Source organism: Zingiber officinale, chromosome 4A (assembly GCF_018446385.1).
Source record: "Zingiber officinale cultivar Zhangliang chromosome 4A, Zo_v1.1, whole genome shotgun sequence".
In the NCBI taxonomy this organism is placed as follows: domain Eukaryota; kingdom Viridiplantae; phylum Streptophyta; class Magnoliopsida; order Zingiberales; family Zingiberaceae; genus Zingiber; species Zingiber officinale.
Window position 1 is genome coordinate 131264640 of NC_055992.1, and position 72089 is coordinate 131336728.

A 72089-nucleotide genomic window follows, 5' to 3' on the forward strand; every position below is an offset into this window, starting at 1 on the left:
ATGAATAGAAAATTTTAATTTTTAAAAATTCTCTTCCTTTTTTTCTAAAACCATGAGGATGGTTAAAAAGGGAAAGTTTTAAAACTTTTAAAACTCTCTATTAAAACATGTGGCCTAATTCAAATAAGGAAAGTTTTAAAAAATTAAAATCTCTCTTTTAAAACTTATAGTTTTCTACAAAGAGAAGATTTTAAAAATTCAAAACAACCCTCCTTGTTTGAATTATTGTGGTCGGCCCCCACTAGCTTTGTCACCAAGCAATAGGGCCGACCCCTATAGAAGAGGATGTGGCCGGCCATTGCTTGGTCACCAAGCAATGGGTTGGCCCCCTTCTTGTACACCAAGAAGGGTTTTACATATGGATGGATTTGAGGCTATAATGAGGCTACGACAGGGACCTAGAGGAGAAATTAGTTTTGGTTTTCCGATGAGCTTGAGTATCCTGCGCTCGCCCCCAACACACAACTCAAGTTTATCGATAATAACTCATTCCACTAGAGAGTTATTATCTCACTACCGCACCAATCCCAAATTACATTATGAGATTCTTCTTATCATGAGTGTGTTAGTCTCCCTGTGTTTAAGATAACGAATGTCCACTAATTAAGTAAGTTATTGACAACTCACTTAATTAATATCTAGCTCCAAAAGTAGTACCACTCAACTTCATTGTCATATGGACTAAGTCCACCTGCAGGGTTTAACATGACAATCCTTATGAGCTTCTCTTGGGGACATTCTCAACCTAGATAACTAGGACACAGATTCCTTCTATAATCAACAATACATACTATAAGTAATATCATTTCTCAACTTATCAGACATATTGATTTATCGAGCTAAACCTCACCATTTTTGACAAGTCAAAGAAATAAATATTAAATATATGTGCTTGTTATTATATTAGGATTAAGAGCACATACTTGCATAATAACTAAGGTCTAGTTATTTTATTAAGTTAGTACAAAAAGAACTTACCTAAAATGATCCTACTCAATACACTTAGAGTGTACCAATGTAATTTATTAATCAAGATAAACTAATACTTAATTACACTACGACTATTCTGATGGTTTGTTCCTTTCCATCTTAGTCGTGAGCAACTGTTTATAATTTATAGAGAACCGACAACATGATCTTCTGAGTGTGACACCAAACTCCATGTTATCTACTATATAAATTAATTGAACAATTACATTTAACAAATAAATGTAGATATTGACCAAATATGATTCTTTTATTTCAAAATAATTGTTTACAAAAGCTAAACTTTTAGTATACATTCCAACAGTCAGATCCAGGTGAATGTCACTGGATAGTAGTCAAGAATATTCTTAAGTACTTAAGAAGGACTAAAGAACATTTCTTGATATTTGGAGGCGATGACGAGCTAGCTGTAAAGGGTTACAGTGATGTCAGCTTCCAAACTGACCAGGATGATTATAGATCGCAGTCTGGGTTCGTGTTTTGCTTGAATGGTGGTGCTGTGAGCTGGAAGAGTTCGAAGCAGGACACAGTTGCTGATTCTACAACAAAGGCCGAGTATATTGCTGCATCAGAAGCAGCAAAGGAGGCAGTTTGGATCCACAAGTTCATTACTGAGCTTGGGGTGGTTCCTAGCATAGCCGATCCTATAGAGCTCTATTGTGACAACAATGGAGCAATTGCACAGGCTAAGGAACCTCGCTCACACCAGCGGACCAAACACATACTACGGCGCTTCCATCTCGTTCGAGAGATCATCGATAGAGGAGATGTAAAGATTTACAGAGTAAGTACCCACAGAGGCTAACTCGCTGATCCCTTGACCAAAGCTTTGACACAGAGAAAGCATGATGGTCACACTAGGTCATTGGGCCTTAGAGCCTACATTAATTAACACTAGTGCTAGTGGGAGATTGCTAGTTAGCGCCCTAGAGTCAATCATATGATGATTGTTGTATACACTCGATGTATCATGTTCCTATATATTAATAAAGACATTTTTTTATGGTTATTATACTTACTTGTATTGGTGTCAAATAACTAAGTATAATAGCGTCCTTGAGTAGAAGATTCTTATCTATATCAATCAATTGGTTGAATTGATAGTGAGATGATATAGAGAACACTACTCTTAATCATTCCTAGTCAAGTATTAACATTCAGGGACAATGTTAATGCGATGAGACTAGCATGTAGGTCAACTCGATGACTTGATCTCACAAGTCATGGATATAGAGATATATCAAGTTGACACATGAGTATGCATTGGAGAATGTATACTGAATAACCCACCACGAAAAAGTATCATGGATCGTTATATGAGTGTCATATACTTTCTCATGTGACTATTACTATGACTATCAGTCCTTGGACCTGAAGTCACCATGGTTCCCTACATAAGGAGTTGCACACTTTGGCTTCGTCAAACGTCACCTGTAACTGGGTGGACTATAAAGACGATTACTGGGTATGTAACAAATTATGCAGAGGGATGTGAGTGATGTAGATGAGATCTATCCCTCCTATATGATGGGAGTGACATCATGATTCTTGATAGAGTGAGACCACTAAGTGCATGGCCATGCCCAAATGAGTCAATATGAGATATTGAACTCATTTGATTAGAGTGAGTCTACTTGGGGTTTAAGACATAGATTGATTAGAGGATGACACGGTCTATGCCTCAATTGATCAATCTAGATGTCAAGGATAGAAGGACATTGTCACATATTGTGAGAGTCACAATTAGTAGTCACAATGGTGATGTTGGATCTCAACATTCTTGTAACTTGGGTAGTAATGATGTGTTGCTAGATACCGCTCATTACTTATGTTTCTAAATGGGTTTAGGAGCATTGCCAACGTTACAAGAACCTATAGGGTCACACATAAAGGGTAATTAGATGGAGATTAGGTTCATATGATGAACCAAGAGGATTAGGTTCATATGATGAACCAAATTGGATTAAGTGTAATCCAAATTAGATTAATTGAGTAAGACTCGATTAAGTTAGACTTGAGTTAGACTCAAGTGAGGCTAGACTTGAGTTAGACTCAAGTGAGGCTTAATGATGATATTCATTGAATTTTGAATTCAATGATAAATGGTGACATTCAGTGAATTATGAATTCAATTTGAATATTAGATTCAAATTTCGATTCAAATTATGAAGAGAAGAGGAGTTTCAAAATGACCATTTAATGAAGAATGAATATTCATTAAATACTCATTAAGACTCATTAATGAGGCTCATTAATGGAGTTAATGAGCATTAAGTATTTTCATTAGATGAAAATACTTAAGCCATTTTACTCTTATTTTTTATAATGAATGGATCATCATTATTCTTCCTCTCTTCTAGCTCTCTCTCCCTCTCCTCCATTGCTGAGCCACCCAAGAGTGCTAGCACACTCTAAGTGGTTCTTCTCCACCTATTGTCCATGTGGATACGTATAGAGGAGTGTACGCTTGACACTCTCGAGATTCGACAATCTTTTGGATGAGCGGGATAAGCGAAGGGCTTCACAACAAGGGTAACACTTCTTATTCATGTAGATCTAAGGTAGATCTAGGTTAAAAACTTGTACATGATTATTTTTATATATCTTTGCACGGATCCGTGGCAAGACTTCGAGGTTTCCGCAACGCAAAAAGCAATTTTTGCATCTCGAAAGTCCCAACAGCACACGACTAGCTTATGTATCCAACGAGATCTGGAGTGCATGGATAACCACTTGGTTTGCAGAAAGATGGCAGACAAAGGCTCTAAAAGCTCGAGCGAATAGGAATATAGAGTCAGGTGGCCCGAGTACCGGATCTGCTCGACATACATCAGGATCTCGATCCATTGTTGAGCACGCTATGGATCTGATGATTTTAATTTAAAGTTATATAAATCAAATTTTTATTTATTAATAAACTTATATAATTTTAGCCAAACTTATTTGTACATGCAGGAGCGTTCTTTAGAAAGACAACCCATTTGCTTGTAGATCTTTCTCAAGACTCATCAGAGAAAGGATGACACATATGTTGATCTTCGATCCAAGAACATTGGGGTTTTAATTATTAACTTACAATTTATATATAATCTTTAATAATGATTAATTAGCTTTAATAATTGTGTATAAGATATAAATTGTATATTTTTTGTACACTGGAGGAAATGACAAGTAGGGTTGCTCAGACATCTCAGCCACCGGTAGAGGGAGGGGAGTCACAGGATCTATCCACCCAGTAAATAAACGAAATTTATTATGAGGTTGTGGGTGGAAGGACAAAGAACTCCTCCCTCTACGACCTTGGCTCCCAGGCCAAGGTGGTATTTGATCGCTTGAGGACGCCTAGGGGTCGTGCGAGTTCTTCTTCTTCTTCTTCTTCTTCTTCTTCTTCTGAGGTGGAGTCATTAAGAAAGGAAAATCAAGAATTGAAGACTCAAATGGCTACAATGGATCAGAGGTGGGCTGCTCAGGAGCAGACATTGGCCCAGATGCAAGTAATCATTGCTAGACGGGACCCATCACAGCAGCCCCAGTCAGAGGAGACCCGAGACCCATCAGACCTCGACCCATCAAACCCCGTTGATGATTAGATTTTTTTGAGGTATGTTCAACTATAACTTGTTTTTTTTTAGAATTTCTTATAAATTAATTAAGTCAAATATATTTATTCTATTGGGATATTATTAGATGTTTATCTTAAAATATTTTATATTTTTCAGGAGTTCATATTGATACATTTACCATCACCACTATTATTGGTTATCCAAAATATAATCCAGGTATTTTTTTTACATGTAAAATTAGTTATATATTACAATGTTTGAGTTATATTACATTTGCATTAATTTATTCTAATCATAATCTCTTGTATTTGACTTTTACAGGATTATATTTAGATATATGTATACTTAGGCTACGTTTGGTTGGGCGTAATGTAATTGAGCTTGTAATGTAATCAAATTTATAATGTAATGTAATGTAATCTTGATTACATTACTACGTTTGTAATAAAATGTATGTAATATTTGATTACAAAGGTGATTACATTCTTTTGTTTGGTGTCAATTATTTTTATAAGGAATGTAATTCATATTATTATAAAATGACAAAAATATTCTACGACTTCTACCGGCGGACGTTACATCTCTGTCGGACTTGCGGTGGTCGCTGCCGTCGGTTGCTGGCCGCCGCCGGTCGTCGGCCATCGCCAGGCGTCGCCGGCCGCCGGCCGGTTGTCGGTCGCTGGCCTCCGGCCGGTCGTCGGTTGCTGGCGTTGGACTCCTTACAGTTATAGGGGGCGGTGGCAATGGCGGCGGCCGAAGATGGGCGGCGACAAACTAGGGGTATATTTGACATTCAAATTTTTGTTAAAAGGTGACCTCGTAATGTAATCGGATTACAATGTGTTTGTTTTGTAATCCAGATTACAAAACTTCATTACATTTTGTAATCCAGATTACATTACATTACAAGTTAAAAATGAAACCAAACAAAATAATCAACCTTGTAATGTAATGTGGATTACATTACAAGGCAGATTACACCCTACCAAACGCAGCCTTAATGTATCATGGTAAGTATTTTTGATATTTTGTATTTGTCGTTTACTTATATACTTTTAGATACTTATGATTATGAGCACTTGACACTTGGATATTATTGTATTTTGGAGATTTTACATTTGTCGTTCACTTATGTACGTTTATGAATTATATTGTATGTTGCATTTTGGAGATTGTGGATTGATTTATATTATGATCTTGTTGTTGTATTTTGTGATTTATATTGTATGGATTGTGATATATGTATAAATTGTGTTTGTGATGCCATCGCTTGTGATGACTTGTATTTATATTAAAATTGTATATGGGAAATAAGTAAAACAAGAGCAGGTTTTTAATTTTTTTTCCAATTTTTTACCGATGGAATTATAGTTTTCATCGGTAAAATATCGGCAGCACAGTAATTTTTGCGATATATTACCGACGGAATTAACAATTCTGTCGGGAATTCTCGACAGAATTTTTAATTCCGTCGGTAATTTACCGACGATATGAAGTTTCCGTCGGGAAATTTCTGACTAGAATTTATTCAGTCTAAAATTTCCATTACCTGTTGTTTACTGTTTTACCGACGGGAAAAGTTTTCAGTCGTTAAATTTACCGACAGAAAATGGAATTCCGTCGGACCTTACTGACTGAATTGTATTTCCATCGGTAAATTGAATCGCCGACCAAATGACTCCCGATGTCGTAAATTTTGTCGGTAATGTCAGATACCGACGGAATATTCAATCGTTATTAATTATTATTTTTGTAGTGTTTTTGGTGTTTATTATCCCACTGCTCAATTAGTTTTAATTTTTTTTCGAATATAGTATTAGTTTTAAATGAACATATTAATAATGAATCTTTATCTCCTTGCATCTTGCTATGAAAATTAAATGGGGAAAATATTTTTATTTTATTCCTGAAATTTATTTAATTGCATTTGCTTTAGATCCTAGATTTAAATTAGAAGTTTTACCATAAATGTTAACCTTATATTATGACACTTTAATTCCAATTAAAGATTATTCTTTTCCTGATCCAGTTAATATTATATATAATGTTAGAATTTATTTATATGATATTTATAATCAATATTATATAAAATATGGAACACAAATTAATGTTTCTGAAATACAACAAACAACTAGTAGTAATTTAAACTTACAAAAACACAACTTTTATTAAAAGAACAGACACAATGTCAAGATGATCCTCAAGTTTTACACAGGAACTTAAGAATTATTTTATGACTTTCTTTTGATTTTAATGAAACAGATAGCGAAAATTTCGATATCTTAAAGTGGTGGTCACAGAAGACTCAAGCTTTCCCGTCCTCTCCATGATCGCCAAAGAAATTTTAACTTGTCCAGTGCCAACTATTGTTGTGGAGCAGACGTTCAGTGTCGACGGTAACATATTAGATGAACGACGATCAATTTTATCTCCCGACTCATTGGAAGCTCAAGTATTACTGGACAATTGGACCATAACGGAGAAAAGATTCAATGAATGCAACTTTTAGATGACAAAATTGAAGATTTTGATACTGAAGGAACGAATACGATAGGAACGGGAAATGGAAGTGAGTGACAATGTAAAGAATAAAAATGTAAAGAACTATATGAGCTTTGATTCCCCTATACCCTAAGGGTGCGTTTGGTTCAAGTCATCATGTATAACCTTGGTTATGTGATTACCAGGTAATCACATAACCAAGGTTATAGGGAATAAAACATAACCAAATGTTGTTTGGTTCAACTTAGGTAATGCAACACAAACTTGTTTGTTTAAAGGTTTTAATGAATACCCTAGTTTAATATTTTACCGTATTACCCTCAGTTACAAACCGCCAACTATACATAATATTATTATTATTATTATTATTATTATTATTATTATTATTTATTTATTTATTTATTTTTTAATGTTTTTTTACTTTTCTTTTTCCTATATATTTTTTTACTTTTTATGTGTTTTTTTATTTTTTAATGTTTTTATATTTTTATATTATTTATATTTATATTTTTTTTTATTTTTTTACATTTTTTAAATTTTAATTTTTATTTATTTATTTTATTTTTAATTTTATTTTTTTTTTAAATTTTTATATATTTTTTAAAATTTTTAAAATTTTAAATTTTTAAATTTTTAGAATTTTTTTTTAAAAATTTTTTAACATTTTTAAAATTTTTTAAATTATTTATTTTTTTAAAAAAATAAATTTTTTAAAATATTTTTTTATTTTTTTACATTTTTTAATATTTTTTTACATTTTTTCTCTTTTTTTTAATATTTTTTTTATCGGAGGGTATTTTTGGTAAAAAAAAAATTCGTTAACCCCGGAATCAACAAAAACCTTAGTTTTCTGAGGTTTTCCGATTCCGGGCTGCATGACCCTTTTGCTGACGTGTCGGACATGGAACATTACTTGGGAATCATCGAATACCTAAACCAAACAAGGTTTTTGTTGATAATCTTGGATGGATAACCAAGGTTATCAAGAATAACCCCGAACCAAACACACCCTAAAAGGATATGTAGGCAATTTAAATAAGTGTAAATATTTTTTTTACAATAAATTTTAATTTGTAATTTTTAATTTTTTTAACATAATACTCTTTAACTGTGATGAACCGTGAACTGACGGTTTCGAACCGTGAGCCGTAATTGTCTTGGACGGTTAAGGTTAAGAGTCGACTTACTTGAAACTATCGAACCGACGATTCCGAGTTATCGAATCGTCAGTTCCAAACCATGATCATGTCTAGTCCTCTCTAATGTGCATCATCGATCGTACGCCTCTTTAACCTCTGTCATGACTATGGATCACCCTTGACCATGAAGGTCTATAAACTCTCGCTCCATCCTCCATTCTCAACCGAGAGTCGCCTTTCTCCTACACCATCATCTAGAAGTCCTTTCCATTTCTTCTATAGGGCGTCATAAAAGCAATATGAGTCGTCTAATGAGAAAAAGACCTTGTGCCAGCCTTAGAAATAAATTCTCTGGTGGCACGGCAACATCCAACTTGAAGAGAGAGGGCCCAACTTTTGCTTAGTCATCGAATCGACTATAACCTATCGTTTTAATGACATGACCTAATTAATAGATCAACGGCCACTTTGAATCTGATAGCTATGTTTTATATTTCAACTAATAAAATGTAAAATATTCAGAAGACTAATAAGGAATTCGAATTTCAAACACGACAAATACTTTGAAGATTGATTTTTGAATGCATATCAGTTGTGCTCTCATTTATCCGATATATCCGCCTGAGTTATTTAAAAATCAATCACAATAATGCTAACAAAGCCCCCTACCCCTCAATTTTTTTTTGTAGTACAAGAGGTATGGGAGTATAAAAATTGTATATGTATATGGTCATCCCCCCTCAATGTAAATAAACCTTTTGTCCCATATGAAATTGGACAAAAATTAAAACAACGCTCTTTATTTTTGAAATCATTAAAATAACATTCCATTTTGATTTTCTATCAAAAGGGTGCTCTATCTCATATACAATTACTAACTACCCTTCATCATATTATTTTTATTATTATCTTTCATCTATATTTCCCGCCTAAATTCTAAACGGGGCACGTTGTACAAGTTATGAACTCATAGTTACTATACAATTGTAATAGTTACGATTTTGTAACCGCTACAACTGAGCTGTCACACGATTGTAGCAATTACAGTTTTGTAGTTGTTAAACAGTTGTAGTAGCTATGAAAATGTAGCTGTTACAACGTGAATGTTAAGTCAGTTTTAAGAGATCATTTTTAATTTGGGTTAAACCATGAGGCGCACACTATATCAAATTGAAGCTCGTGTGTGTATATATATATATATATATATATATATATATATATATATATATATATATATATATCATTTAAAGCCTTTTCGGAGGCTTTGAAAAATTTTAGTCATCTTTATTAAGACTATTTTTCATGCTGTAACAATCATAAAATTGTAGCTGCTAGAACTATAAGATACAACTATTATAGTTGTAGCAGCTATAAAATCGTAGCTACTATAACATATCATTTATGATTAGGTGGGAGATATAAGTGAGATAATAATGAGAACAATATTAAAAGATACTTGTGTTATTTTATGTGAGGTGAGGCGCTCTTTTGATAAAAAATAAAAATGAGTATCCCTTTGACGATTTGAAAAAGATATTTATTTATTTATTTTTACCCTAATGTTTTGCTCCATCCTTCACTCTTCTTTCATAATGTAGATGAATAACTCACTTAAACTGATCTTATAATTTATCCTCTGTTTATATAATTTAGAAACAATATTATATATCTAAGAGACGTTTAAAAGGAGCATAATCAACTTTTTTTTTTTTTTTTTTTTTTAGTATTGTGAACAACTCACTGTAGTTATAATTTTGGAAGTCACCGCCATCATGTGATATATATAAAAAAAACACAATGAAAGATATGTTGCAACCAACGCCGACATTACTTTAGAAGAAATTAATGAGAATTTCCATACGCTTCAATCTCATCATTAGGATCAAAGAAGTTCAAGTCGGTAATTAAACATATACTATCATATAATATACTATTAAATAGATTATATATAATTTCCCCAAAAATTCTTTTTAAAATTGTAAAATCTGGAATTGACCAAAAGTGGGCACAGATTCAGGAAATTTCTAAATAATGTATCATATTTTGAGAATGACCCAACATGCACTGATTTAAGTTATACCCCTCCCACCAATATTAGCCTTATTTTTAATACATCTAAGCTACATTTAAAAAAAAATAATTCAAAATTAATTTTTATTGTTTGAATGCACGAGACCTTATCAAGTCTTTCACACACTCTCTGGCACCTTGCTTACCATACCTCTTTCTACTGTTATAAACTCAAAATCATCATAAATGTGGCTTGAAATAAGCGAGAAAATCATTGGACTCTTTATGTAATACCCCGGTTCTGAGATTCTGGTTAAATATGACTTAAAAAGGTTAGATGGTACTATTCATATCACCAAGGTGCACCTTCCTTTTCGGAAGCCCAAACTTAAGAACTCCAAAGTTAAGCGTGCTTGGCTTGGAGAAATCTGAGGATGGGTGACCTCCTGGGAAGTTTTCCAGGGTGCGTGCGAGTGAGGATAAAGCATCCTGAAAGGACCTCCGGTGGTCTGTGGAGCTAGCCATCAAACCAATAGGTAATTCTGGTGTTGTTCCTGGTTCGGTCCGGGTGGGGCCCGCCCGGGCCGGGGCGTTAGAGATGGTATCAGAGCGACCTTGCGACCGTGAGTGCGCCTGTGGTAGGAGCACCCAGGGCACCACCTAGCGAGGGAGATTCTGGGATTTGTTTGTGGTGTGATTTGTGGTTACACAACGAGGACGTTGTGTCTTTAAGTGGGGGTGATTGTAATACCCCGGTTCTGTGATTCTGGTTAAATATGACTTAAAAAGGTTAGATGGTACTATCCATATCACCAAGGTGCACCTTCGTTTTCGGAATGCCAAACTTAAGAACTCCAAAGTTAAGCGTGCTTGGCTTGGAGAAATCTGAGGATGGGTGACCTTCTGGGAAGTTTTCCAGGGTGCGTGCGAGTGAGGACAAAGCACGCTGAAAGGACCTCCGGTGGTCTGTGGAGCCCGGGCCGGGGCGTTACACTTTACAATATTAAAAATTCACAGAATCTAAAATAAATTTAATCATATCTATTTAGACGAGTTTTAATCAAAATCCACTAATAGATTTAGACATGTTTCATTAGACTTATTATAAGTTATGTGAATTTCTGAGACTGCAAAAAATCTAATGGTATTCTCCATTACTTATTTCGACATCTCTGGAGATGCTACAATGTTATACTAACTTTTAGCTAGAATGTGATCTTGTTTTTCGGAAAATCATGCCCATGTTGGACTTGGTCTAAATCAAACCAGACCTGTGGTAATGGTGATTTAGATCCTCCGAGGCTAGTTTGATTCAAATCAGGCCCAACGTGGACTTGATTTTCTGGAGGCCAGGATCACGTTATAGCTGAAAGTTAGTATAATATTATAACACCTTCAGAGAGACCGAAATAAGCAATGAAGAATATCGTTGTACTCCCTGCAACATCATAAACCCATAAGATCTGAAATGAATCTAATTAGACTTGTTTAGGTTCATCATTAAGTTTCTAAGGTTGCAAGGAGTCTAACGATATCATCCATTGCTTATTTCGGTCTTTCTTGAAGTGTTACAATGTTATACTAACTTTCAATTAGAATGTAATCATGGTTTCCAGAAAATCAAGTCCACGTTGGGCCTGATTTGAATCATACAGGCTCGTGGTAGTGCTGATTTAGATCCGCTAGGTCTAGTATGATTCAGATTAGGCCCAACGTGAGCTTGATTTTTTGAAGACCGAGACTGCATTATAATTGAAAATTAGCATGACATTATAACATCTATGGAAAAGTCAAAATAAACAATGGAGGACATCGTTAGATTATTTATAACCCTAAAAATTCAGAAGACCTGCAAATGAGTCCAATTAGATTTGTTTAGATCTATCAGTGAGTTTTGATTGAACCTACTTATAGACCTAAACATATTTGATTGGACTCATTTCAGGTCGTACGGGTTTATAAAACTGCAAGGAGTCCAATGATGTCCTCCATTACCTATTTCAATTATTGTTTGTGATGATCTTGCATTTATAATAGCAGGAAGAGGTATGGTAAGCGCAAAACTCAATGTCATATAGCGAAGAGAGGATGAGAGTTAGATTTTTTAAAAATATGACTTAGATGCATTAAAAATTAGTTGTGTGAAAAACTAATATTGGCCGGAGGGGAAGAACGGGAAAATACTTAAAGTCAGTGTGTTAGTTGGTCATTCTCAAATCTATATGCATTCTTTGAGAATTTTCTAAATCTACATGTGCTCTTTGGTTAATTCCGTTATAAAATCATTAGAATTTCTAAACTCTTTTTAAACACCATTAAACATTATTTAATAGGGTGATATTAGCTTAACCTTTTTTTTCCAAATACAATTTTAATGGATTATAAATTTATAATAAAAAAATGCGGTATTGCCACAGTAACAACCCTTTTATGATTGTCTTATACTATTGAAAAAGAGTTAAGTAGGAATTCAAATTAGTAAATGCAGGAGCGGAATTCACAGAAATTATAAAATATCTTATAAAATTTTGACCCCTCAATTGTTATAGTCATTGTCTCGTATACTTATCAATAGAGTTAGTCCTGGGAGCTTAATTATAAATTTATAATAAAAGCCACATGGAGCAGTACTTTAAAGAACATATTATTAATTTATTTAGGCACAAAAGATTAGAAAATAAAAAGGCTAATATAATCTCTTGATTCCAAGGTACATTATTTAGCAATTTTTAATAAAAAATTTCGTTTAAAACAAGAATAACAAGATTAAATTCTTTCTAACAGTCTTGCTAACAAAAGATTAAATTCTCTCTAACAATGCCTTTAGTTTGGTGCATGCAATCATTAAGGCTTTTGCAACTACAAGTTTGCTTCCTTTTCGCAACAAAAATCATAATTGAAATGTGATGAGGATCTTGTCTTCTTCCTGCTCTTTTGCATCTGTACAACATGCATAATGCATTGCCTCGACTGAAGCATAACCTTTTCCCCCATAAACATCATAAAAATTCTTCAAAAATTTCAATTTCATGGAAACTGATGAATGTAAATGTGTTTTTGTTTCTGGAATATGCATAATTATTTGATCAAAAATCAGAGCTTTCAAATTCCTGTAATCCAGGAATATTCCAAACTTGAGAGTTTTTCTTCGAGAGGATAGAGAAGGTGAAAGGAGAAATCTAACCGCAACCACTCCAGTTGAGAATGTCAATTTCTTATTCTTATCAATTGAATTACCCAAAATGGCCTCCTTCTTCCTTCTTCTTCAATGGCACTATTCCACTTCCACTTCCACTTCATTTTATCGATTCTCTTTATTGTGAAGGAAGCAATCATACTTTCTTCCCCCTCTCACATTTTCCACCATTATTTTGGCTTGAATAATCTGCTTTGTTATTCCCTTCCACAAGTTCTCAAGTTGTCCTGTCTGAATCCCATGCCTCTCTCTCTCTCTCTCAACTGTGAGCACTGCTTATCTCCTTCATCCAAAGAAACGATTTTTATTCTTCCTCCAGTTTAATCTTCTGCGTTTTAATTGATTCGCTTATTTGTTCTTGTTGTTCAGAAACCTCCTCTCCTCCTCCTGGCCTTTCTCCTCTCACTGTCTCAGGAATTATTGCTTTCTACTACCTGCAATTGTTGTGTCCTTTTAAGATCCACTTGCTGCCTTCGTTTGAAGAGTGCTCCAGCATTAAAGGCAGCATTTTTAGTCACTTTTTTTTTCGCCTATTGTCGCTTCAAAATTTGTTCATGTCCGAGCAACTGTCGCTGTTAACTTTAATCATTTTCTCTCGATTTTTTGAAGTGAGATTCATGGAGAAATAGAGGGGATACAGACATATAGTGTAGGCGGGAGAGGGGGAAGAGAGGAGAGGGATCAAAGATCTGGCCTTTGTCCATAGATCGAAACTTTTTTTCCCAAAACATTTGTTTTCTAGGGCAATGAGGTCGGACGCTCAGCTAGATTCGGCGGTCTTCCAGCTCACGCCTACTCGAACCAGGTACTTCTCTAGATCATTGTTTCATGTTCTAGGGTTAAGTGGATAGGAACTGCTTGAAAATTTTCTATATCAGAAAAAAATCCATTACTGAAAATTTCACAATGATTTGGAGTGCGATGCTAGAAGATGGATTTCACCATTACATCGCTTCCCCAAAATGAAAGGAGTCTTAATGCTTTTAACTGAGGTTTTAGATGCATGAATCTAGTCCAAATACTCTTGGTTACTACTGCAAATGGCCAATAATGTTATTTAATTCGGAAGAATTTCCTGCCTTCTCGCTTTGCAAAACATATATTGTATCAGTTAGAATGTTATGGATCCATCTCTCTTCTATCATCTTTGTAGATAATGACTTGCAAAATATATTGCTGTTGTCCAACTCATTTCTATCGGGGTTGATTGGGTCTTTATGAGAGAAATTCTTGTAGATTACTGGATGTTAGTGTGAAATATTGGTTTGTAAATTTTTTCAACAGGTGTGATTTGGTCATCGTAGCAAATGGTAAGACAGAGAAACTTGCATCTGGCTTGATGGCTCCTTTTCTTCCTCATTTGAAGACTGCTCAGGATCAGATTGCTAAAGGAGGTTACTCCATAATACTTGAACCAGACACAGAGAGTGATGCTACATGGTTCACCAAAGGAACTGTAGAGAGGTAAGCAAAAGATCTCTGCTGCTTAACCCTACAATCAACTGCTGTGCGTAGTTTATTCTCTGGGACAGAAATGTCTACCCTCTCTACAACGTGATTGCACTTTATCATCTGACAGACATTTGGCATGTGGTTAATTATTGATCCTGAACAGATTTGTTCGTTTCGTGAGCACACCTGAGGTCCTAGAGCGCGTAACTACAATAGAAAAGGAGATCTTACAGATTGAGAATGCGATTGCTATTCAGGGAAATGAAAATGGTGGCTCAAGCACTGTACGCGTCCCACGTATAGTCATTCATATGTCAGTTGTAAAGCTTATGATGACTTTTTCTACTGATTTGGCAGGTGGAAGATCATCAAAGCAAACCAGCAGAAACTTTCGAAGGTAAAATAGATTGATCTAATTACTTCATTTAGTTTTGAGTCAAAACATTTATACTCAGATTGCTTAGGGTGTGTTAGCAGTCACAGACCAAAGGGCTAAATTAGCTGTAATTTATGTCAAGCAGACTAGTAGCTCGGTTACTAAGTATCCTTACATTAGAGTACTTTTGGTCACCTGTGGTGCATAAGCAGCACTATTAAAACTATTTGAACATGCTCAAAGTATTTCATAAGAAGTGGAGTTCCACCAGAATAGCATCTCGCGATGATGACTTTCAGTATATCTAACTTAATCATATATTTCTAGCAAATGCTGGGGGTCTTGTTATGGAACCACAGGATCTTACATCCTGTATGCTAGTGGCCTATTTTCATTTAACTTTCTGAAAGATTTAGCTAAGTGAGTGGCCTTGTATTTTATATGTGTATTGAATGGACTCATATTATCAAGTAGATTCAAATTTTATTCAATTCTTGTACTTCTGGTTATGCTGACCTTGGTACCATCACTTGCTTGTGTGTAGCTACCAAGTCTTCAGTTGATAGTGATGCAGGAAAGGCAATTATTCCATATAAGGTAACAATTTTATACATCATATCTTCATATATGCTTACATAACATTGCATACGCCTACATAAACCTATAAAGTAGAATGAATTTTGTTGAAAAATTGAACGATTTGATATGACATTGCTATGCTGCTGTATCTGTTGTTGAAAAAGGGTATGATGAATCAAAAACTATATAACAATAGTATCACATTGCAAATCTCAGAATTTAGTTGAATAATCTGAATGTATGATTCAAGGCTTATCTTGTCTATTTAAATAAAATATATTAAAAAATTAAAGATATTTGAAGATCAATGTTATTCTGAATGTTCACAAATGTGTAAACGTTGTGTCAAAAAAGTTGTACAAAAGAAACTATCTTTTCAACAAAATTTGATTTTATACCTATTATTACAACAGTATGGAGTTTGAAAGAAAAATAAACTATTATTAAACAATCAAATGCTTAAGGCGAGCTACATATCCAGGAACCATTGACCAATATTTGTATCAGTTCTTATTTTGATAATGATACATAGAACAACTTGTTAAACTTTCCTTCTTAGGCACATATAGATGGATGTATACAATGCATGTTCACATTTTTATACAAGTATTTTTTTGTTGAACATTGTTCTGAGCGTGGTATCTTTTGTTCTGTAACAGCCTGGTTCACAACCAGATCCACCTGATTCTAATGGATCTGCCAAGCATCAGGAGAATTCGAAGTATGAGCCATCATGCCTTTGATATTATATTATTTGCAATAAGTTCTAAGCATGCAAAAGTAACCTTAGTAGCATTGTCTAAGATGCAAGGTTTTCTACAAAAGATGTTAAATAAATACTTAATCAGTGAATGAGAGAAAAATAATGCAAGATCTATTTCTTCTACTTTGCTGTTAATGATAAAATCTGTCTTGTGATTGGAATGGATGTTGAAAAATCAGTCTCGTGCTTCTATTTCTGCTGATATTGTCCTCGACAGCTTCTAGTGCAAAATAAATATTGTATTATGCATTTTGTATTCCTTTTTTTTTTGCTTTGTGCAGGGCTCATCTTTTGAAAGTTCTTGAGACCCGCAAAATGGTATTGCGCAAAGAACAGGGCATGGCCTTTGCACGTGCTGCAGCCGCTGGTTTTGACATGGACACTTTCCTAGATTTGATATCTTTTTCTGAAAATTTCGGTGCCTCACGTTTGAAGTATGTTTTGGATCAAGTTTCCTTTTGTTAATACATTTATTAGTTCTTGTATTCTCGATCTTGCACTCGTCAGGATAAATAATTAATTTAAAAGAAATGAACTAGGATACTAATTGTGAAAGCTTTCATGTATTCCACATTATAAAACAGGGAAGCCTGCTCGTCCTTCATGGATTTATGGAAGAAAAAGCATGAGACTGGACAATGGCTTGAGGTTGAGGCTGTAGAAGCAATGTCAATGCGATCTGAATTTTCTGCTCTGAATGCCTCAGGCATTATATTTACTGCGGATGCTATGGCTCAGAAAGATCACGGGGATGCACAAAGTGTGTATGCTGGCGATATTGTTGCCGATAGCAATGGAGACTCTGGTATATATACTCTAAACATGAAAGCTAAATTCACTTTATATCAGCGTGAGTGTGAAAGAGAGATCACTCGAATTCTAATCCTTCATACAATTTTAGCTATGTACAATTTGTTAGTTACTGACCAAATGACTAAGCTGATTAGTCATGAGGGAAAAAATTGCTTCGATGAAATAGAAGCTTTGTTTGCAGAAACATTGCCTGTTTCTTCCTTTTTCTTTCCCTACCTTGATTCTAATTCTACACATTGCAAGTCATTGTATCTTAAATTAATTATTATTATTATTATTATTATTTTTCCAGATAAGAAGATCCCTTCGGAGTCGAAAGTACCACTGCACCCGGAGTATTTTCAAGGTCAATTTCAGCCTCCCACTTATCCACAATGGCCTATGCATGCTCCACCAGGTCCTATGTTTCAACCATATCCCATGCAGGGAATTCCCTATTACCAGAACTATCCAGGTAGTGCTCCTTATTTTCATCCTCCTTATCCTCCGATGGAGGATCCTCGATATAACAGCTCTCGTAGAAAGGGACCGAAAAGGGTGTCAATGGATAGTAAAGATATTGAATCTGAGACTTGGGATAGGAGCACACAATCACAGGATGATGCAGATGGAAATCCATCAGATCTTGAGAATGAAAGTTCTCATGGTTTACATAGATCTCATAAAAAGAGTGGTCGTTCCGGAAAGAAGTCTGGTGTCGTTGTTATTCGCAACTTGAATTATATAGCATCCCAGAAGCATGGAGGTAGGGGGTCTGAAAGTGACCCAAAGTCTGCTTCTGAATCTGAAACAGAAGAGGAAAGTGATGCACACCCCGATGTGCGAGAAAGCAAGCACAAACACTCCAAGCGAATTTCCAAGAGAGAAGATCATAGAACAAAACCTATTGAATATTCTGATGCATATGTCAATGATAAAGGTTCATACAGGGAGGAGGCAGATTCAGGAAATTGGCAAGCATTTCAAAATTTCTTACTAAATGCTGAAGAAAAATCAAGAAGAGCTGACGAAGACATGTTCGCAGGAGAGAAAGATCCTCCATCAAAGAAAAAACAAAGCAAACCTGAAGGTGATCCCATGGTTCCTCCTGAACGAGATTATGGTGAATTTGATGGCCACAAAATGGTAGGAATGGATTTTATTAATGGGAAGGCAAGCCGAATGAGGCAGATAGCTTCTGATGATCAATTATTGGTTTCAAGTTATGGAAGAGATGCAATAGATAACCAGTTCAAGCAGATAGAACGCTCAGGAGGTGCATATCGGCGGAGGAGCAGTGAAGAATTCATGATTTACGGGGAAGATAAGCAGTTAAATGTGATGAGGTCTTCTGATCCACTCATTGATCCTGCCTCTGAGCATATTGATAATGCACCGAAGAACTCTTCATATACTATGACAGATGAGTCCTTTTTGATTCCTTATAGATCAAATTTACAGGAAGTTGGATCAGACACCATAGCTGTTATTGACATGGATTCTGAGATCCCCACAACCCTCGAGAAGCCACAAGTCTCAAATGATAATGCCAGAAGCCAACTTTTCTTTGAACCAGATGAGTTGTCTATGGTCCCTGATCGTAGAATGGAAAGTTTATCTATAGGATATGATCCAGCTATGGATTATGATTTTGAGCTTCCCGTTGAGAGTACCATCAAACTCGTAGCTACTAACGAAGAGGATCTCTCTACAAGCACAAAAGAAGAACCAAAGAAATCCGACAAGGAGAAAAACTTGAAAGTCTCAACTGACAGCTCAGAGAAAAAGAGGGATGCACTGTTAAAGAAGGGTGCATCCTCAAGGCTTAATTTGTTGACAGAGGCTCAAAAACGAGCGGAAAAGCTGCGAACTTATAAAGGCGATCTTCAGAAAATGAAGAAAGAAAGGGTAATTATCATGATTCATTCACAATTTCTTTCTGGAACTTGTATGCATATTACTCTAGTTGCTGATTATAAACAAAGATCTAAAAGGGAAATAATGTTTAGAAAGGTAATCACATTCTAATAAATATGCTGGATAAACAATCTTCATGTTATTTTTCATAGCTTCCTCACACTCATATGCTATTGTTTTTTCCCCTGAAAGCATCTTTTTGATGAAAACCTTAGTTTTAGTGAACAAAGAACATTATTCATATTAGTCTGCAATCAACTCTTTTATTTAAGTCTTGTGTGGTTTGTGAATGTACTTTTCAATTCTAAACATGCATGATTAACATTATAAGGTAGTAAAAACTGTAAATCAGCTCTTCAGATAAAAACCTAGGCAGGTCTTTTTTGGCTGTTCTTATGTTGCTATTGTTGGTCTTGCAGATGATTAAGTTTAACCATTTCCTCTACTAGTGCATATGTCAGGTTCCTTTGCTTGTACTATTTCCTGACTCTATCAATTTTCCTAAATTTAGGAAGAGGAAGACAGAAAGCGTCTGGAAGCATTGAAAAGAGAGAGGGAAAAGAGGATAGCTGCAAGAAGCGGTTCCACTGCCACCCAGTCACCATTGACACCAAAGCAAGCAAAACCCCATTCAGCCACAAAGCCTTCACCAAGTCCTTACAAAGGCTCGAAGTTTAGTGATGCAGAGCCTGTTTCTTCAGCCTTGAGGAAATTACCTGCCCGAACCTCTTCAAATGGTTCCAGTGATCCCCCAAAAGCTACCAAATCTAGCAGATTAAATGGAAATGACAATGGCTTAACTCGATCAGCATCTGCGTTGTCTGAGGTTAAAAAGGGAAATGGACTCATTTCAGAATCAAAGTCAGAATCTTTCCGGATAAAAAGACTCTCAGATCCTAAAAACAGTTCAACTTACCATGCTTCTACTGTTAAGTCTTCAAGTGTGGATCAAGCTCCTAAGAGAAATGTGCCCAATGAGCCCCAGAAAAAAATTGCTGAAATTATGCAACTAGATCAAAGTAAATCAACAACTCTTCCTGAACTTAGAATCAAAACAAAAACTTCATCTGAAAAATTTCAAGATAAAACAGCTAACAAAGTTCCCGTGAAGAAAGAGATTGAAAGCAAAACTTCTCAGGTTTCTAAGCGAATTGAGAGGAAATTAACCAATGAAAAATCACCTAGCAATAATGATGAGTATCATGTCATTGAGAAGACAGTGGTGGTGCTCGAAGACAATGAGGTTCCTGCACCTCCTATCCAGCGACCCGATGAGATAATAGAAACGAAAGAAAGATCACATGGAGATGGTTCAATTACAGCTAATGCATCTATTCATGCACCTCCTTCATCTATTGTTATGAGTCAGATTGAGGATTCTAGTCTAAGCAAGCTGGATGAACTGCAGAATCATCCTGAGGTATACCTTTTTAAAGAAAATTTTCATTTTTTTTTAAAATCACAGTAGTAGATTTTTTCTTTACAAAATCCTATTTCTAATTTGGCTTTTTTTTAGGTAATTAGCAAATTGCTATCCTTGGTTTGTGATTTTAAATTCACATATTTAGTCCATTAAGGTTAATGGTTTTGGTTGCCAGAGCTTTCCGTTATTCTGTTGCTGGTGGAAAAACTGTTATGAAATGAATAAATCTCTTAACCACCTTGTGGAGCTTTATGCTCTGAATACTGTACTAGTTGACTAAGCAATTCTAGTTGTCTCCCTGCTGCTTTTGCTTAGAGCATTTACATCTGTCATAAATGAAACTTCCATCTTTCAATTTTCCATAATTGTTCATCATACACGTGCTCATGCTGATCAGGTTGTCATTCCTCAGCCAGGGAATGATCCTCCAAAGTTCTCAGGCTCAACTTTAATAGAAAAGCCTCATCAAGATCCTTTTGCCATGTTAAGCTCCTTTGAGGATCCTATTACTACTGTTTCGGATTATAATGGTGGCCTATCTGCAACTGAGTTTGAAACAGTTGTAACACATGCCTCCACTTTTGAGATTCCAGATTCAGGGCATCAAACTCATGAAACACATGAGAAGCCTCGGAGCAAGGAAACAAAAGGTATTAGAAAGCTTCTGAAATTTGGTCGGAAGAGGCACAGCTCAACTTCAGCTGATGGTAATCTTGACTCAGACGCATCATCTTTGGATGATCAAACTCTTGCTGCAGCTTCCTTCAGTGATGGTAAGATCATAGCTACTGGTGATCGTAGTTTGCATACAGTTTTGTGTTTAATATTTTTTGGCTCAACTGCTTAAACAACTGAACTAAACTAATTCAACAAATCAAGAAGGAAAAGTTCTTTTTGCATGGAATACAAGGTCATTCTTTCCTACAACTTTTATGGCATTTATTCTGCTGGAATACTAGAACTTTTGGAAGCTATGTATGAGTTTGAACTGCAATGAAATTGCCATAACCACAGTTGAATGAACTGTGCACAATGCATCTATATCTATGCTATCTAAAATTCAGTTCCAAGAAGCTGAATGTTGCTGAGTGTTTCTGCTTTGTGTCTCATAAGTAACCTACTTGCTTGATTTGCCTACCTGTTCAATGCATTATTAACTCGATACATGATAGAGCTTTATTTCTATGTCACAGTTTCACGGTCCTTTTCCCTCCTCTCACCATTTCGAAGCAGAAACAGTGAGAAGAAACAGGCAGCAGCATGATGAGTTCTCTGCTCCAAAATAAAGAACAGGAAGAAAGTGGGATCTACTTCTACCAGGCATATAATGCATATGGATTGAGATATTTTGGTTCTTTTAGAAATCATTCTTGATTGTTTTATAGTCACAGTAAAGCTTGTGCTATTTATTCCCTACTGTCAACATTGTTGTTTGATGCATTCATATACCGTTTGTTTGTAGAAGAATTAACTATGGATTGCTGTTCAAATTTGTCTCTTGGAGCATTCAATTTGTATGGAACACATCAAATGTCAAAACATCCACGAAAAGAGCAAAGTGTATCAGTGATTGCATAATAATTTGTTGCCACAACCAGTCATTTTATTTATGGAGTTTGTTTAGATATGAGGAAGTTGGGCACGGTTTTAGTCTTCGGTTGAAACAATACAACGCTGCTGCCTGCTATTGCGCCACCAATGTATCGATGATATGAGGTGAAATCAATCAATAATAATAGAACAAGGAGTAAAGGAAGTTCATGTTTGTTGCATTATTGTTGTTTTAAGTCATTCAAGGGGGGCTACTGGATGGCTGTAAAATGAGTTTTTAAACCTGATTGTGGAGTACTTTGAGACTTTTGAAACTTAGGGTAGGGAATTGTTAAAGAGAAGTTTCCTTTAAAGAAATTCATGATCGAATTCAAAAAACTGTAAGGGCCAGGATGGAATTAACCTCGCATCCAAATATTATGGCAAATCACGACTTCTGTACAGAATTTATGCCGTTCACGATCTCAAATACTTTGATTCTTTGCTTTGCCAGTTTGCCTCCTCCTCGAATCGATCGCATCGGTTTCATCTGCTGTTTTAACGATTCTCCTTCATTGAGATCAAGAGCTATTCTGCTTCGATAAATTCGTATCTCCGTGTCAGTTCTATTGCATCTGGTAGTCTCACCGGCGGAGCGGAGGATTAGACGATTCGATCGCTTCAATTTTGTCATCAAAAAGTTTGGTACCTGATCGAATCACCTCTTAAAACTCTTCAATTTCATGTTTTTGTTGTCATTTTTGCTGAGAAATTTGGATTTTTCAGTGCTTTCTGATAGATCTGCAGGCTAGGTCTGGAGCCGGTGTGCACAAAGTAGTTTTTTTTCCTTTCCAACGGATCTTTGTTGGATGTCATAGAATACTCTCTCTGAGATTTTTTTTCCTTTTTCTTTGACGCGTGATTTGTTTAATAACAATTGAGCCCCAGATCTAGAGTGGGATCTTACTTGGTTCAGATCTTAACTTCTTGTTCTGGTTGTGTGTTCTTGATTCGATTAAGTGAGATCGACTACTGTGTGTTATCTTGAACTTTCATTTGGCAGTGCTTGGATATCAGTGATTTTCCTACTTTCGTAGTTTTAACCTGGGGTTTTTGTGTATTTGTCTTTTGGACCATATCGTATAATTTGCTACAATCTTCATTTATTTTGTTTAACGTTTCTGGGTATGGTGCCAATTTAGATGGCTACTACTGTGTTCACTCCATCATTGGAAGGAATGAAGCATGTCAAATTAGACAATGGGATTATGCTTACAAAGCCCTTCCTTGACGTGTGCAAGCTTGTTCTCCCTGTTCTAGGTATGTGGTCTGCTTTGCTCTTCTTTCTCCCACAAGTGAACTTTGATCTCAATCATGGCTTTGTTTTTTTTAAAGAGATTATTTTCTTGTCAATATACAGCTAAGCTGACTCATACTCTGAATTTACTGATGTGATGTTTTTGAATGAATTAGTCTGTGTAACATGATTCTTGCAAGAGTTCAACTAGATATTTGTAGTTTGCTGTGTATATCAAATACTATTTGATACAATGTTGTGTTTCATCAACTGTGCATGAGTTCATTATTCACTTTGTTGGATTTGTTTCTCCTCACCGGTATTTTGTCATATGTACTTCTGGAAGTCCTCACATTATTATTTATAGTAGAAACATCATTTGGTAAATGTATTGGGAAAAATGCATCACTTGTAGCCATCATTCTTTTTTTATACTTTCTTTTAATTATGTCATGTGATAATCTTGTTGAAAAAATATTCACGAACTGAAACTTACAAATGTTAAAGTAGCCTATCTTGTTCCTATTAGAGCATAATGTCCCTTCCGCCAGTTTCCATGTCTACAATTATGTATCTAAAGTTTACACTGTTGTTACCAGACAATTTTGGAGCTGCGCTGGCTATTGTTAAGTCTGATATTGGAGGCAACATAACGGTGAGATTTTTGTATTAATTAGATACTCTTATTCATAAGGATGTTGGAGGTATTGCTTCCCGAGTTACTTAAAAATTACAAGTGGTTAACATTTTCAAAACCTTGTTATAATACCTTCTTCTCTATAACTTTATTCTTTAATGGATTCCTTTGAAATCAATATTGTTCCTGATAAACCAAAATTATTTCTTCCCCACAATGATAATATTTACACTCTACTCCTACTTGCTCCAAAAAAATAGGATTTCACATGTCTTTGGCATTCAAAACTTGTCGTGGGCATGAGTTCCAATGAATACAAATACCTTCTATTTTTTTAATTTGGTAACTATGGAAAAGCTAGTGAATTTCAACTTTATCTTGTATCGTCCTGCTATTCGATTCTCCTTTTTTTTGATGAAGATAATGTGTTCATAATATAAGACCTAACACCGATCTTTCCATCTTTGGAAGTTCTTTGGCTATTGAGGCTTCTCTATGGTCAATAATTTTTCTGCTTTTGTTTGACGCTACTTATTTAACAATGACTTGTCAGTTTGTAAGAATTTTAAATCAAACTTAATCAATATGTGATAGCAAATTTTAGGTCTTTTCTCTCTTGCATAACTAACAATATTGACCCATTTAACTCTTTCACAGAGACTGGAAAATAAATACAACTCTGATCCATCGAAGTTTGAACATCTATACAGTATAGTGCAAGTAGAAGTAGATGCTAATACAGCTAAGGGCTCTTCAAGTTGCACCAATGGTCTTCTGTGGTTAACAAGGTCTGTTCTTTTATGCACCTTGGTAATCTCTAAGGTTTTGAATGGTAAATTCCTACATTTGGATTCTAGAATGTAAACGTTGATTCATGATGTTGAAGCATAGAGGAGATGTATACTTCATTAAACCAAAAATCTGTGTTTTTGATATAATTGTTAGCATGAGATGAACCTGTCTTCATGATGATTATGAGTTGCTGTCCATTTAACAGTTTTATGAGTTAAGCTGTGTTTGTCTCAGAGCAATGGACTTCCTGGTGGAGTTATTCCGGAACTTACTAGTTCATTCTGATTGGAAAATGACTCAAGTTTGCACTGATTCCTACACCAAGACCTTAAAGAAATGGCACGGCTGGCTTGCTAGTTCTAGCTTCACGGTATAGTGTTGATGGTTATCGGTTTTTTACTTATAGAAGTTTGGCACAATGCAACTGATCCATGGAGCACAAAGTGTGTTGCTCCTGCTTCATGTCTGCTCTATCATTTGGTGTCTTATATGCCTTTTTCACTTGCCATGTTCTTTCGATTCAAAAGAGTTAGCTGAAAACTTGAACTTTGATATCGATTATCCAACTTATGCGCAAAGGTCCTTTACAGGTTGCTATGAAACTTGCTCCTGATCGGAAGAAGTTCATGGATGTCATTGGTGGATCAGGTGACCTAAATGCTGATATTGAACAATTTTGCGAGACATTTGCCCCTCTTCTGGCAGAGAATCACAAGTTCCTTGTAAACACCCTCTAACTTGGTTATCATGCTCTACCACTATGTTTACATCAATTGACATACTTGTTGCTTTACTCACATGTAGGCCAGCGTAGGTCTCGACGATATGAAGGCTTCCTGATTGCGACAACTAAGTTTGTTCTGTTTCTCGCAACACCCGAGTATCTTGCCAAACTTATCCAACTACGATGGAAAACAGATACAAATAATCTTCTAGTGCATGAGAGATTCATGACTTTTGTTACAATTTGATTACTGTTTGTACTTTCTACTGCAACATTTGGGTTATCTTGTGAACTGTATCGTTCATTTTTAATGAATATTAAATCTAATTTACTTGTCTGGAAGGAAAGTGGGCAAGGGGAGGAGGAAGGAAATGAAGGGGAAAGTTTGCTTTATAGAAAATGAGAAATAAGATATTTCATTTATTAGAAAGTTCAATATTTTTAAAGAATTATGTAAATTTTCAAAAAGATATATGGTTCATGCCGATTAATAGCTAATGGCTCGATTTAAATCTTCCATTAATGAGAAAAGAAAAATATTATCATATGTATTCACAGAAATATTTTTTTGTTTGTTTCTTAAAAGTGTTTAATTTTTTTTTTTTTTTTTTTTTAAAAAAATGCAGTTTCGGTTGTTGATTGTTTATTATTTTTATTTTGACTGTTTTTATGATATATTTTAAAGTTACATTTACTGAGAAATGTTTATTTATTTATTAATTTTGTTTAGAAAATATAAATTTAAAGTAAGAAATGGAGAATTTTCAGAGATCAAACGCGATTTAGGCCCATTAGGGTTTCTTTATAAGCCCAAGTTTTCGTCCCAGGGAACCGCAGTCAGGGTCCGAAAACCGTCCTCTCTACTTCCGCCGCAGGCGCTCAGAGTTGGAGGTCGCTGAGAACTCTCTGCAATCATGGTGAGATCCATCGTTCCCCTTACTTCGGGACGTTAGTTTTGCTGGTAATCTAATACTAATTTGATTTCTTTTCGCCGATCGTTCAATCAGGTGAAGTACTCGAGAGATCCTTCCAACCCTACCAAGTGTAAGTTTTTCTTTTTGATGGTTTATTCGCTTCAAATTTTGACTATGGTTGATTTTCCATGCTTTCCGTTTGTTATGGGGTCATCTGGTTTGCTCAAGGAGTAATCTAGATCCTAAAATTTTCTTTTTACTATGACATGAGTGGGATTCGACTTGTGATTGAGATCTTATTTTTATGTTGTTCGAGGTGGAATGTCCTGATGCTTGTGTCACTAGTTATTAATTTTATTTAAACTTATATTTGTTGGGTGTTTGCAGCTGCCAAAGCCATGGGTCGCGACCTGAGGGTTCACTTCAAGGTATGTTATAGGCATTCACTGGTCTATTCTAAGTTTTAAAAAAATTATTGGGCAAATTTTACTTGATAAAAACTCTTAAGAAAATGCATCAGTGTTCCCTGTTCTAAGAATTTGACGAGTGAGTGATTAATTAAGACCGCGACACTAAAAAGGTGTGATTTTTCTGGCAGTTTGCTTCAAACTAGACCTGCTATTTGGATATTCATTATTCTAGGTCGATAGAAGTGAGAAGAGTGATGATTAATCAAGTCCCATGTCATAAGGAAAGGTTTAGACTCTAGACAGCATGTGCTTTCCTTAAGAAACTTAAAATCTACCAGCATATATGATATTGGATGATGAATTTGTAATTAAGGGTGGTGATATTACTTCATGGTGAAGGCTTGTCATGTTCTTGGTTATCTAATTGAATTGAATTGAATCATATAAAACATAATTGTACACAATTTGAATTGGTATTCTAACCAGGACTCTTTAATTGGTTATTTTGATATCATTAATGATTATTAGTTAATGAATACATACATGTATATAAGGGATATTATTTCATCACTATATCAATTTAGTTTTTATTGCTGTAACTAATTTTGGAAGAAAATTGCATATTCTAAAATTTTCCTTGCTGTAGAGTAGTTTTATTATGTGAACAGTGTAATAAAAACCTCATAGCAAGGCAATAGCATTAGTTGTACTTGTATTTTTGCTTCTTTATAATATATTGTTTGGTTATGAAATTGTCTTTCTTTTTCTTCCTTTTTTTGGGTAATGCAATGGTACACTCAATAGTCAGTAGGATTCATATTTTGTTACAGAGTTTGCATAATTCATTGCATGTGGTTGACAAGTGTCTCAAATTTGATTATGTCAACAGAACACGCGGGAGACTGCTCATGCAATTAGAAAGCTACCTTTATCCAAGGCCAAAAGGTACCTTGAGGACGTAATTGCCCACAAGCAGGCTATTCCCTTCCGAAGGTTTTGTGGCGGTGTTGGTCGAACTGCTCAGGCAAAGAACAGGCATCCGAATGGGCAGGGTCGATGGCCTATGAAATCAGCTAGATTCATTTTGGATCTGCTTAAAAATGCTGAAAGCAATGCTGAAGTATGAATATAAGCCATCACCTTCCATCTCCAGTGCTCTGCTTAAATTGCTAACCTTTCTTTCATTTATGTAGGTGAAGGGCTTGGATGTTGACATACTCTACATCTCACACATCCAAGTGAACCAAGCCCAAAAACAGAGGCGCAGGACTTACCGAGCTCATGGAAGAATCAATCGTAAGTTCCTTTGTTCAGCTAATATGTTTCTTTTCAGTTTCTAATCTACTGCAATACTCTGTATTGCAGCCTATATGTCCTCTCCTTGCCATATTGAACTGATACTGTCTGAGAAGGAAGAGTCTGTCAAGAAAGAGGTAATTTTCTTCCTTTCAGTCTTCTTATGTGGAATATCTTTTTCATGTCTTTGGAAGTTAAGTAACAATCCAAATTACCTTTTCCTGTCTTGTCGATAGCTGCTTTTGCTAGATGTCATTTGTATTAACTGATAGTGGTTTTTTTCCCTCACTATTTTCTACCCTCGATCGTTGCGTCTCCTTCTACTTGTGGCTTTCTTCTTAAATCTGTTTCTCTTCATGCCATTGAAGAATAAAGCAAGTGAAATTCTGAAACTACTTTTATTTGCTTCCAGTCACTTACTGTTATTTTTTTCCAAGTAAATATCCTTTGACAAATATTTTTATATATTTCTGGTCGCATAGAACCCAAAGATGTTTTGTGTTGATGTCTGATTGCATATTTTGTTGCTGCAGCCGGAGACCCAACTTGCCACCAGCAAGCCCAGGAAAGCTTGAGCAAGTGAGTTAGTGAGGCATCATCGTAGGCATAATAGTTTATGGAAGCTCATATTACTCATTGTTTTGGCACTCTATCAATTTGCTTCATCAGTTACTTTCTGTTACTTTTTTGTTAACGAGAACTTTGTTGGATTTGGACCGCCAACTGTTTGCTCATGTTCCTTGCAATGTCTTTAATTGTTTCAACTTTCACTTTAACTCTTTAAGCTTCTGATTTATATCATTAAGAGTGTTTAACCTATTATCCTCGTCATGCATTGTCTTTAAATTATAAAATATTATTTGGGATAAAAAATAAACTCTTTCAAACACCTTAAAGGATGCCATACCAAAGTGCATTTGTGCAAGAGGAAATGGTGTTCCATGCAATTATCTTTATTTTATCACGATTATGAACAAGAAATGCATTCGAAGGCATTCATTTGATCAGGGAAAAATTATCTAATGATCTAGTAACAAATTATCTTGTTAAGATCATTGTTTAATAAATAAGTAATCTCTTATACTGGAGGATCGACCTTTGAACGCCCCTTTCTTTTCTTGCTTTGCAATTTTTTTTATTTATATATTTTTTTTTTGTAAAAAATGATATAAATCACGTACGTGGTCCAGTCCGAACCGAGCTGCTGCGTCGGGAAAGGAACGTGGACCGGTCCCAAATCTAAAATGGGTGGAGGGGGCCACCTCGCAGAATGGGATATCTTAGTGGACCCCACCCCCGCACCTTCCCAGCATGGGCTGTTGGCTACGAAGAGCCTAATTGATGTGACACTTAACGCGACGCATCTATTTTCCGTATTCGAGCAAATATTTCAAATCCGACCTTTGTAAATTAGGAAAAAATTCCACTCCGACCCTCATTATTCGGAAAATGTTATTTTATTGTATTCATTATGGAGAACATTTGAACGAATTTCCATCTTAAAATAACAAGGCGATTAATTTTGATCGAGCATTATACGGAGCAGAAAAGCACGGTTTGAATATTTCTATATATTAAAGGATCAAATTAAATAATTGGTGTGCAGAGCAGGTAAGGTTCCAGGTGCGGAACAAAACGATTCCCAGTTACTTAGTGTTCTTAGATAACTACAGATGACGAAAGAAGAGAGGTTTTGATTTCTTACTTCTCGTTGGTCAGCACTGACTGGTGAAGGTGAGCGTTCCCCGATTGGTTGGAGGCACTTCTGGATCTGGGGGCGAGGCGAAGCATCATTGGTTGTCAGACAAGGTGAGGGCAGAGGAGAGTTGCATCTTCTTTTGGAAGTTAGATCTAGGGATAAAGATTTGGTTTTTACACCCATGCTCTTGTGACTGCTTCCGATTGGGTAAATCCTGTGGTCTTCTCGTTTGGTAGGGTCATTCCAAGATTGCAATCGCTTTCCCGTTTGGAGGAGGGCTTCATGCCGTCGGTTGCCCATTTCTTTTTTCTTTTTTTGTAGACGAGTCTTCTGACTGATTGATAGTTCTTATTTCGTTAGGGGGGGTGCAAGCACGCACGATTTGGAGCGGTTTGTTGTAAGATTGTTGTGCATTAAGGTGCTCGCCGTGGCTTTCCTGCCCGAAAATTTCGATTTTTGTCTTCGGTTGGATCAGGGGAGCAACTTGACTTGAGGGGTTTCTTGGTGTTTGCCTTGTTGTGCAAGAGAGCGCTAGCCTTTGGTTGAGTTCCTGGTGCTGGTGGCGATGGGCGCTTGAGATTGCTGCGGCCATGGGAAGCCGACCCAAGACGGTGGTTTGGTTCAGGAGGGATCTGAGGATCGAGGATAATCCAGCCTTGGCTGCCGCGGCCAAGGACGGCAGTGTATTCCCTGTATTTGTTTGGTGCCCTAGCGAAGAGGGCCAGTTCTACCCCGGCCGAGTCTCTAGATGGTGGCTGAAGCAGTCGCTCATGCACCTTGAACAGACATTGAGGTCCCTTGGCGCTCCTCCTGTGTTCATGAGAGCTGACAGCACTCTTGCTGCTCTTTTGCATTGCATTGATTCAGTTGGGGCTACTAGATTGGTTTATAACCATCTTTATGGTAAGTTGTTGCAATGTTTTACTTGCTTTGAGTGATTTTCCTGAATAATAGGTGTCAAGTTCATTTACTTACATGAACATTTCCTTAGCACATAGACGAAGACGAGTATAGGACAACTGAATTTTTTTGTCAACATTCATGCACCAGATCGATTGTTTGATTCATATGGTTCTCTGTTTAGTTTTACTGGTTCAACTCATCAACAAGTTTATTGCAGGAAAAAAAGTAAAATTTAAATAAAATAAGAAAACCATACTTTCATTCACGCATGGCATCAGGAGGCTCTTCATTGTCCTGTCCCTACTGTACTTTGTTAGAAAATGACGTTTTTTTTAACGTTTCAACAAGAAGTTATTAAATAGGATATTGCAACTTTGTCTCTCAAGTAACCAGTGAAATTAATTATTCGAAGTTATTCTCTGACATTTCTGTTTTACTATCTATAGCCATCAGGAACAATTAGTACATACCATTTAAGTAATATTTCATGCATGGTTAGGAATTGTCTACGGCACTTTTTTATATTGATCAACTTCAGTCATTTCATGGTTCTAATGGATTTTCAGTTAATGGCTACTATAATTTTCAGTTAATTTTTCTATTGATCAACTTTAGTCAGCTTGCAAAATCTGGATACCCGGTTACAAAAAAAAAAGAAAGTGTTTTACCCATAAAATTGGGTTGCAAATATTATGCCTTCAAAACCAAGGGAGTTGTCACCCAATTCTTCTCAATCTGAAGTAGAGAGTTTTAGACCTTATAATAATACAGTCTACACCAGTTTGCCTCTTAATGGTTATCCAAATTTAGAATATTAAATATTTCTTAGTCTAAATTAGCAATATGTTTAGAAATTTAACTTCTATCTTTGCACTCTAAGAATTATGTTTAACATTCAAAGATTTGAATAGTAATTCATTTGCTATACATCCACCACTTATATCTGGGACTAGCATTCATATATTTTTGTTTGTAATAGTCAACCTTTGTTTTGTTTTTGTCCTAGCTGAATGAAACAGTTATTTTCCCCATTTCCAATTAGTCTTCCTGCTCTATCCAGATCCTATTTCTGTTGTTCGTGACCATAAAATAAAAAGTCAGCTAGTAAGCCTTGGAATTAGTGTTGAAAGTTTCAATGGGGATCTCTTGTATGAACCATGGGAAGTCTATGACGAGGGTGGGCATGCTTTTACCACCTTTGATGCATTCTGGGAGAAGTGCATGAGCACACCAATTGAACTGACTTTGCCTCTTCCTCCCTGGAAATTGGATCCTCCTCCAGGTAGACTTACGTGCTCATTGTATTCTTGTGATGTTAAAGACTGTGTGTATATATATCTCTTGTTTGTTTTATTTATATATCACTGTTTGTTTTATTTATGTATCAGTATAAAACATTTGTTTTCTAATTTATACTCTCTGATTTTTGTCCAAATGTCCAATATAGCACCTATTGGTGTATAAGGATGTAACATAGTTGCAGAACATTGTCTTGGATTAAGCTATGACTCATTCCACTTTAATATCTGGGAAATGCCAACATTCAAGATACTCGGCCCTTATTACTTGCAAATCAGTTGGAGGCAATGCAAATGTCTATTACCAGTTGTTCGGCTTCTGCCAAAATTAATGATTCTTATTCAAAGAGGTACTAGGTTTCTGTGCATGAAGCTTGTGTAACATTCATCAGATCAACAGCTAAAAATTTGTGCTTTAAAATAGGCTTCATTTGTTCATTGAAATGTCTATATCTCATATGTTTGGTAAAAATGCCTTAGTTAAGGAACAAATATTATTGGTCAAACTGAAAATATACTTGAGCATAAGCTTGGGAAAATGAATTCCTGGATTGTCATTTTCCTAGCCAAGCAGCAATGCTCTCGCTATCTTTCAAATTAAGATTAGTGTGCTATTTGGTAATTGAGTTCCTAGATTGGTTTGGCTCCACCACTTTGTGCAATTCAAGTCAACCTAATGTCACAAGACACACAATTGTTTTTAGATTTTAATTTACTTTATGAAAATTTAACATTACATATAGACACATGATAATGAAATAATAAAGTCTTTAGATAAAACCCATAAACTTCATATGATAATATAGAAAAACTAAATAGCAAATGACACAAAACTGGGTCACTATAGGGTTGTCAATTCAAGTGGGTCGGATGGGTTTGGGTTGGGTTGAAGCAAGAATTACAAAAAAAATCCCAATTCGAAGCCGAACACAATCTAAAGCCCTAAACCTGAACCAGATAACCCGATTTAAAACTATATATATATTTGCTATTTTTACAATAATTCTTCACTTTTATCTTGATAATTCATCATCATATTAACCTTGATATTGATATACAATAAAAGTATCTTAATTTTTAAAATAAAATTTGATTTAACCCAAAAAAATCCACTAAAAACTAAATTCAGGTCAATCTGAGTCAACCCAAATCCGACCCGATCCTAACACAACCTGAAAACCCCCCCAACCTAAACCCGATATTTTTTGGGTTGACTTGGGTTGGCAGGTGGACTCATTTTTGACACCCCTAGGTCACTAGCTGCTACTAGTTAAATTGGGCATGGGCACATTGCTATTGGCATTGCCAGCTGACAACAGCAAACCAGGCCCTGACATCACATCTCAAAGAATACTCACAAATTTTAATGGTTCTACCTAGAGAGGTTACAAGGTATCATTGTTCGATGCTTGCTGACAATTGTAAGACCAGTACATATTTATCCAAGCAAACTATTGGACATCTCTATCAATGCCTGCAAAATTAATGCTTTAAAGGTTTAGTATTTTGGATAAGAGGAACAAGATGTGCACAGATATAGTGCAAGATTCAATTATGTTCCATTTCCTTCCTCTTTCCACATGAAGAGTCATGAAGTTTAGAAATTGGAATTGACTTGCCATTTATATTAATACATTTTGTCTCATTTGTTCTGATGTATCAGGCTTGGAAAGCGTTCAGAGTTGTTCAATCGAGGAGCTAGGGCTTGAAAAAGAAACTGAAAAATTAAGTAACGCTTTATTAAGCAGGGGCTGGTCTCCTGGCTGGAGCAATGCAGACAAGGTGTTAAGTGAATTTATCAATGGACATCTAGTAGATTATTCTGAAAACAGAATGAAGGTAGAAGACACTACTACTTCACTGTTATCACCGTATATTCATTTTGGTGAACTTAGTGTTAGGAAAATTTATCAAAATGTGAGAATCAAGCAACTACAGTGGGCAAAAGACGGGGAGTGTAAAAAAGAAGAAAGTATGAAGTTGTTCTTGCGATCAATTGGGCTAAGAGAGTATTCACGGTATCTTTGTTTTAATTTCCCGTTCACACATGAGCAATCACTGCTGGCTAATCTTAAGCATTATCCTTGGCGTACTGATCAAGGCCAGTTTAAGTGTTGGAGGCAGGGAAGGACTGGTTATCCTTTAGTGGATGCAGGTATGAGAGAACTTTGGGCAACTGGCTGGCTACACAACAGAACTAGAGTGATCGTGGCAAGTTTTCTTGTGAAAATTTTGCTACTTCCATGGACTTGGGGAATGAAATACTTTTGGGACACGTTACTGGATGCTGATCTTGAAAGTGACATCCTTGGTTGGCAGTATGTGTCAGGTAGCTTACCTGATGGGCATGAGCTCAAACGCATGGACAGTCCTGAGGTATGAACTACCTAATCTATAAAGAGTTCTTATGATTACCAAAAAAAAATGGTTGGCCATTGATCACTGACATCACATTTTTATAAGAACATTATCCACCATAATGTCATATTTTCCTTCTCTTTTGAAAAAAGTCATATGTTCCTTCTAAAATTGTTGCTAACTCATCGTTTGTCATTCTATTCGAGCTTTATGGTCTTTACTGTTCTGACTCAACTGCTCGTTAACTAAATCCTAGTTACAATTAGTTATAAAGGAAACCGTCCCAAACCATATTCTTTACTGATTACAGACTACCAATCTTCTTTATATTTTGTTACAAAAAGAACTGCTGTCTGTTGTACAGTAAAATAAGTTGGTTTGAGTTTTTTATTGTTTTCTTTCTGCATTGATAATAAGACACTTTTTTTTTAAATTTTTGATTTCATACAAATTTATGTTAGTCTTAAGGTTTAATTAGATATTGTAGTTTCTGTTTTTTACAAAATTATATGTACTCTCAGTGCTGTTAATAATGCTATTGTTCTTACTAATCTGGCATTGTCTTCTAATGATAATCAAGGCTTCTTTCATTTACGCATGCAATGATCTCTTACAGATCTTTCTTCCTGTAAAAACCAGCTCACATATTTTGGTAACTGGTTGGCTTCGCGTAGATTAAGCAAAATCTCCTATTCATTGTCATTGGTAAACATTATTTTCTTATAAGGCCCACAATCTTTTCAATTTGGAATCAGGTTCAAGGTCAAAAGTATGATCCAAATGGTGAATATATAAGAAATTGGATTCCTGAGCTCGCTAGAATGCCGACTGAATGGATTCATCGTCCATGGGATGCTCCCATGACTGTACTGAAATCAGCTGGCATTGAGCTAGGATCGAATTATCCAAGGCCAATTGTAGACATTGATACAGCTAGGGAACAACTCGATGATGCTGTTAACATGATGTGGGAGGTTGATAGGGCTGCAAAAGTAGCACAATTGAGCAGTTCAGATGAAGTTGTGGCAGACAATCTGATCAGTATGAATAGCTTTGACATCCCAAAAGTTATCGTGAAGAAAGAAGTATCTTGTAACCATTCGTCCCTTGACCAAAGGGTACCCTCCTTCCACAATGTGAAGAACAACTCACGAAACAAGGAGGTGAAAGTTCTAGAGGGGGAAGGATCTTGCCCATCTGCCTTGTGTTCTCAAATTGGCGCTGCAAAGACGAAGGATGTCGATTTGATTTCGACAGCGGAATCCTCATCTGCTAGGAAAAGAAGCATCAGTGAAAGTCATTGTGCCGTTCCATCCCATGTCTGTACTCCAACAGTAGATTCCCTACAAGAACTTGATTCAGTAGGCCAACATTTTTCAGACAGATTCCATTCTGTTTATTCAGCATATCCAATTCCAGATGAAAAAAAGGTAGTTGCTGATACACTTTTCGAGTTTACAGAAGATATTTTGTCAAAATATAAATTGATAGCAGTATGCACGCGTTAACAGTAGTAACTGTCATTCTATCTAGTTGTTTCTTTATTTCATTTAAATCAAATATAATCTTTTAGAATGAAGAAACTTGACAGAGAAAATTTACAATATTCTCAACATATCTTTCTTGTCAAGCCTATTTTTCTGATGTATAAATTATGTTGTTGATGCAGGAAGAGGACTGTGATGCTGAAAGTTTATTCCATGGCTCGAGACCATCCAAGAGAACTTCAGAGCTTCCATAGCCATCGCACCGTTGTACATTAACAATCTTAGTTTCGTTTTTCTTTTCTAATTCTACTTGTTTAATTACGAGGCAGAAAATAATACTTAAAATCTTAGAAAATCGAGACAGTTTTGTATCTATCACTAGGCTTGATTGAAATAAATGGTCCAAGCTTTGAGCAGTGTCTTGTAGTCTACCAATTCGGCTGCATTTGTTGGGTAACCATAGCCACCGAGCTGGCCGAGGCCACAGGAGAAAAAGGAAAAAATTCTCCTTCCTTTTCCTTAATTGTTTCAGTAGTTTTCTTTGTTGCTCCTTTCATTTTCTATGGGGTTCCAGCAAGAACATCAATAATAGTTTCTTTTCCTCATTTCCAGCACAAAGATTCAGCCAACAGCAACTCGTTTCCTTGTTTCGTCTCATTTTACAGCAATTCGTTTTCTTGTTTCGTCTCATTTTACAGCAATTCTTATTGATATCATTTTGATTATTTGAGTTATTTTTTATTTTATTTGTAGATACGAATTTAGTAGAGCTCGATGATCTATAGAGCTATATATGCTTGAATAATTATTTTATTTTTTTTTAAAATAGGCAATAGATGTTTAAAATAAATAATTGATGTTATTGAATGTGTATTCTGAGTTTGATACCAGGATTAAAATAAATAATTAATGTTATTGAATGTGCATTTATGAGTTTTGTAGTGTAGATTTATTGGGTTAAATTATAATTTAATTAGAATTTGAATTTATCTAATTAAGGAGATTTATTGGATTAATTGTAATTTAATTTGATTTTGAAGTTATTTAATTAATAATATTTATTTGAGTAATTGAAATTTAATTAGAATTCATATTTTATTAAGAATTGTAAATTTAAATAGATGAGTTAGTTAGGATTAATCAAGTTAACATTTAATTATGAAATTTGGATTAATCAAATTAAGAAAATAATAGGATATATTAAATATAATATAGAATATATAATTAAACAAGAATAAAAAAAAGAAATACAAGACTAAAATTGTATGTAGCGTGTATTGTATATAGAAAGAAAATATAAATAATATATATAATATAAACCTGGTGTCGACCATTTGCATGTCACATGACACATCAAATTAATAAAAATTAGAAACTCGACTCAACTAAATAAAAGCGTTGTAATATGGAGTCCCAAGTCGTATTTTTCTCCAAGAATAACTAGTGAGTGTGTACATATTCTAGAATTGATTCAAGTTAAGCTCTCTCGTAAACAAGGTAAATTAAGCACTTCCTTTTGATTAACATTACAAACTAAATTTTTATACGATCAAAAGTAAATCAAAGAAGATTCATAACTGATTTAAACATGGTTCAACTCCACCTCATCAAGCTTACACAACAAATTAAACATCATTGATTCAAATTCTTCAACTTAACTAATTTACCAATCTCATACATGATCAACAACCTTTCACTGAGGTAAACAATGAGTAACTCAAATTAACATCCAACATTAAATCTTCATAACAGTGACAATAAATCCAAGCCATAGAACAATTAAAACTAAGCTTTGACTTGTAGAATCCGAATCATGGAATTAAAAATTAGAATTAGATTGCAAACTAAGTTAGAAACTAAACTTAACTAACATTACAGAAATCTGAAGAATCAGAATTGCAGCCGGGATTGTATAAGAAAATTCATTCAAACAGAAATGGAAAATGCAAACAAAGAATCAAGCATGTAATCTAACTATCAGATCTTAAGATCTGAGCGAGTTCAAGAACAAATCAAAGTAAATTGCAAACAAAGTAAACATTCCTCATCCACAAACTCTTGCTGCAAGCTTCTCCTCCTTGCCGTGAAATAGAACAACCACTGGGAACACCTCTCGAGCTGTTGGCTTTGAATCTAGAGCTTCCAACTAATCCGACCGGATGTTCATAGCCTCAAAGAACGCCCTTCTAGCTCACACCCAAGTGGAATCCACAACGCACGAAGAAACAACGCCGAGTTCTAGAATTGCGCACGCCAATTGATTGATTAGATCGATTCCGGAATCGTTGATGGAATGGAGAAACGGGAGTGTGATCGGAGCTTCTGGGAACGCCCTCGAGCTCCGGTGATAATGGAAATCGCGGATCGGAGAACGCCCCTAAATCTGGATTGCGAAATGGACAAAACTCAACATCGCAGACTGGGGAACGCTCTCTGCCGCTTATGTGACCTCGGTTGATGATCGTCGGAGCTCAAGAATCACCGCCGATGAAGAACGCTAGCATCAGGATCTAGAATTTGGAACGGGAGCGTCGACCGTCGCGTGAAGAAGAAGAAGCACTGTAGCACAAAATCACGAAGTCGAGCCCGAAGCACTGTAGCTTCTCGCGAGGCTTCTAACGAGGCTTCTCGCGAGGCTTTTAAATCCTTCTCAGATTAAATCGGACGGTCCAGATTAACTCAGGGTTGATCAACGTCTGTGATGTCTTCAGATCTGGATCAAAAGTTTCGGATCTTCATCAATGGATCAGATCTGCTCCTCATTAGGTCGGATGGGTCGGATCTTCAATGGATGACTTAAATCTACTGATTTTGGATGAACGACCCATAACACTCCGAAACTTGATCGTCTTGTTTATCCCTAGATTTGAACCCGAGTGTGGTCTGATCTGATCGGGTCCATGACCCTTTTGATGCCTACAAAATAACAATCACATATTAGCATCAATACCATGATTATGAATCAATTTACAATTAAGTCCAAGATAAAATGAAATTATGAAATGTAGAGTAAATATAACTTTAAGGTATGAAAATATCATTAAAAACATACATTATGAATCAAGATAATATAGTCAATATATATATATATATATATAAAAGATTAATATATTATGTAGGTAACGTGTAATAAATATAGTGTAAATAATGATTAAGAAATTTTAATCATATAATATATGAATTATATATCTATATTATATATATGGATATCCATATAAAATTATATTAAATTGATGACTTAGTTTTTATATAAAAATCTGTATAACCATGGATATATATAGGTAATATAAAGTATATAGTATAAATAATGGAAATAGAAAAATTATAACATATATATAGGAGATTTTAATTGAAGATATGGTGCCCCAGGGTGTAGCGCAGACGGTGGGCGCATGGTATCTCTGGTGTAATGGTCAGGGGTCGATTCTCAGGAATTGACGACCTGGGTTTACCCCACCATGCGCCTATGGCCGGTGTACCTGCATGAACCTCCCTTCATATCCGTGGGGCCGACACTAAGGGGACCGCTAAGGTGACGGATTTACCTTTTAATTGAAGATATGGATATATTTTCAACGTGAAATTATATAGATATGTATAGGAGATTTGATTCAATATCAAATTTATATATATATATATATATATATATATATATATATATATATATATATATATATATATATATGTAAATATGAAATTAGTATATGGATATAAATATATATAAAATTAATACAATTAATGACTTAGCATATAAGAAGGAAGACAAGGTCCTAAGTTCTCACTTCTATTTAAACCTTACCCTCAAAAGCCTCACCTTGGATATTGCCACCGACCCTAAGAAGGTTTCCTACCCCCTTTTTGTTTTTCCACCGGTGCTAGAGCTTCAATGGAAGACAAGGATTTAGGAGCTAAATACATAAAAGCATGTTCCCTACTTTGTTAATGCTCTAGTTGGTTTCTATAGTTTGTGAATTTCGGGGAGCATGGTTGGTGTTCTTGGTTATTTTGGGGAGCATGATACTCACGCTTTAGGTTCTCTTCTTGTGCTCCAAATTATTGTATGAACGATAAGTTTTGGATTTATTTAGGGATGGTGTCCTTGCTCTACAATTTTGTGCACGTTCCTCACCCTTTCATTATAGGAACAATTCCGTATAAGATGTTAAATTGATGTTTAGGCATAGGGATCAATCCAAGTAATTGCATCTCACAACCCACCTGGTTTTAATATGATATAGGGATGAGTTGATTCCTGCATCTTTAATTAGGGGTTAGGAGAAAATTGGGTGCTTTGATTTACTATGCTTTATCATGTTATTGGAAAAACCTAGGCATGTGTAGCTTCAAGTCCGTAGCTTTATTGTGATAATGATAAAATATATGTATGAGTAGTTTCGGATTCATTGCTTGATTATGCTGGTGGAAGAAAAATATGTACGGATGACTCAGGTTATAGACTTTGATGGGTTAGTTATGCTCCTTGGGAATGTATGTAAGTGTGTTTGGATTTCAATATGATTATAATGCTCTACGGTAATACATGCATGGTCATAATTTAATGTGTAATATGCTCCATGGATTTTGTGCAAGTATGGGTGTTATGAACTCAAAAACAATCATGGTTCGGAACTTTATGGATTAGGATGCTATGAAATTAATCCCTGGTTTTATTAACTGTGTAATATAAGTTAGTTTCAATTTTTATGGTTTAATATGTTACAAAACCTGCCACTACTTTGATAACTTAGCATGCTAATTTAATTTAATTTTATGGTTTAAAATACTATGAAGTCTGTCGTGTTGTTGATAACTTAGTATGTTAGATTAGTTCGTTATTTAGGGACATACATGTTATGAATTTTATGATAATTAATGATTATGTATGTTATGAATTTTAAGATAAATAATTGTGCATGTTATGAATTTTATTACTGGTTGAGTTATGAACTGAGAATCTAAGCTCGGGGAGCTCACCAAATCTACGTGGTCAAGTGTGACCGGTGTCCTTAACCCAGGAGCTCGCCAAATCTATGTGGCCGAGTGTGACCAGTGTCCTTAGCCCAGGAGCTCGCCAATCTTATGTGGTAGAGTGTGACCGGTGTCCAGGAGCTCGCCAAATCTACGTGGTCGAGTGTGACCGGTGTCCTTAGCCCGGGAGCTCACCAAATCTATGTGATCGAGTGTGACCGGTGTCCTTAGCCCGGGAGCTCGCCAATTTACGTGGTCGAGTGTGACCGGTGTCCTTAGCCCGGAAGCTCACCAAATCTATATGGTCGAATGTGACCGGTGTCCTTAGTCCGGGAGCTCGCCAATCTTATGTGGTAGAGTGTGACCAGTGTTCTTAGCCTGGGAGCTCACCAAATCTATGTGGCCGAGTGTGACCGGTGTCCTTAGCCCGGGAGCTCGCCAATCTTATGTGGTAGAGTGTGACTGGTGTCCTTAGCCCGGGAGCTTACCAAAATTCCATGAGGTAGAGTGTGACCGGTGTCCTTAGCCCGGGAGCTTACTAAAATTCCATGAGGTGGAGTGTGACTGGTGCCCTTATCCCGGGAGCTCACTAACTCTATGTGATTATGTTTATCTTCATACTTAGCTTATGTATACAATGATGCATATGATTATGCTCATCCTTAGTGTTGGTTGCTACTCGGAAAACCTAATGGTTCCACTGTAGAAAAATTTTGTACAAAAGTCTGAACCTTTTCCTAGCTACCATGTGTTCTTTTAAATTAAACTTGGATCGCCTGCGGAACTTAACACGTTTGATCCAAAATTTAATCTATTTGTTCTTTTAGGTTTAGACTTGGATCTCCTGTGGAACTTAACACGTTCGATCTAAATCACCTAAGTTATTAATTCCATTAAATATTAATTTCCAAAATTGGCTTCCAGGACTGCATGGCGAGGCACATGACCTTCTTGGATATGGGAACAACCACCATCGCCTAGACAAAGCCTTTTAAGGAAAGCTAATATTTAATTTCCTTAAATAACTTTAGGTCAACCGAAAAGAACAATCAAATCACAAGGAAAAGAAAAACAAAAGAACACAACATCGAAAACAAATTCGAAATACTAGAATCGCATGCCTCTTGTATTTGGTATTTTTACAAAGAAATAAAACTAGTATGATGCGGAAATTAAATACTAGTATACCTTTTCTTTTGCAAGCAAAAACCTCTAGGTCTTTTACCGTATTCCTCTTCTAACCTCGGACGTTGTGTGGGAAACGATCTTCCGAGATGAGAAACCACCAAAGCACCTTCTTCTCCTTTCTTCAAGTTTCGGCCAAGCACAATGCTTCCAAAAGATGAAGATCTTTTTCCACCAACCAAGCTCCAAGGGATGTAAGCTTTCTCTCCTTCTTCTCCAAGCTAAAATCCGGCCACCACTTGATCTCCAAAGAGGATGAGAGGTTTGGCCACAAGGATGGAGAGAAGAGAAAGAGAAGAGGCCGGCCACACCAAGGAACAAAAGAGGGAGAAAATAATAAAGGTTGTTCACCTTGAAGACTCCCAAAAACCCCCTCTTTTATAATCCTTAGCTTTGGCAAATAAGGAAATTTAATTACAATAAAATTTCCTTAACTTTCCTTGACATGAATTAATTAAGAAAAATTAAACAAAATTTCCTAATCCCTCATGTCATGGCCGGCCACCTCATGGAGAGCAAACAAGGCAATTTTCAATCAACAATTAAAATTCCTTATTTGTCTTCGGAAATTAAAAAAAAATAAAATTTTCCTTTAAAATCCCTTCATGGTAGATAAAAAGAAATTTCTATAATTTTAATTTTTCAACATGTGAATAATTTACAAAGAAGAAAAATAAAATATCCTTCCAATCTACAAATAAGGAAAGAGATTTAATCTCTTTCTTTAATTTTTTGTAGAACCTTATAAAAGAGATATTTTAATTTTTAATCTCTCCAATAAATTATATCTTTCACATAAGAAAATTTTAAAATTAAAATTCTTTTTTAATTTAATAGGGACGGCCACCTAAGCTTGGGTTCAAGCTAGGGCCGACCACCCATGAACCAATGGTTTGGCCGGCCCTAGCTTGATCCACAAGCTAGCTTGGCCGGCCCCTACAACATGGGTATGAAGGTGGGTATAGTTAGGTATAGTACTCTATAAATAAGAAGCTACGATAGGGACCGAGAGGAGGAATTGGTTTTGGTCTCCCGATAAAATTAAGCATCCCGTGTTCGCCCCGAACACACAACTTAATTTTATCAATAATAGTTCATTCCACTAGAGAACTATTATTGAACTACCACACCAATCCCAAATTACATTTTTGGGCTCCTTCTTATTATGAGTGTGTTAGTCTCCCTGTGTTTAAGATGTCGAATGCCCACTAATTAAATGAGTTACTGACAACTCATTTAATTAATATCTTAGTCCAAGAATAGTACCACTCAACCTTATCGTCATGTCGGACTAAGTCCACCTGCAGGGTTTAACATGACAATCCTTATGAGCTCTTCTTGGGGACATTATCAACCTAGGTCACTAGGACACAGTTTCCTTCTATAATCAACAACACACACTATAAGTGATATCATTTCCCAACTTATCGGGCTTATTGATTTATCAAACTAAATCTCACTCATTGATAAATTAAAGAAATAAATATCAAATATATGTGCTTGTTATTATATTATGATTAAGAGCACACACTTTCATAATAACTGAGGTGTTTGTTCCTTTATAAAGTCAGTATAAAAGAAACGACCTCTAATGGTCTTACTCAATACACTCTAAGTGTACTAGTGTAATTATATAGTTAAGATAAACTAATTCCTAATTGCACTACAACCTTCCAATGGTTTGTTCCTTTCCATTTTGGTCGTGAGCTACTGTTTATAATTTATAAGGTACTGATAACATCATCTTCTGTATGTGACACCACATACTATGTTATATATAATATAAATTAATTGAACAACTACAAACAAATGTAGATAATTTGACCAAATGTGATTCTTTATTCAAAATAAATGTTTACAAAAACTTAGGCTTTTAGTATACACTCTAACACTTAATATATACGTTTATGCCATGCACGTATGCTTATGCCTATGTTTATATACATGCTCATGAGTACGTCTATTTCATGCTTAGTTATTTAAATGCTTATGCTTATGTTTTTGTTCATCTATAGTATATACGTTTATGCCAGCAAGTGTGTTTATGCCTATGTTTATATGCATGCTCATGATTTTATCTATTTCATGCTTAGTTTAATTACATGCTTATGATTATACTTCTATTCATTCATATTATATACATTTATGCTAACTAGTATGCTTATGTTTATGTTTATATACATGCTCCCGATTGTGTCTATTTTATACTTAGCTTACGTACATGCTTAGGTTTATGTTTATGTTTATGCTTGTATGCCTAAGTAGACGTCTACGCTCATGTCCATGATGTGCCAGTAAGTAAGACCTAAGTTATCTTTGATGTGGTTTCTTTTGGTACACTAGATTATAGACGCTAACTAATGCATAACATTGTTTTGAACATGCTGAGTCTCTCGACTCACAGTTTATATATCTTTTTTTTTTTAGATAATGAGATGAATGGGATAGGAGACATTGACTAGTGAGCCAGCTCAGAACAAGGGCAGTACAACCTGAAGGCCTTCTAGATTAATTCCGCATGTAGTTATGTTTTCTTTCGAATCGTCTATGTGATTTTATTTGATGTAAGGAACCATTATGGAAGTATGAGAAGTGACGCCGCTGGTTATGCATTATATATATGTTTTAAAAAAAAACTTGGGTTGTTACAGTTGGTATCAAAGCAAAAGTTCTTGGAAGGGTTGTGCCTACTGCCAGTTCTAAGAAGCTCACGAAGTTAAGCCTCATGTTTGTAAGTTTAAATGCTTTATATTTTATGTGCATGAAGAAAAGAAAAATTCGTTGAAATGTCAAGTTAGAGGTTTCATAGTATGGGTAACATTGATTAAAACTACTTAGACTTAATTAATTGTTAGTTTGGATGTCAAAATATTATAGTTAACTTTATGCCCAATCTAATATTTTCTCCCCTAATACTGATTTTTTTCCCCTTAGTTTCAAATGAAATTATAGCAATTAATCTCCGAATTTATAAAAAAAAATTAGGACCTTAATGCTCGTAGTCGAACTATTGAACATAACATGTCTTAGAAGTTTTGAATTTTCTTTCCTAAGTAAGTTTGGGAGAACTTATGGGGACAGTATAATAATTATAGGAATTTTTGACATTGAGTGTTATCTTGTATTCAACCTAAGAACTCCATGCTTAAAGGCTACGGAGTAAGGTGATAAAAATAGTCAAGGTTAGGTGGTCAAATTATACCTAGGAGGAGACTACTTGGGAGACATAAGAAACTGCTACCTAGGATTGTTTGGTAAGTGTTAATTTCGAGGACGAAATTTTATTTACGGAGGGAGGAATTATAGTGTCCGAAACCACTTAATTAATTAATGAGATTTATTGGGTTAAATTATAATTTAATTAGAATTTGAATTTATCCAATTAAGGAGATTTATTGAATCAATTGTAATTTAATTTGATTTTGAAGTTATTTAATTAAGGATATTTATTTGAGTAATTGAAATTTAATTAGAATTCATATTTTATTAAGAATTGTAAATTTAAATAGATGAGTTAGTTAGGATTAATCAAGTTAACCTTTAATTATGGAATTTGGATTAATCAAATTAAGAAAATAATAGGACATATTAAATATAATATAGAATATATAATTAAACAAGAATAAAAAAAGAAATACAAGACTAAAATTTTATGTAGTGTGTATTGTATATAGAAAGAAAGTATAAATAATATATATAATATAAACCTATAATTTAAATAAGAATATATATATATATATATATATATATATATATATATATATATATATATATATATATATATATTTTGTAAATAACGATTAAGAAATTTTAATCATATGATATATGAATTATATATCTATATTATATATATATATCCATATAAAATTATATTAAATTGATGACTTAATTTTTATATAAAAATCTATATAACCATGGATATATATAGGATATGAGAATTGTTATGCTACAGACTTTATCCTGCGAATTGTTACGGATCAACTGCCATGTCATATTATTTTATTTTTTTAATAAAACATTTCCTCTTTCTTTTTTCTTCTGTTTCTTCGTTCCGCACCTCGTCACGCCTCGTCACCGTGCATCGCCGCCTGCTCGTCCGCCTGCGCATCCCGCCCTTCCACCAGCCACTCTGCGGACGGAAGGAAACACACCACCGTCAGACCGACGGCGCAGTTATCCGACGCCCGCAGTTACAGCAGCCCCCCGCCTTCCAAAAAGGAGTTGACGAGGATGCCGACGGAGCAGGGGTCATATTGCAGAACGTTGACGGTGAATGCCTGCATGGCGTGGCCCCCGCCAGAGATGAAGTTGCGGCTGGGGATGGCTTGCTTGTGGAAGGGGAGGATGACGATGGTAGTATTCTTGTCGAGGGCGAGGGAGCAGACGTCATCATGCATGCTATTATAGGGGGAGATGCAGATGTAGGGGAGAACCCAGATGCAGCCGCTGTCGAACTGCTTCTCGAAAAGCTTGAAGGAGTTCACGATGTGGTCGGAGTCGGAGACGGGGGCGAAGCTGTGGAGCTTGTAGTGGATGAGGATGGCATCGGCGCCGGCCATGAGCTGGATGAGATAGAGGAGGTAGACACAGATGGGGTAGTGGGACGTCGACGTAATCGCGCTGAATTCCGGCGCGGTCGTGTCCGGATTCCGGCGCTTTCGGATTCCAGCGCGATCGCGTCTGATTTCCAACGAAGTTGCGTCCGAATTCCGACGTGGTCACATCCGGATCACTGCTGGAATCGAGGCGCGGTCTGGCGGGCGGCCTGCGGCCGGGAGGGTGGCTGGCGGTCGAGCGGTGACGAGCAGGAGGCGAGGCACGGTGACGAGGCGCGACGAGGTGCGGAACGAAGAAACAGAAGAAAAAAAGAAAGAGGAAATGTTTTATTAAAAAAATAAAATAATATGACGTGGCAGTTGGTCCATAACAATCCGCAGGATAAAGCCTGTAGCATAACAATTCTCGATATAGGAAATATAAAGTATATAATACAAATAATGGAAATAGGGAAATTATAAGATATATATAGAAGATTTTAATTGAAAATATGGATATATCTTTAACGTGAAATTATATTTATATATGGATATGTATAGGAGCTTTGATTCAATATCAAATTAATGACTAATATAAATAATATGTATATATATATATATATATAATATATATATAAATAATATTATATTATATTATATTATATATATATATATATATAATATAAATGTAATGAAACATGTATATTTAGAAAACTATAATATTTAATTATTATGTATATATATATATATATATATATATATATATAAAATTTGATTCAATATCAAATTAATGATTATTAATAACTATATATGAATTAAATATATTACCATCTATATGTGATATATACATGAATATTAATATATATGAAATTAGTATATGGAAATATATAATTTGATTCAAAAATCAAATTAATGACTTAGTATTAAGAAACTATAATATGATTTAAAAACATTACCATATATATGTGATATATTTATACGGATATATGTAAATATGAAATTAGTATATGGATATAAATATGTATAAAATTAATGTAATTAATGACTTAGCATATAAGAAGGAAGACAAGGTCCTAAGCTCTTACTTCTATTTAAACCTTATCCTCAAAAGTCTCACCTTGGATGTTGCCACCGGTCCTAAGAAGGTTTCCTACCCCCTTTTTGTTTCTCCACCGATGCTAGAGCTTCAATGGAAGACAAGGATTTAGAAGCTAAATACTTAAAGACATGCTCCCTACTTTGTTAATGCTTTAGTTGGTTTCTATAGTTTGTGAATTTCGGGGAGCATGGTTGATGTTCTTGGTTGTTTTGGGGAGCATGATACTCACGCTTTAGGTTCTCTTCTTGTGCTCCAAATTATTGTATGGACGATAAGTTTTGGATTTATTTAGGGGTGGTGTCCTTGCTTTACAATTTTGTGCACGTTCCTCACCCTTTCATTATAGGAACAATTCCGTATAAGATGTGAAATTGATGTTTAGGCATAGGGATCAATCCAAGTAATTGCATCTCACAACCCACCTGGTTTTAATATGAGATAGGGATGAGTTGATTCCTGCATCTTTAATTAGGGGTTAGGAGAAAATTGGGTGCTTTGATTTACTATGCTTTATCATGTTATTGGAAAAACCTAGGCATGTGTAGCTTCAAGTCCGTAGCTTTATTGTGATAATGATAAAATATATGTATGAATAGTTTCGGATTCATTGCTTGATTATGCTGGTGGAAGAAAAATATGTACGGATGACTCAGGTTATAGACTTTGATGTGTTAGTTATGCTCCTTGGGAATGTATGTAAGTGTGTTTGGATTTCAATATGATTATAATGCTTTACCGTAATACATGCATGGTCATAATTTAATGTGTAATATGCTCCATGGATTTTGTGCAAGTATGGGTGTTATGAACTTAAAAACAATCATGGTTTGAATCTTTATGGATTAGGATGCTATGAAATTAATCCTTGGTTTTATTAACTGTGTAGTATAGGTTAGTTTCAGTTTTTATGGTTTAATATGTTACAAAACCTGCCACTACTTTGATAACTTAGCATGCTAATTTAATTTCATTTTATGGTTTAAAATACTATGAAGTCCGTCGTGTTGTTGATAACTTAGTATGTTAGATTAGTTCGTTATTTAGGGGCATACATGTTATGGATTTTAAATAATTAATGATTATGCCTGTTATGAATTTTACGATAAATAATTGTGTATGTTATGAATTTTATTACGGGTTGAGTTATGAACTGAGGATCTAAGCTCGGGGAGCTCACCAAATCTATGTGGTCGAGTGTGACCGATGTCCTTAGCCCAGAAGCTCACCAAATCTATGTGCCCGAGTGTGACCGGTGTCCTTAGACCGGGAGCTCGCCAATCTTATGTGGTAGAGTGTGACCGGTGTCCTTAGCCCGGGAGCTCGCCAATCTTATGTGGTAGAGTGTGACCGGTGTCCTTAGCCCGGGAGCTCACCAAATCTATGTGGTCGAGTGTGACCAGTGTCCTTAGCCCGGGAGCTCGCCAATCTTATGTGGTAGAGTGTGACCAGTGTCCTTAACCCGAGAGCTTACCAAAATTCCATGAGGTGGAGTGTGACCGGTGTCCTTAGCTCAGGAGCTCACTAAACTATGTAGTTGAGTGTGACTGGTGCCCTTAGCCCGGGAGCTCACTAACTCTATGTGATTATGTTTTTCTTCATACTTAGCTTATGTACACGATGATGCTTATGATTATGCCCATCCTTAGTATATTCGTTTATGCCATGCACGTATGCTTATGCCTATGTTTATATACATGTTCATGAGTACGTCTATCTCATGCTTAGTTATTTAAATGCTTATGCTTATGTTTCTGTTCATCTATAGTATGTACGTTTATGCCAGCAAGTATGCTTATGCCTATGTTTATATATATACTCATGATTATATCTATTTAATACTTATGCTTATACTTCTGTTCATTCATAGTATGTACGTTTATGTTAGCTAGTATGCTTATGCTTATGTTTGTATACATGCTCCCGATTGTGTCTATTTTATACTTAGCTTACGTACATGCTAAGGCTTATGTTTATGCTTGTATGCCTAAGTAGACGTCTACGCTTATGTCCATGATGTGCCAGTAAGTAAGACCTAAGTTACCTTTGATGTGGTTTCCCTTGGTACACTAGATTATATACGCTAACTAATGCATAACATTGTTTTGAACATGCTGAGTCTCTCGACTCACAGTTTATATATCTTTTTTTTTTCAGACAATGAGATGAATGAGATATGAGGCATTGACTAGTGAGCCAGATCAGAACAAGTGTAGTACAACCCGAAGGCATTCTAGATTAATTTCGCATGTAGTTATGTTTTCTTTAGAATCGTCTATATAATTTTATTTGATGTAAGGAACCATTATGGAAGTATGAGAAGTGACGCCGCAGGTTATACATTATATATATGTTTTTTAAAAAAACTTGGATCGTTACAAGTTTGATATGGGGATTAAGATGGGAATGATTGTTTTGAAAATTAAAATAAAATTATTATACTTATTTTTAAATTTGCTTGACTTTTTATTCTGTTGATATGACTTTGGACAAATTAACGATTTTTCCGGAGGATAGTCTTAGCAAAAGAATTTTAGAGAAATATAAATTGCTAAATGTCGAGAAGTTGTCTCTACATTCAATTGAATAATTTTGATTCAAAATAAAATATAATTTCTTAATATCAACTATGAAGTCTTTAAAAAGTTTTTACATCAATATTATAGATTATGTAATTTAACTCGAGTCAAAAGTCATGATATATTAAATCTCAAATCCCTTGCATCATTATACTTACACCTTCAAATTTTATAACTTTTACTTTCGAAACTTACGATGATATTTTAATGAACTTATATGATTCATATTACGATGATATTTTAATGAACTAATATGATTCATATTAAAAGTTGACTTGAATTAATCATTCAGATAAGCCATTAAGATATCAATTTAGAATTGAATAATTATGATAAACAGAAAAAATAAAATCCTAAAATTAAAAAACTCTGAGCCTAGTCTTATACTAAATTATTAGACCACTCAAATGTTATTGTGATAGTGGATTCATCTACGGTCCAGAATATCTAATTGCCCACGTAATATTGTGGTAGCGTATTCAATCGCAATTAGTATTTATTATGCATTCCATTGGTGAGAAAGTTATTAGCCATATACGCCATATGACATTTTACACCTTGAGAATACTAACTCCTAGCTAGTCATGGGGTGATCGATCAAGCTCCAACATGGAGGAGGTAAATTACAAGTGATCACTATTGATGATAAAATTTACTCATATTATTAATGATAACATATGATATATATAAATATCATTATAAGTGAAAATAGAAAAAATACATAAATTAAGAAAACAATAAGTATTTCCTAATAATAATTATTCTTTAATAACTAGGAAATAAATAATTATTTTCTAATAATAATTATTCCCTAATAAATAAGAAATAAATAACTATTTACTTATAACAATTATTTCTTAATACACCCTCTCAAGGTGATGTCCCAGAAATGACATCAATCTTGTTACAAATAGCAAACAATCGAGGTTGAGAAAGCGACTTGGTAAGTGCATCAGCCAATTGATCCTCAGCAGAAATATGAATAACTCACAGTTTGGAGGCCCAAATTATTAGTGAAAACCATAGCAGGCATGGTAACCGGAAGAAGCAGATATGTCAAAAGTGACTTAATCCATTGGATCTCAGATGTCGCAGAGGTAATGATGCGATATTCAGCTTCAGTCAAAGAGCACGCAACCGTGCGTTATTTGAAAGATGAATCAAGAGTATTTGTGAGAGATAACCGGCGAGTGATGTCATCAGCGACAACCATTGTAGAAGGCGACCGATGGATATTCTTTTAGAGCAAAACCCACCAGTACGATTAATGAAATGAAGATTTGTTGAACTTTGCCTTTGATGAATGAAGACAACAACTAGAAGGAGATGAGGTGTTGTTTGAAGGCTGAAATCTGACTTGTTATCAGAATAAGAGCAGCAGAGAGAGAAGGCTACATTTTGGTGGCTGCATATGCTGCACCAGATGTAGAAAATCTGCTTTTGAACAAAACTTAGGAAAAAAACTTGCTATTTGAGAAGATGGATAAAACAATACTCATGAAGGAAAGACCGCTATAATGCGGCTGTTGCTTAAAAAAAACAAACAAACAAAGGAGAGGATGAAGAGAAGGATGAAATTTGATGTCTTTAAACTTAAGAAAAAAGATAATAATATTACTCTTGCTATGAGAAAAAACAAGAAGAGAAAGAGAAAAGAGGAGGAATTGAACCTCGCTATTAATGGACTTTTTGAAAGAAGAAAACAAAATTATTATACGGTCGAAAAGAGGAAGTCAGAAAAGAGAATTTTTTTTTAGGACCAAAAAGCATAAGAAAGGAAAATATGGGAGAAAGAAGATTATAAGAAAGCTAAATAGATCACAGAAGCTGTCAGACAGAAAGTCCGAGAAAAGGCGACACCGATGAAGGAGGTGTCACAGGATGGACTTGAACCCGTGAAGGAGAAAGCGAAGGAAGCGGTGGAGTCAATGTTCTTTGTCCAGGATTCTTGGTTGATCTAGAAACACATACCAATGTTCTTTGTCCGCAGTCCCTGCATGTTACAGGTTGAAGTCTTGTATTTTCGATGCTGCTAAAACTTGATGATGCCATGAAATAGCAACCTAATAATCAAATTTTCATTACTTAAATTAAAATAAATATTATAACATTCTGCAGAAGAAATATTGAAGCTTAATTTGTTATGGAACTAACACTATGGATTATGTTTAGTTAAAAAGAAAACAAGTTGGAGCCCTGTGCTTAACTATACAGAAAGCTGAGTAGTGTAAAACAACTTCATGGTAACTTATCATATGAGAAGACATCAAAATCAACCAACCACAAAAACCTTGTGCTTAACCATAAAGCACAACTTGATGTGAAAGTATGGACGAAAATCTCTGAAGTAAAACCTTAAACTATTTATCTAGGTTAACTAATAACAATAATAGAAGATGCAGGAGCATAGTCAGAGGATTTTTGAAATAACAATAGGTTGTGAAGTAAAAGGTAACCTTAAACTATCAGTAAGACAGTTACAAATGCGAGCAAAATGTTGGAAAAGAAATATGTTGGTGCTTGACACCGTGTTGCTAGAAATATGTTGGTGCTTGACAAATGCGAGCAAAAATTTTAGGGCAAACTCACATGAGCTTGTCATGCGTCTCGGTGAAGTTGTTCCTACGGCGGTGAGAGAGGGAGGAGCGACTGCGAAACGGCAAGCTTCGGCGATAGAGGGAGGCAGCAAGCTTCTCGGCGAGAGAGGGAGGAGCGACAATAGAGGGAGACAGCAAGCTTCTCGGTGAGAGAGGGAGGAGCGACGGTAGAGGGAGGCGGCAAGCTTCTCGGCGAGAGAGGGAGGAGCGACGGTAGAGGAAACCTCCTTCGCGGCGAGAGATGGGAAAAAAAACCCTAGCTTACGACTTTGATTTTTTGCTTTCCTTTTATTTTTTTTAGTTCTGATTTTAACTAAGGTGACGTGGCTTGCCAACTCACTGTTGCCGCACCAAACCGCAGGAGACAAACCGCAGGGGAGCAGTTTTGTATATATATACCGCACAAGTCCGTAAGTTTTGTTCCGCAGCGGAACAAAACTGTATATCAGTTTTGTTCCGCTGCGGAACAAAACTTACGGACTTGTGCGGACCGCCGACGTGGCAAGGTCCGCGTCAGTTATTTCCACTGGGGAAAAAACGCGAGGCGAGGTCCAGTTAAGCCCTAACGCGCTCTGCATCGCCTTTCTTCTCGCCGCCGCCGCGTCACTCAACTTCTCTCCCTCGCGTCGCAGGTTCTGCCCTCGCCTTCCTCCTCGTCGGCGGAACATCTTCTCCTCGCCGGCTAGTGATCTTCTCCTCGCCTTCCTTCTCCCTCGCGTCGCGAGTTCTGCCCTAACGCGGTTCGAGTCTTCTGCCCGCCTTCCTTCTCGCCGAGCCCCCGCCCTTTACTGATCCTCGCGAGTGCGGCTCACGGCCTTCCGTCGAGAGAACAGAAGACCTCACTGCCGAGCTGCATCTCGGCTTGTGGAACGGAGCTAGGGTTCCCGTCCCTCACTTGCCGCAGCCTTCCTCGTCTAGCAGCCGTCGGTGTATCTAGGGTTCCCATCTCTCAACGCGACCAGTTTCTTTGCAGGTAAAACATCACAGATTATTATTGTTATTGTTTCTCATTTAGTTTCCTCTTGTCGCGGGTTCTGCCCTAACGGGATTTTTACCTACAAACTCAATAAAAATTTCCTCACCGATTACCTCTTGTCTCTCTCTTTACTCTAATCTCTATTGGAGAGTGCATGTTAACCTCGATGAAGGAAGACTTGATTTCAATCAAATATTCTATCAATTCTGATAATGTTTAGATTCTAGTTTTTTTTTGCAGTGCCGATGTGCCACTACATGCTTCTAGTTTACTAACTGCCATATGTGAATCATATTTACTACATTTTTTTATTGTCGTGAGTGATGCAGAAATCTCGATTCTTTCATTTTCTGTTGATCAATGTTTTTATAAGAAGTTTTGATGGTTTATATTTTTATTTATGATTTCTGTTCTTAGTCACATTGCCCAAATATCTGAACAGACATAGGAATTATAACTAGACATTCTCCTATAATGTCTACTAAATTAATTAGATTCACACTACCCTTATGCATGATATTATAAAGAAGTCTACACCTAATTGTTTATTTATGGTTTCTGTAACGCTTTAAGTTGTAATCAAAACTTTGGAATGCTCCATATATTGTATATATTTTCCATTACTTATGCAAATAGTAATGAGGTTTTAATTGTTGGTTTTATCTAATTATATTTTGTCAATTATTATGTGATGGCGCCTAGAAATGGAAGAAAATAGAGTTGATGATCAGGAATACATTCCCCAAGTTTCAGAAGATCGAAAGCCACAAATTGGAATGGAATTCTCTTCACTAGAGGATGCATATTCGTTCTACAACCAATATGCACGAGAAGCCGGATTTAGTTCAAGGATGCACACGAGCAAGAAAAATAAGATAACAAATGAAGTAACGTGGAAACAAATTGTATGCTTTAAAGAAGGGCATACAGATGTAATGCGGTGGAATAAACATGCACAATTTGATCAACTGACAAGGGAAAGAGCACGTGGGTCAGTTAGAACGGGATGTAAGTCAAATATTGCATTTGTCAAGAAACAAACTGGACCTAATTGGGTTGTCAGTAATTTTGTAGAAACCCATAATCATCCACTTGCAACTCCATCAAAGGTGCATTTGCTACGCTCACATCGTAATGTTTCTGCTGCAAAGAAAGCTTTAACTCAACAATTTTCAGAGGCAAATGTGCCAACTTGTCAACAAATGCGATTATTAGAGATAGAGTATGGAGGACCTGAAGGTGTAGGTTGCACAGAAAGAGATATTAGAAATTTTGAAAGAAATCTAAGGGATGAACAAAAGGGTATTGATGCAGAAACACTTATTGAGTTTTTTACATCTGAGCAAGAGAAGAATTCAGCTTTTTTCTTTGATTACGAGACTGATTCAGATAACAGATTTAGTAGGTGCTTTTGGGCTGATCATGTATCAAGAAGGGCATACAGTGTATTTGGTGATGTAGTGGTATTTGATACGACATATAACACCAACAGATATGGCTTGATTTTGGCACCATTTGTAGGAGTTAATCATCATCATCAAACAATTCTTTTTGGCTGCGGGTTTCTTAGTGATGAGAAAACTGATTCGTTTGTTTGGTTGCTTACAAAGTTCTTAGAAGCTATGCCCAAAGGTGCACCAAACATTATCATCACTGACCAGGATCCTGCTATGACAAAATCTATTGCACAGATTTTCCCTCAAACAGTGCATCGATATTGTTTGTGGCATATATTGAATAAATTTCCAGATAAATTGGACCCTTTGACTTTCCGAAACCACTATCAAACCATAAAGAATGTCATTGCAAATTCTACAACGCCTGATGATTTTGAAAAATCATGGGAAGAAGCTATCAAGTGTGCTAACTTAGGAAATAATGATTGGTTGTCTTTGATGTATGAACTGCGACACAGATGGGTGCCAATATATTTTAGCCATATATTTTGTGCTGGAATGTCAAGTAGTCAAAGATCCGAAGGTTCACATGCATTTTTCAAGAGATATGTTTCAAATAAGAACTCATTGATGGATTTTGTCACCCGTTTTAATAGAGCACTAAGACACCAAAGGCACAATGAGTTGGTTGCAGACCATATTGATATGAATGAGCATCCTAAGATTAATACAAACTGGCCAATGGAAATTCAAATGGTTAAGGTGTACACAAAAAAGAAATGGCTTGAATTTCAAAGTGAGATGACCGAAAGTCATGGTTATTATGTGCAACATGCATTTACAGGTGTTGATTCAGTGGTTTACCATGTGATGAAATTTCAAAGTTCTTCTTCCTCCAAATCAAGGGTGCTCACGCATGATAAACAAAGAGATTACATATCGTGTAGTTGCACAAAATTCGAGTTCGAGGGCATTCCATGCAGGCATATGTTAGCTTTTTTCGTATCAACCGGGTGTTTCATTTGCCCGATACATATATACTTAAGCGATGGACAAGAGATGCAAAAGTTGGAGCAGTATATGGTTTGGGTGAGCAAAATGTCATCGATGATCCAGATCCAGAAAAGTTTTTGATGTCGAGACACTCAAGGTTATCCTATAAAGCTTCAATATTAATTGATGATGCATCTTTGACTAATGAGGGGACAACCTTCTTGGATGAACAATTTGATTGTATCTATAATAAAATTCAAGAGTTGAACATTAGTAGAGCATGCAGTGATAGAAGTCAAAGGAAGAAATCCATGGACGAGGGTCTTGGTATTATTGATCCTTCTTTAGTTAGAACAAAGGGATGTGGGAAGAGATTGAAATCAGCGAAGGAGAAATCAACCTCAAATTCCAGGCTATGTCATGGATGTGGACATCGAGGAGTGTCACATGACAAGCGTAATTGTCCAAATTTACAGCAAGGGTAAGTGTCTATTAATTCTGTATTTATATTATAATTTTACTTGCAAGAACAGATTAATTTTATTATATTTTATAAATATGACACTGTGTTAATTTTCAGGTCAACTCAAGATAATTATCATAACAGCGTTGACGATACATATGAACCAGATTTGGCATCTATATCTGGTACTATTAACGTTTTTTCTGTTGAATTATAGTGGTTTATTGAGAAAATGTAAATAATAATTATTTTTATTGTAGCAGGTTCTAATAACATGCGTTAGGATGCTAACTATGGTTGGTATTCATCTATTTGCTTTGTTGGTAAGTTTGATTGGTTTATTGTGTTTATTATATTGAGGTGTTTGCTTATTGTGATTTAGTGTCATTGGAAACAGTATGTATAGGTTTGAGTCTTTATGTGATTGTAGATTAACTTTTTGGTGTGGGTTTAAAATTTTGAGATTTGATAGTTGCTACTTTTTTACTTGCTGTAAATTATTTCATTCGTGAATGATTTGTCCATTCACCATTGTCAAAAGTAGTAATGTAGCACATCACACAAAATGTAGTGAATGTAGCACAACACACTAATCAGATTTACACAACAGTGAATGTAGCACAGTACACAAAATGTACACAACTAATTAGAAAAGTAGTGAATGCTATATTTTGTTATATTTTACAATCCTAAACATCATATTGTAGCACAAGATAACCTCACAAAGATCAACTTCTTAACTTGATAGATCAAACAAATTTAGCTACATGGATATCATATTATTTATTTCTTAGATTGTTAATCTGATTCACATACTGTTTTAATTTTTATTTTATGTTGTGGTATCATATTTTTTATCATTCACATACTGTTTATATTGTTGATCCAATTAGGCTGATATTTTCCTACGTGGATATCTTGGTTGGAAACTATTTGCTTACTCTTCTCAGCATGGTGTTCAAGTGCTTGAAAAAGTTTGTAAGAGGCACAGAAGATGGCAGTTTGGTAATTGAGTATGAGTTGTATTAGTAATTCATGTATTATCTGACATCAAAAACTATGTACTTGGGTAATTGAGTATGAGTTGTAGTCCTAATTCATGTATTATCTGACATCAAAACCTTTTTACTTGTGGATGCTGGATGCAGTTCATTGACAACTCTAATGGCATTGTGTTGGATGTGTCTTTGATGCTACATATATTTTCTTTAATTCTGGCTATATCTCTCATTTATTTCTTGTATGTGCCTTGCACATAAGTTGGTACTGAGATATATTTCTACATATTTGTTCTTTAATGAAGCATGAAAGAGGAATGGATTTGCTTTTCGTTTGCTCACTGTAACTCACTTTGATGCAGTAACACTCAATACTCCTTTGCTTTTCATTTGCTCACTGTAACTCACTTTGATGCAATAAAACAGCAATAAAATGAACAAATGGAATCTATCAAGAAGCGGCATCGCTATTTAATGGATCTAAAGGGTTTGGATACAACAACAGCTGGGGAAGAAAGACTTCAAAGATATTCAGCAAATCTGCAGTCATTCAAACAAATAAGAAAATGAATTCTCCTCGACCTAGCATCAAATGTAACCGAGCTGATTTACTGTTTGTTTGTTTCTGAATCAAACCTAATTTTCAGTTCCACAATGTTTTTGATTTTAGTCCCAACTGTACTTGCGATTCAATTTTATGTGAGTGGTCATAGGAACGAGCTGAAATGATTCTCCCAATCTAAGCCATATATGTCAGTAAACACTTTAATGCATACTTTCATAATCCTTACCGAACATTGAACTCCAAGACTGGTTGATTAGGTCCAAACATATCGAGCCAGACCTGCTGGATAAAAGATGCTATAATCAAGAGAAGACGCACTCACTAAGCTATGAATAAAACAGCTTTTGATTTCTCTTTCATTGTAAATGACTATTTGTCTCTTCCTCAAAATATCACTGATGAGATGAATTACCATTAAATCATCTTGTAGACTATATTTTCATAAAAGCATCAATGTCTATAGCTATCATATTCCAGATGGTTGAAGATCTAGTACTATAATCAAGGTCCTCTAGTGAAAAAAAAAGAAAATTATGAAGATGCTGCCAACATACTCAAATTAATTGCAAGCATAAGACCATTTAGTGGAGCAATTCATAACTAAATATATAGCATCAAAGACGGAGTACAACAATTAATAAAACTAAATATGTATATAACTACTCAAAACAATTGATTCATTACAACTTACAAAATCCAGACCAACCATCATTACAAAGATTGCAACCATCATCAAAGACGGTGTCAACATCATCCATCATTACATTTCTTTGTCACATTACAAAACTAGCACTACTTAACTAGACCAACCAACAAACAAAACAAGTATATAGCCAAAAGAAATAAATTCACTATGACTAATATCCAGACCATAAGCGGTACATTTCAATTTCTCATATTATTTCGAGGATAAACAATGTGTTCACTTCCTAATCTTGACTCCACTCTTGGCAACATCCTAAAATGTATATCATTGGTGTCAACATTTAGTTTAGTATCGGACATCACCCACTTTAACCATCCATGCTGCCTACATCCATAATATAGTCTTCCTGGGTTCTTGATCGATCTAGAGACTAGCACAAATGCTGTTAATCCGCAGTCCCTGCAACGTACAGTTTCATATTTGGTATGGTTGATGCTACTGTTACTTGATGATGTCATTCAATAACAACCTAAAAGTAAAAATTAACAAAATCAAGTTAAATAATAGCAGTTTGCATAAGTAATGAAGAATATAGATGGTATTCAAGTGACAATATTTGGAGCATTCCAAAGAAATGATTGCAACTTAAAGCGCTACAAGAATATAACTACAGATAGACTTGTATTGTATCTCAAAGATTAGTGAAAACTCTGTCAGCTAATCTGCACTCAACTGATTCCTAACAAACCTAGTAGGCCATAGAAAATCAATCACTTTGCTAGCTAGCTAGCTCTGATTGCATGAGCCTCTGAATGATTGAAGGAATCTAAGGTTGTTTGGTGGGCCAGTCGAAAGGCGATTAAATCAAACCAAAGTGTTCGAGTTGGACGATGATGAACATCCGTCGATGGATTATTGTGTTCAACTTAATTTTCCTCTGACCACAACATTTACAAAGCATGATCACTTGGCCGCAGTTCAACAGAAGAAGATTTCACAAAAATCAAATTGTTAATTGATCTTATAAAAACTTCTTATAATTCCTATGACTGTTCAATTCAACAGAAGAAGATATCACAAAGATCAACATAACAAATCACAAATAAAAACATTGATCATGCACACTGATATTATTAATTGATCTTATAAAAACTTCTTATAATTCTTGTGACTATTCAGTTCATCAGAAGAATCTATCAACATCAATTCGGGCACTGCAAAAAAAAACTAGAATCTAAACATTATCAGAATTGATAGAATATTTGATTGAAATCAAGTCTTCCTTCATCGAGGTTAACATGCACTCTCCAATAGAGATTAGAGTAAAGAGAGAGACAAGAGGTAATCGGTGAGGAAATTTTTATTGAGTTTGTAGGTAAAAATCCCGTTAGGGCAGAACCCGCGACAAGAGGAAACTAAATGAGAAACAATAACAATAATAATCTGTGATGTTTTACCTGCAAAGAAACTGGTCGCGTTGAGAGATGGGAACCCTAGATACACCGACGGCTGCTAGACGAGGAAGGCTGCGGCAAGTGAGGGACGGGAACCCTAGCTCCGTTCCACAAGCCGAGATGCAGCTCGGCAGTGAGGTCTTCTGTTCTCTCGACGGAAGGCCGTGAGCCGCACTCGCGAGGATCAGTAAAGGGCGGGGGCTCGGCGAGAAGGAAGGCGGGCAGAAGACTCGAACCGCGTTAGGGCAGAACTCGCGACGCGAGGGAGAAGGAAGGCGAGGAGAAGATCACTAGCCGGCGAGGAGAAGATGTTCCGCCGACGAGGAGGAAGGCGAGGGCAGAACCTGCGACGCGAGGGAGAGAAGTTGAGTGACGCGGCGGCGGCGAGAAGAAAGGCGATGCAGAGCGCGTTAGGGCTTAACTGGACCTCGCCTCGCGTTTTTTCCCCAGTGGAAATAACTGACGCGGACCTTGCCACGTCGGCGGTCCGCACAAGTCCGTAAGTTTTGTTCCGCAGCGGAACAAAACTGTATATATATATATATATATATATATATATATATATATATATAATAATAATAATAATAATAATAATAATAATAATAATCTGGTAATTAATGATGAGATGAGATGAGATTATTACAGAAATAAGTAAATAAACATACAATAATCTGCTTGCTTCTGATTTAATTAACAAAATGCCATACTTTTACTTTCTTTGTTTGTTGCTATTGGTTTAGCAGATGGGAATTGGTGCGCCATTCCACTCCTTCAAGCAATCGAGCAAGGGATCGACGAGCAGCCCCGCGTTGATGGCAGTGAACACCTTCTCGAACTCCTCCCCTGGCGACCGCACCTTCTCGCCGGTCAGGTACGCAGCCCCGAGCTCCTCCCTCACCAGCCGGTACAGCGGGTACGACCTACACTCCTTGATCCGGTTGCCGATCGCCGCGCTGCCGTTCTCCACGGCGGCCCGCGCAGCTTCCACCTCCTTCGGCACCACCGCCTTGAGCTCTTCCTCGAAATCCGCGATCTTGTGGAAGATGGACGCAGCGGCGTCCTTCTCCTTGTCGCCGTGCCCCAGGGCGTGCTCCACCAGCACCATCCGCAGCTTCGGCATCAGCACGTAGGTGGAGCTGCAGGGGTCGTCGGCGTAGCTCAACACGTGCTCCCGGTCGACCACGGTGAGGAGGTCTTTCTCGCAGAAGCGCGCCGGGTGGAGCTCGCCGTTTGCGCCGGTGGTGAGCGCGCGCTTGGCGGCGAGGCTCACCGCCGTCTTCACCGCGTGCTTGAGGTTCTCCTCCAGGTGGCGCAGGTCGATGGCCTGGCAGAGGGCGACCAGGAAGGTGGCCGACATGAGCTTGAGAATGTCGACGGCCTCCGCCGTCTTCCTGGCGGAGATCAGCCCCAGCGAGTTCACGTCCTGGTTGTGCTGCTCCGCGCTCTGGACGTGGGTAGTCACCGGATTGCCCAGAAACTGGAGCTCGGAGCAATAGGCGGCCATCGCGATTTCCGCCCCCTTAAAGCCGTAATCGAGGCTAGGGTTCCGGCCGCCAGAGAGATTAGAGGGCAATCCGTTGTTGTAAAAATCGTTGACGAGCTCGGAGAATTGGGCGAACATTAGCTTGCCGATGGCTGCGATTGCGAGGCGGGAATTGTCCATGGAGACGCCGATGGGCGTCCCTTGGAAGTTGCCGCCATGGAGGGCCTTGTTCCGGGCCACGTCGATGAGGGGATTATCGTTGACGGAGTTGATCTCGCGCTCGATCGATTTGGTGGCGGCGCGGAGGACCTCGATTTGGGGGCCGAGCCACTGGGGCGACGTGCGGAGCGCGTAGCGGTCCTGCTTCGGCTTTTGCAATGGATCCTGCTCGTGGAGCTTCTTGGCGAGCTTGACGTAGGCGCTGCCGTCGAGGACGTGCTCCATGATGGCGGCCGCCTCGATCTGCCCCGGATGGTGCTTCAGCTTGTGGGTAAGGTGGTCGGTGAACTCCGGCTTGCCCTGCATCACCTCAGCGAACACGGCAGAAAGGACCTCGGCGAGGAGGGCGAGGAGGTTGGCGTCGTATAGGACGAGGGAGGCGAGACCAGACCCGACGGCGGTGCCGTTGACGAGCGCAAGGCCCTCTTTAGGTTGCAGATCGAAGAAGCCGTGCGGGATGCCGGCGCGGCGGAAAGCCTCGGCGGCATCGATCAACTCGCCGCCGGGAGCCACAGCCCGGGCGTTGGGGCGCCCGGTGAGGAGTCCAGCAATGTAGGAGAGTGGGACCAGGTCACCGGAGGCGGTGATGGTGCCGCGTAGGGGGAGGCAAGGGGTGACGCCGGAGTTGAGGAAGCTGGCCATGGCCTCTAGAATCTCGAACCGGATGCCGGAGTAGCCCTGGAGGAGAGTGTTAACGCGGACGAGCATGGCTGCCCGGGCAGCCGGCGACCGCAGCGTATGGCCGGAATCCTTTCCGGAGCCGAATATTCCAGCATTGAGGAATCTGCATCCACCAATATGAACCTTTGAGGTGAGAAACATGTCCAAGATTCTGTTCAAACTTCACAATTACCTTTTTTTATGGTTAAAAAAACATGGTTATTAGTATTATTTTTTTTTATTTGAGGAGAGTTGGTGGTGGGCAACATCAACAAGTTTATATTTTAGTTGATTAAATTAATCAATTTTTTATATAAAAAATTAATTTGCTCAAGTAATTACAGCTCATGCACCCAAAAAGTCTTTGTTTCGATTTAAAAAATTCTTTTATTTAGTTCAAAAAATAAATGGAAATGAATAGAGAAACAATACCTGATCAGCTCCCTCTGCAGTGCACCGCCCTCCTTGGTTCTCCGGTGAGAGGTAGCGCCGAATCCGGTCGTGACGCCGTAGCTGTCGGTGCCCTTCGTCATGCTGTCCATCACCCACTGGCTGCTGGCGCACACGCCTTTGCGCGCCGCCTCCGACAGCTCCACCCTCACCTCCCCCGCCGCGGCCACCGCAGCCACCTGCGCGACCTTGAGCGTCGCGCCCTCCAGAAGCACCAGAGGCCGCCGGAACTCCTCCACCATCCTCTTCACCTCGTCGAGGTGGCTCCCCGAGAGCCCCTCCGCGGCCGCGCCCCAGCTCAGGGGGTCGCAGCCGCTCTTGATGCAGAGGCCGTCGCCGTTGCCTTTAGCCGCAGCAGCTCCGTTTGCGTTTGCTCCGTTCACGACCTCCATAGCGTGAATGATCGGAAGAAGAAGAAGAAGAAGAAGAAGAAGAGGAGGAAGACAGAGAAGTATGCTTTGTCTCTTTCTCCTGCTGGAATACGAAGAAGGCGAAGGCCCTAAATAGGGGAACAGGGTAGATGAGTTGGTTGGCACTGCACTTGGGCCGTCGAATTAGGTTCGGTGAGATCTACGGTCAGATTTAAGCTTCCATGGGTTGGTGGAAGGAAATAATATATATGAGAAATATAAATTTCCAAATATAATTTTTTTTTTGTTATTTAGATCTAATCAAACTCTCTAAATGATGATTATAAGGTTATTTTATTGGTAAAATGGATTAGTAAGTTAGCGGTAAACAAGACTTGGTCGTCCATTAAGAGAATGGGTCCAATTGAGCATGGCATAGTTGAACAACCCACAGAACCAGTCAATTTCCTCACCAGCCATGACATGAGTAGGTAGGAAATAGCTGCCCAATTCTATAACACTTAGGTGAGCACAATTATTATTATTATTTTACTATAATCTAAAAACAATAATAATTTACCATTTAGATTTTCCAATGTTGAGGTAATTTAAGTTTTTTTTTATAAAAATAATAGTGAAATGCACGAGTTATTCAAATTATTTAAGCGTAATATTGTGAGAATTGAAATAAAATGAAATTTAAAAATATCTTGTTTTCATTTGTGGCATGGTTCTGATGTTGCACGCGGTCTAAATAATCGGACAGGCTGGAGTTCTTTGACTCAGTGTTTCCAAATAAATTAATTTTTTAATGTTGCCGTCTAGTCCTTCAAATTAAAAGCAAAAATAAAAAGTGAGCTAGTTTTAAATACCCCTTCTGACCTAAAATTAATGTTTCTCACGGTCTGATCGCAATATTCTTATTCCTCTTACAAAAGAATAAAGTGTTAACTCGTAGGATAATTAGATATTACAAACATTACAGACGAGACAATAATTTCATTAGTTATTTTTCTTATACAAAAGTTAAATATATTATTAGTCGGTTTTCAAATTATATAAAGGGAATAAATCATAAACATATGTCTATTAAAAATTAACCTTAATAAAATTGTCACCCTCGAATTAGTACCCCTAAAGCTTTATATTATTCAGCAAGTCATCATTCCAAATTTGCACCAGCCATACTTAATTGTAATATTTTTAGATTAATTAACTAGCTAGTTAATTTGGGTTATTTTATTTTTTAAAAAAGTAATTTAAGATTGATAAATTTATTAATGATAGTATATGGTATATATAAATGTCATTACAAGTGAAAATAGGAAAATATATAAATTAAGAAAATAATAAATATTTCCTAATATTAATTATTCTCTAATAATTAGGAAACAAATAATTATTTTCTAATAATAATTATTCCCTATAACTAGGAAATAAATAACTATTTACTTATAATAATTATTTCCTAATACATCATCTCAAGATGGTGCTCAGAAATGACACCAATCTTGTTACAAATAGCAAACAGCCGAGGTTGAGAAAGCGACTTGGTAAGTGCATCAGTCAACTGATTCTTAGCAGAAATATGAGTGAATCGTAGTTCGAAGACCCAAATTATCAGTGAAAAGCACAGCAGGCGTGGTAACCGGAAGAAGCAGATTTGTTAAAAGTGACTTAATCTATTGGATCTCAGATGTCGTAGAGGCAATGACGCGATATTCAGCCTCAGTCGAAGAGCATGCAACCGTGCGTTGTTTGGAAGATGAATCATGAGTATTTGTGAGAGATAGCGGGCGAGTGATGTCGTCAGCGACAACCATTGTAGAAGGCGGTCGATGGGTATTCTTTTAGAGCAAAATTTACCAATGCGATCAACGAAACGATGATTTATTGAACTTTGCCTTTGATGAAAGAAGACAACAACTAGAAGGAGACGATGTGTTGTTGTTTGAAGGCTGAAATCTGACTTGTTATCGGAATAAGAGCAGCAAAGAGAGAATACTGCATTTTGGTGGCTACATATGCTGGAGCAGATGTAGAAAATCTGCTATTGAACAAAACTTGGGAAAAAACTTGCTATTTGACCTATCAGAAGATGGCTAAAACAATACTCATGAAGGAAAGACCACTATAATGCGACTGCTGCTTAAAAAAAAACCAAACAAAGGAGAGGATGAAGAGAAGGATGAAATTTGATGTCTTTAAATTTTTTAAAAAAAGATAATAATATTGCTCTTGCTATGAAAAAAAATAAGAAGAGAAAGTGAAAAGAGGAGGAATTGAACCTCGCTATTAATGGGCCTTTTGAAAGAAGAAAACAAAATTATTATATGGTGGAAAAGAGAAGTCAGAAAAGAGAATTTTTTTTAGGACAAAAAAATATAAGAAAGGAAAATAGGGGAGAAAGAAAATTCTAAAAAAGCTAAAGAGATCACAGAAGTGGTCGGGCAGAAAGCCCGAGAAAAGGCGACACCAATGAATTGAAGGAGGTATCACAGGATGGACTTGAACCCATGAAGGAGAAAGCAAAGGAAGCGGTGGAGTCGTTAAATTTGTAGGGAAAGGGGGGCTGGTGATACAAGGACGTCGGCGGCCGAGGGACAACAAGAACTTTTTTTTTTTTACGGCGATAAGACCGATGGTGGGCTACCTTTGGACGACGACGCCTCCTCTGGCCAGTGGCAGAGAAAGGAGAAGAAAGCTAAGATTTTTTTTTTGAACCGTGTGATACCATGTTGACAATAGAATTCACACATATTATTAATGATAGCATATGATATATATAATACATAAATTAGGAAAACAATAAGTATTTTCTAATAACAATTATTCTCTAATAATTAGGAAACAAATAAATATTTTTTAATAATAATTATTCCCTAATAATTAAAAAATAAATAATTATTTATTTATAATAATTATTTTCTAATAAAGTATTCTTCACCCAACACAACACTCGAATCATCATTAATAATGAACAAAGAAACATCTTAAATGTAACGGTCAACTTTCATTGTTGATATTATTCTTTATCATTAAAAAAAAGTATATGTTAAAGGGAAATGAATATGGGTAGCTGGCTGGGTCACACCCTATATTATTTCTTTATCATTAAAAAAAGTATATGTTAAAGGGAAATGAATATGGGTAGCTGGCTGGGTCACACCCTCCCCAACTTACAATAAATAAATAAATAATAATAATAATAATAATAAATAATGAATTAAATGAGATAATCTGGCAAAATGTGATTCACACGTCTCAGCAAACAAGTCATTATGAAGGAACCGTTGGCATCACTATTTCCTAAATGGACATCCTCAATTCCACAAATTTCATAGTCTATTATACATATACAATTGTACTAAGTGTATTTAATTGGTGCTTGATGACCAACAAAGTATAACAAGCCAACTCAGTCAACACCTTTGAGTCAAAGGCTAAAGTTTAGTCACAAGTCAATAAATCCAAGATTCTCAACTCCAAATTCATGCGGACGAAATAAGAACTCATCCATTGCAGCTTACAACAGTTTAATCGCTCCTGAAATTACGGTGGTGCAATCGAAGCATATTAAATTATTATTCAAATATTTATAATTTAATTATTAATTATGATATATTTAAAGAGATTTTTTCTATAAATAAAGTGTGTAATCATGAGATGTTAGACTTATGAACCTTTCTTATTCACTTTGATGGCAGGTAAAATATTTTAATTAGACTAATCCCCATATTCAATTTTATTTGATTCATCAAATTTTTTTTATATATATAACAGTTCAAGCACATCGTAAATTGCAATATCAAATTTTTACACTAAGAACAAGGTTTTAGATAAGCTAAATTAAATCTTATCTTCGTCCAACGCTAAAGAGAATTTATAATTTTTCATACCAATTATTATCCCGGTTGTAGTTAAGAAAGTCTCCCTAATATGATAGAAATTTTAGGATTTTTCTCCATTTCAAGAATTACAAAAATCAATAGAAACTATATATAAAATTCTCAATTTTTAATAGTACATCCTTTGACCTTTAGAATACCCCATAGGTATCTAAAGGAGTGGTCATGGTTGTTATCTTTAAATTCCATAATCCTAATTTCTTGCCAATCAAGAAGACATGAGACTTATAATTGTGCTAAGGTCATAGAAAGTCTTACTTATTTTAATTTTACTGATCGTGCCTGGGATTGAAAAATTTCTTGGATCCTTAAACTTTAGAGATAGTTTGTTTTAAATTAGCACACTACAATCTTCCATCAGAGCAATAAGTCTTCTACTTTCCTTCAGTGTGAAAGAATGCCCCCTAGTGAAAATAGAAATTGATAATCTTAATTAATTTCATTGACTATTTCGAGGTAATCAATCCAACTCCATAAAAGTTTTTAATAGACTACTAAGGTAAATCGAAAAATACACACGACGATCAATCCAGAAACCCAACATCTTTTGGTTGCGCTCCCCATTTAGAGGAAAAATTCTTACAAATATATCATAATTGGAGATTAAACCATAAATATCTGAATATCCTACCACAATATCATAATCCCGGGATAAAAATATAAAAAAAAGGAAAATCAACAACAGCTAAAGAATGTCCTTAGTGGTAAAGGTAAAATCGCTCGCCCCCAGCGCCCCCGCCGCATCCGACCTAAGGCCATCATGAGGGAGGTAAATCATAGCATCCTGAGCGAGCATGTGGCAGGTGGGGTGAGTTGCACAGGGACCAGGGATTTACACCCCGACTACCCCGAGTTTCGATCCCGTGATCTCATGTGGTAAGCATCCCACCACATACCAACTCGGATGACCTATGAACTTTACAAATGTTGCATTTGCTATAACTTGTAAAGCATCAAGTAGACATTCATCCAAAGTGTCTTGAGTATCTCTGATTTTTTTTTAAAAAATTTCTCGTTATTCTTTACTTTGGCTAATTTAGGAGGGGAGCGTACTGACGGTATACAGGTGCTCAACTGTTCTTCAATCTTTCTCTCGGAATCTTTAGGCGTATCATCTTCATCTAGCGAAATATGAGTTCCTCCTGTTAGAGTATATACTAAAAGCCTAGCTTTTGGTATAAATATTTATCTAGAAATAAGAATCACATTGGTCAAATGTCTACATTTATGATAAATGTAGTTGTTCAATTAATTTATATTGTAGATAACATGGTGTGTGGTGTCACACACAGAAGATCATGTTATCAGTACCTTATAAATTATAAACAGTAGCTCACAACCATAATGGAAAGGAACAAACCATTGGAAGGTCGTAGTGTAATTAGGTATTAGTTTATCTTAACTATATAATTACACTAGTACACTTAGAGTGTATTGAGTAGGACCATTAGAGGTCGTTTCTTTTATACTGACTTTATAAAGAAACAAAGACCTCAGTTATTATGGAAGTGTGTGCTCTTAATCCTAATATAATAACAAGCACATATATTTGATATTTATTTCTTTAATTTATCAATGGGTGAGATTTAGTTCGATGAATCAATAAGCCCGATAAGTTGGGAAATGATATCACTTATAGTGTGTGTTGTTGATTATAGAAGGAAACTGTGTCCTAGTGATCTAGGTTGAGAATGTCCCTAAGAGGAGCTCATAAGGATTGTCATGTTAAACCCTGCAGGTGGACTTAGTCCGACATGACGATGAAGTTGAGTGGTACTACTCTTGGAGCTAGATATTAATTAAGTGAGTTGTCAGTAACTTACTTAATTAGTGGGCATTTGTTATCTTAAACACAGGGAGACTAACACACTCATAATAAGAAGGAGCCCAAAATGTAATTTGGGATTGGTGCGGTAGTTCAATAATAGTTCTTTAGTGGAATGAATTATTATTGATGAAATTAAGTTGTGTGTTTGGGGCGAACACGGGATGCTTAATTTCATCGGGAGACCAAAACCAATTCCTCCTCTCGGTCCCTATCGTAGCCTCTAGTATATAGAGATTTATACCCACCGCATACCCACCTTCTTACCCATCCAATGGGGCCGGCCAAGCTAGCTTGGAACCCAAGCTAGGGCCGGCCAAGACCAAGTGGATGAGTCAAGTAGGTGGCCGGCCAAAGCTTGGGTCCCAAGCTTAGGTGGCCGACCACTAGAATATTAAAAGGATTTTTATTAAAATTATTTCTTATGTGGATATCATGATTTTAAAAGAGAGTTTAAAAATTAAAAATTTCCTTTTATAACTTTCTACAAAAGATTAAGAGAAGAGATTAATCTCTTTCCTTATTTGTAGATTAAAAGGATGGTTTTAATTTTTTGGTAAAAACTTTCCTTATTTGTAAATCATCTACATGTTTAAAAGAGAGTTTAAAATTTGAAATCTTTCCTTATTTGTTGATTAAAGGAGGATTTTAAATTTTAAGAAAACTTTCCTTTTTAATCATGTTCATGATTTAAAAGAAAGTTTAAAAATTAATAATTCTCTTTTATTAGTTTCTACAAAAGATTGAGAAAAGATTTGATATCTTTCCTTATTTGTAGATTAAAAGAGATTTTAATTTTTAGAGATAACTTTCTTTTTATCCACATGTTTAAAAGAAAGATTTTAATTTATTAAATTTCCTTTTTATAAACCAATCATGAAGGGATTAAATTATTAAAGAAATTTTATAAATTTCTGGAGACAAATTAGGAAGTTTTAATTAATTAAAACTCTCCTTGTTTGTAGCTTTGGTGTGGCCGGCCATGTAAATTGAGAAAAGGAAAATTATTTTAATTAAATAAAATTTTCCTTTTCATGGCAAAAGAATTAAGGAATTTTTTAATTAAATTTCCTTATTTGCCAAGACCAAGGATTATAAAAGAGGGGGTAGAGAAGGCTTCATGGTGTACAACCTCTATTATTTCTCTCCCTCTTTTCCTTGGTGTTGTGGCCGGCCAACCTCTCTTCCTCTCTTCCTCTTGGTGGTGGCCGAACCTTCTCTATTGGCTTGGAGCTCTTGTGGTGGCCGGATACTACTTGGAGAAGAAGAAGAAGAAGGAGAGAAAGCTTGTATCCCTTGGAGCTTGGTTGGTGTTTTGTTCTTCGTCCTTGGTGAAGCTTCTTTGTGTTGGCCGAACCTAGCTAGGAGGAGAAGAAGGTGCTTGGTGGTTTCTCATCTCGGAAGATCGTTGCCCACACAACGTCCGAGGTTAGAAGAGGAATACGGTAGAAGATCAAGAGGTCTTTCTAAAAGGTATAACTAGTAATTTTTCTTTCCGCATCATGCTAGTTATTTATGGAAATAATACCAAATACAAGAGGCTTACGATTCTAGTATTTCAAATATGTTTTCAGTTGTGTTCTTTTGTTTTATTTTTCCTTGTGATTTGATTGTTCTTTTCGTTAACCTAAAGTTATTTTAGGAAATTAAATATTAGATTTCTATAAAAGGTTTTGTCTAGTCGGTGGTGGTTGCTCCCATATCCAAGAAGGCCATGTGCCTCGCCACGTCAGTACTGGGAACCAATTATGGAAATTAATATTTAATGGAATTAATAACTTATGGTGATTTGGGTCGAACGTGTTAAGTTCCGCAGGAGATCCAAGTCAAAACCTAAAAGAACAAATAGATTAAGTTTTGGATCAAACGTGTTAAGTTCCGCAGGCGATCCAAAATTTAATTTAAAAGAACACATTGTAGCTAGGAAAAGGTTCAGACCTTTGTACAAAATTTTTGTACAGTGGAACCTCTAGGCTTTCCGAGTAGCAACCAACACCTCCAACCTTTTGATTTAACCCACTGATCCTGTCTGAAAACAAGGAAGACGGTGTGCTAGATATGGGTGGCATCGAGATGACTTGTATATTGACTGAGATAAGACTCCGAGTTGAAAAAAGATGACATTAAGCGATCTTGGAGCTAAGAGTTGCAGACTTGTGGACACCACAGACAGAGCCAATGAGAATGTTAAAACGAGAATTAGGGAAGGGGGCCTTGATACAAATACTTCGACGTTCAAGTCAAAACAGTAGCATAGCGAAATGGAGAAGACGATGAATAGTAGAACAATAGTGTAAATACGTGAGTGTGCAGATGCGTATGCATTCATGCACGTTCTTGGCCAATGGAGAGTACCCCTTTTTATTATCTCCTCTCATAACCTCCGCATTAATGAGGTGACAGAGAATCTTTAGTGTCAAAGTATCTCAGGTGGTGAAGTATATATGACAACCTTTCTATAGCTCCATTGCATGCATATGTCAGAGTAATGACATATTTTCTGACAGGCTGTTATGATTATCTGACAATATTGTCTCCTAGAAAGAGTCCGATCAGCTCTAGGCCGATCAACTGTAAACTAGGTGCCATGCACATGTGGGAAACATGGGCCCAGATGTCCGACCAATGCTAGGGCGGGGCAGATGTAAGTTGAGGATCATGCTCATGAGTGGAAAGCTGAGTCTTGGAGGTTTGACCA

General features: G+C 36.3%; 4 protein-coding genes across 11 annotated transcripts; 3 read left to right on the forward strand and 1 right to left on the reverse strand.

Annotated features, from left to right (window-relative positions):
* Positions 1-13481: 13481 nt before the first annotated feature.
* LOC121971246 (glycolipid transfer protein 1-like) lies at positions 13482-26021 on the forward strand. 5 transcript variants are annotated; one of them, XM_042522411.1, is made up of 18 exons: positions 13482-13662; positions 13767-14202; positions 14682-14861; positions 15013-15133; positions 15207-15246; positions 15770-15822; positions 16464-16525; positions 16849-17001; positions 17152-17372; positions 17673-19267; positions 19788-20696; positions 21097-21472; positions 21893-22934; positions 23432-23549; positions 24126-24181; positions 24821-25325; positions 25546-25677; positions 25760-26021. In XM_042522411.1, the coding sequence occupies exons 2-13, from the start codon at positions 14144-14146 to the stop codon at positions 21961-21963; spliced, it is 3840 nt and encodes a 1279-aa protein (XP_042378345.1). In that variant the 5' UTR covers positions 13482-13662; positions 13767-14143; the 3' UTR covers positions 21964-22934; positions 23432-23549; positions 24126-24181; positions 24821-25325; positions 25546-25677; positions 25760-26021. The 5 variants fall into 5 exon arrangements, with proteins under 5 accessions (XP_042378345.1, XP_042378344.1, XP_042378346.1 ...); XM_042522410.1 differs by having other exon boundaries at positions 13482-14202; XM_042522412.1 differs by having other exon boundaries at positions 13482-14202; positions 21112-21472.
* A 426-nt stretch (positions 26022-26447) lies between these two features.
* Positions 26448-29100, forward strand: LOC121971247 (60S ribosomal protein L17). Its single transcript, XM_042522415.1, has 7 exons — positions 26448-26596; positions 26687-26723; positions 26981-27021; positions 27893-28123; positions 28197-28299; positions 28369-28436; positions 28833-29100. Exons 1-7 carry the CDS (start codon positions 26594-26596, stop codon positions 28872-28874), a joined length of 525 nt encoding a protein of 174 aa, XP_042378349.1. The 5' UTR covers positions 26448-26593; the 3' UTR covers positions 28875-29100.
* An 802-nt stretch (positions 29101-29902) lies between these two features.
* On the forward strand, positions 29903-36463 carry LOC121971248 (cryptochrome-1-like). Of its 4 annotated transcripts, none has more exons than XM_042522418.1 (7): positions 29903-30108; positions 30235-30289; positions 30359-30901; positions 31962-32183; positions 33863-34575; positions 35313-35987; positions 36227-36463. In XM_042522418.1, the coding sequence occupies exons 3-7, from the start codon at positions 30589-30591 to the stop codon at positions 36296-36298; spliced, it is 1995 nt and encodes a 664-aa protein (XP_042378352.1). In that variant the 5' UTR covers positions 29903-30108; positions 30235-30289; positions 30359-30588; the 3' UTR covers positions 36299-36463. The 4 variants fall into 4 exon arrangements, with proteins under 4 accessions (XP_042378352.1, XP_042378351.1, XP_042378353.1 ...); XM_042522417.1 differs by having other exon boundaries at positions 30235-30285; XM_042522419.1 differs by lacking the exon at positions 30235-30289 and having other exon boundaries at positions 30344-30901.
* Positions 36464-61110: 24647 nt separating this feature from the next.
* LOC121971250 (phenylalanine ammonia-lyase-like) lies at positions 61111-63803 on the reverse strand. The gene is made up of 2 exons (XM_042522420.1): positions 63291-63803; positions 61111-62982 (listed from the first exon to the last, which is right to left on the reverse strand). Exons 1-2 carry the CDS (start codon positions 63698-63700, stop codon positions 61233-61235), a joined length of 2160 nt encoding a protein of 719 aa, XP_042378354.1. The 5' UTR covers positions 63701-63803; the 3' UTR covers positions 61111-61232.
* Positions 63804-72089: the final 8286 nt, after the last annotated feature.

What these genes read in the sequence shown, in the direction of transcription:
- LOC121971248 (XM_042522418.1), top strand. Translation starts at nt 30,589, where the DNA reads ATGGGAAGCCGACCCAAGACGGTGGTTTGGTTCAGGAGGGATCTGAGG. An exon ending in GAAATTGGATCCTCCTCCAG is followed by an intron (nt 32,184 to 33,862) that starts GTAGACTTACGT and finishes CTGATGTATCAG; the next exon opens with GCTTGGAAAGCGTTCAGAGT. An exon ending in CAATTCCAGATGAAAAAAAG is followed by an intron (nt 35,988 to 36,226) that starts GTAGTTGCTGAT and finishes TTGTTGATGCAG; the next exon opens with GAAGAGGACTGTGATGCTGA.
- LOC121971247 (XM_042522415.1), top strand. An exon ending in TCCTTCCAACCCTACCAAGT is followed by an intron (nt 26,724 to 26,980) that starts GTAAGTTTTTCT and finishes GGGTGTTTGCAG; the next exon opens with CTGCCAAAGCCATGGGTCGC. An exon ending in AGCTCATGGAAGAATCAATC is followed by an intron (nt 28,300 to 28,368) that starts GTAAGTTCCTTT and finishes TCTGTATTGCAG; the next exon opens with CCTATATGTCCTCTCCTTGC.
- LOC121971246 (XM_042522410.1), top strand. Translation starts at nt 14,144, where the DNA reads ATGAGGTCGGACGCTCAGCTAGATTCGGCGGTCTTCCAGCTCACGCCT. An exon ending in AAGCATCAGGAGAATTCGAA is followed by an intron (nt 16,526 to 16,848) that starts GTATGAGCCATC and finishes TGCTTTGTGCAG; the next exon opens with GGCTCATCTTTTGAAAGTTC. An exon ending in AGAAAATGAAGAAAGAAAGG is followed by an intron (nt 19,268 to 19,787) that starts GTAATTATCATG and finishes TCCTAAATTTAG; the next exon opens with GAAGAGGAAGACAGAAAGCG.
- LOC121971250 (XM_042522420.1), bottom strand. Translation starts at nt 63,700, where the DNA reads ATGGAGGTCGTGAACGGAGCAAACGCAAACGGAGCTGCTGCGGCTAAA. An exon ending in CTGCAGAGGGAGCTGATCAG is followed by an intron (nt 62,983 to 63,290) that starts GTATTGTTTCTC and finishes TGGTGGATGCAG; the next exon opens with ATTCCTCAATGCTGGAATAT.